Here is a 71,581-nt window from a genome sequence, read left to right on the forward strand (position 1 = left end):
GGGGAGGAGTACCTGCCATTGCCCAGGCTTGCTTAGGTAAACAAAGCAGCCAGGAAGCTTGAACTGGGTGGAGCCCACCACAGCTCAAGGAGGCCTGCCTGGCTCTGTAGGCTCCACCTCTGGGGGCAGGGCACAGACAAACAAAAAGTCAGCAGTAACCTCTGCAGACTTAAATGTCCCTGTTGGACAGCTTTGAAGAGAGCAGTGGTTATCCCAGCACGCAGCTGGAGATCTGAGAATGGGCAGACTGCCTCCTAAAGTGGGTCCCTGACTCCTGAGCAGCCTAACTGGGAGGCACCCCCAGTAGGGACAGACTGACACCTCACTCGGCCGGGTACTCCTCTGAGACAAAACTTCCAGAGGAACAATCAGACAGCTGAATTTGTGATTCACGAGAATCCGCTGTTCTGCAGCCACCACTGCTGACACCCAGGCAAACAGGGTCTGGAGTGGACCTCTAGCAAACTCCAACAGACCTGCAGCTGAGGGTCCTGTCTGTTAGAAGGAAAACTAACAAACAGAAAGGACACCCACACCAAAAACCCATCTGTACATCACCATCATCAAAGACCAAAAGTAGAAAAAACTACAAAGATGGGGAGAAAACAGAGCAGAAAAACCGGAAACTCTAAAAACCAGAGCACCTCTCCTCCTCCAAAGGAACGCAATTCCTCTCCAGCAACGGAACAAAGCTGGATGGAGAATGACTTTGACGCATTGAGAGAAGAAGGCTTCAGATGATCAAACTACTCTGAGCTACAGGAGGAAATTCAAACCAATGGCAAAGAAGTTAAAAACTTTGAAAAAAAATTAGACAAATGTAAAACTAAAATGACCAATGCAGAGAAGTGCTTAAAGGAGCTGATGGAGCTGAAAGCCAAGTTTTGAGAACTACCCGAAGAATACAGAAGCCGCAGTAGCCGATGTGATCAACTGGAAGAAAGGGTATCAGTGATGGAAGATGAAATGAATGAAATGAAGCAAGAAGGGAAGTTTAGAGAAAAAAGAATAAAAATAAATGAACAAAGCCTCCAAGAAATATGGGACTATGTGAAAAGACCAAACCTACATCTGATTGGTGTACCTGAAAGTGATGGGGAGAATGGAACTAAGTTGGAAAACACTCTGCAAGATATTATCCAGGAGAACTTCCCCAATCTAGAAAGGCAGGCCAACATTCAGATTCAGGAAATACAGAGAATGCCACAAAGATACTCCTCGAGAAGAGCAACTCCAAGACACATAATTGTCAGATTCACCAAAGTTGAAATGAAGGAAAAAATGTTAAGGGCGGCCAGAGAGAAAGGTTGGGTTACCCACAAAGGGAAGTTCATCAGACTAACAGCTGATCTCTTGGCAGAAACTCTACAAGCCAAAAGAGAGTGGGGACCAATATTCAACATTCTTAAAGGAAAGAATTTTCACCCAGAATTTCCTATCCCGCCAAACTAAGCTTCATAAGTGAAGGAGAAATAAAATACTTTACAGACAAGCAAATGCTGAGAGATTTTGTCACCACCAGGCCTGCCCTAAAAGAGCTCCTGAAGGAAGCACTAAACATGGAAAGGAACAATCGGTACCAGCCACTGCAAAAACATGCCAAATTGTAAAGACTATCGAGGCTAGGAAGAAACTGCAACAACTAATGAGCAAAATAACCAGCTAACATCATAATGACAGGATCAAATTCACACATAACAATATTAACTTTAAATGTAAATGGGCTAAATGCTCCAATTAAAAGACACAGATTGGCAAATTGGATAAAGAGTCAAGACCCATCAGTGTGCTGTATTCAGGAAACCCATCTCACGTGCAGAGACACACATAGACTCAAAATAAAGGGATGGAGGAAGATCTACCAAGCAAGTGGAAAACAAAAAAAGGCAGGGGTTGCAATCCTAGTCTCTGATAAAACAGACTTTAAACCAACAAAGATCAAAAGAGACAAAGAAGGCCATTACATAATGGTAAAGGGATCAATTCAACAAGAAGAGCTAACTATTCTAAATATATATGCACCCAATACAGGAGCACCCAGATTCATAAAGCAAGTCCTGAGTGACCTACAAAGAGACTTAGACTCCCACAATAATAATGGGAGATTTTAACACCCCACTGTCAACATTAGACAGATCAACAAGACAGGAAGTTACCAAGGATACCCAGGAATTGAACTCAGCTCTGCACCAAGCAGATCTAATAGACATCTACAGAACTCTCCACCCCAAATCAACAGAATATACATTCTTTTCAGCACCACATCACACTTATTCCAAAATTGACCACATAGTTGGAAGTAAAGCTCTCCTTAGCAAATGTAAAAGAACAGAAATTATAACAAACTGTCTCTCAGACCACAGTGCAATCAAACTAGAACTCAGGATTAAGAAACTCACTCAAAACTGCTCAACTACATGGAAACTGAACAACCTACTCCTGAATGACTACTGGGTACATAACGAAATGAAGGCAGAAATAAAGATGTTCTTTGAAACCAATGAGAACAAAGACACAACATACCAGAATCTCTGGGACACATTCAAAGCAGTGTGTAGAGGGAAATTTATAGCACTAAATGCCCACAAGAGAAAGCAGGAAAGATCCAAAATTGATACCCTAACATCACAATTAAAAGAACTAGAAAAGCAAGGCAAACACCTTCAAAAGCTTGCAGAAGCCAAGAAATAACTAAAATCAGAGCAGAACTGAAGGAAATAGAGACACAAAAAACCCTTCAAAAAATTAATGAATCCAGGAGCTGGTTTTTTGAAAAGATCAACAAAATTGATAGACTGCTAGCAAGTCTAATAAAGAAGAAAAGAGAGAAGAATCAAATAGATGCAATAAAAAATGATAAAGGGGATATCACCACCGATCCCACAGAAATACAATCTACCATCAGAGAATACTACAAACACCTCTACACAAATCAACTGGAAAATCTAGAAGAAATGGATAAATTTCTCGACAAATACACCCTCCCAAGACTAAACCAGGAAGAAGTTGAATCTCTGAATAGACCAATAACAGGCTCTGAAATTGTGGCAATAATCAATAGCTTACCAACCAAAAAGAGTCCAGGACCTGATGGATTCACAGCCGAATTCTACCAGAGGTACAAGGAGGAACTGGTACCATTCCTTCTGAAACTATTCCAATTGATAGAAAAAGAGGGAATCCTCCCTAACACATTTTATGAGGCCAGCATCATCCTGATACCCAAGCCTGGCAGAGACACAACCAAAAAAGAGAATTTCAGACCAATATCCTTGATGAACATTGATGCAAAAACCCTCAGTAAAATACTGGCAAACCGAATCCAGCAGCACATCAAAAAGCTTATCCACCATGATCAAGTGGGCTTCATCCCTGGGATGCAAGGCTGGTTCAACATACACAAATTAATAAATGTAATCCAACATATAAACAGAACCAAAGACAAAAACCACATGATTATCTCAATAGATGCAGAAAAGGTCTTTGACAAAATTCAACAACCTTCGTGCTAAAAACTCTCAATAAATTATGTATTGATGGGACGTATCTCAAAATAATAAGAGCTATCAATGACAAACCCACAGCCAATATCATACTGAATGGGCAAAAACTGGAAGCATTCCCTTTGAAAACAGGCACAAGAGAGGGATGCCCTCTCTCACCACTCGTATTCAAAATAGTGTTGGAAGTTCTGGCCAGGGCAATCAGGCAGGAGAAGGAAATAAAGGGTATTCAATTAGGAAAAGAGGAAGTCAAATTGTCCCTGTTTGCAGATGACATGATTGTATATCTAGAAAACCCCATTGTCTCAGCCCAAAATCTCCTTAAGCTGATTAGCAACTTCAGCAAAGTCTCAGGATACAAAATCAATGTGCAAAAATCACAAGCATTCTTGTACACCAATCACAGACAAACAGAGAGCCAAATCATGAGTGAACTCCCATTCACAATTGCTTCAAAGAGAATAAAATACCTAGGAATCCAACTTACAAGGGATGTGAAGGACCTCTTCAAGGAGAACTACAAACCACTGCTCAATGAAATCAAAGAGGATACAAACAAATGGAAGAACATTCCATGCTCATGGGTTGGAAGAATCAATATCGTGAAAATGGCCATACTGCCCAAGGTAATTTATAGATTCAATGCCATCCCCATCAAGCTACCAATGACTTTCTTCACAGAATTGGAAAAAACTACTTTAAAGTTCATATGGAACCAAAAACAGCCCGCATCGCCAAGTCAATCCTAAGCCAAAAGAACAAAGCTGGAGGCATCACTCTACCTGACTTCAAACTATACTATGACTTTGATCCTTCCTTCAGGCACCAGGGTGCGCTGTACCCATCTCTTAGTGTTGGCTGAACAGTGCCGCGCTCTCCCTGTCTTCCCTTCTTGCTGGGCCGCAGTTCCGGTGGCTGGCGGAAACAGGAACCAGCAGCCGGCAGCGCCAGAGTCCTGGGGCATGGCGGGGGCGGGGCAGGGGGAGGCGTGCACGGAACAGGCTGGGGCATCCCTCGCCCTGGCTCTTTGAGCCCGGACCAGACAGGTGAGGACTTCATTTTTGGCCCAGCCTCCAAGCCCGTCAGACCCTCCCCGGCAGGCTCCTCCCCGCATGACGCTGATGCCCAGAGGCCCCACGGCCCCCGCCCTCCCTCAGAATTCTCTTCCCATTGAGGCCCCGCCCCAGGCTTTTCTTTCCGGGGGCGCCCCTTTGGGTATGTGTGCCCGCCCCTTGGCATCCCCTTCTGGTTTAGAGGCCGTCGCAAGGAATTGAGGGACATGTGCACCTTCTCCCATAGGGAAACTGAGACCCAGCAAGGGTAAAGGACTTAGTAGCACACAGTGAGTTAGTGTGTTGTACCCAGGGGTGTTAGAGAAAACACCACACTTTGAGACGAATTAAGAGTCCTTTATTAGCTGGCGACCGAGAGACGGCTAACGCTCAAAATTCTCTTGGCCCCGAGGAAGGGGCTTGATTAACTTTTATACCTTGGTTTAGGAAGTGGGGGAGTCTAGTTAAAACAATTTTACGGAAGTTAGGTAGTCAAAAATTAAAAGGATAAATGGTTACAGGAAAGTAAACAGTTCCAGGTGCAGGGGCTTTAAGACTATTACAAAGTGATAGACGTGGGGCTTTGGGCGTTATCAATCAGATGAATTCTTGGGGACTGCGGATATAGCTTGCCACAGTATCTTATCAGTTAATTGCATTCTTGGATGTGCTGGGAGTCAGCTTGCACAAGTTAAGTCCTTGAGGAAGGGGCTGCCGCTGAAAGAGCCAAGATGGAGTCTGTCTGGCTCTCTTAGCTAAGGGAGAGTCTTAAAAACAGAGTTAGTAAAAACCAGGTTGGGCATTACATTCCCCACTTGTGTTTTTGGGGAATCAAATCATTGATTCCTCAGTTATACAAGGGGGTTATATTGAGTCTTAAGATACATAAGTTTGACAGAAGCTATGCATTGTTTTACAAAATTAAGAAACCAATTTAATATACAAGGCCTAAGAATTAAACTTAATAGTATGATGAGGAGAGGTCCAGCTAACCCAGTGATTAAAGTAGTTAGCCAGGGGTTCCAGTTGAACATGTTTTGATACCAGGGGATGTTGTTTTCTCGTTCCTGTTGGTGCCTATCTAGGTTTTCTCGAACTTTTTGGAGTGTAACTTTTATGACTAAGAATGCTGGAGGAACAGTTAAATCAACCTTGTCAGGGGGTTTCTGGAACATAGGGTCACCTAGAGCACTTAAAGGCCCGATTGGCTTGGGTGGGCTCCATGAGTCGAGGATTTTTTTTTTTTTTTTTTTTGGATGGTGAACATAGTCCCAACAACAAATCCTGGGATATAAAATGTTAATTTCCATGACATGCCATAATATTATTGTAAGAGGATTATAATTTTTTTTTTAGTACGTAATTTAGGATGAGAAGCACGAGTTGCAGAATGAAGATCTGGTTGATCCCCCAGAGTAGGTGGCTAAGGTTACACATGTCCAATCAGGGCAGAAAAACTGATAAGTATCTTGACAGCTAGCGTCAGGGTGATTCCCAGGACAGAGGTAAAAGCCAACATTTTGGAGTTCTTTTTCTACACCTTTGGAGCATCCACATCCATTTTGCCTCCTGGAGCATCCAAATCCTGCTACAAGGTCAACACTTCCTGGTTTTGGGACCAGCAGATTGTGTTGCTCTTCGTGGGTACAGGCTGGCTTTGGGAACAGTATACATAAAATCAACTGCAAAGGAGACTTCCTTGGAGGTACTGGCCCTCCAAGTGGTGTTTGCAAATACACGTCCTGACTTAGGCACCGTTTTAAAAGGGGCCTCACCCAGGCCTGGGGACCCATGTTTTTAGTTGGGCTCTGTTGGCCGTTTTGATGCGGGAGTGATGAATCTAAGCAGGAATGCCATCCACCTTCAGAGCCATTGACGTTGTGAGGATAACGGTGTGAGGTCTTTTCTAAGCAGGAGTGAGTCCTTCTTTCTGGAACTTTTTAACAAACACTAGGTCTCCTGGCTGGAATGAATGGCAGGACCCCGTCTGGTTAGGAATTGGATTGGGATGGTTTCCTTGAACAAGTGGCAGGATGATATCTTGTACCCGTTGGGAAGAGTGTAGGTACTGTAATAAATTAGCTTGTGATATTTCTGCCAGTTGGGCATCTCTTAGCTTAAGCAAGATAGGCGGCACCCTCCCATACATGATTTTAAAAGGTGAGAACCTAGCCCGATAATGGGTGCACCTTACTCTAAGTAGGGCTAAGGGAAGGAGACTTACCCAATTTTTACCGGTTTTTAAAATTAATTTTGTAAGAGTGTTTTTTTAGGGTGCGGTTCATGTGTTCTACCTGCCCAGAGCTCTGGGGTCGATAGGCACAATGGAGCTTCCACGGAATATTTAATGCCTTACTCACCCACTGAGCTATGGACGAGGTGAAGGCAGGTCTATTATCAGATGCTACGGCAGCAGGCAACCTGTATTGAGGGATGATTTTATTGAGTAGGAACTTAACTACTGTATTGGCAATTTCATTTTTGGTAGCAAATGCTTCAGTCCATCCGGAGAAGGTTTCTACTAGTACTAGAAGGTATTTGTACCTAGCCTGGTGCGGTTTTACTTCTGTAAAGTCAATTTCCCACTTTTCTTCTGGCGTGTTTTCTCAGAGACGGTGGCCTGGGCTGGGTTTAGGACCTTGCTTGGCATTTACCTGGGCGCAGGTTGTGCACTGGAGAGCTGCTTGCTCTGTTTTTGATAGCCTTTCCTGCTGAGGTGAGTAGCCCACGCTCCTGGTAGATGGCTGCATGTACATGCACAGTAGCAAAGGTGTACTTGCTGTCAGTGTAAATGTTAATACGTTTATCCTTACCGCATCGGAGAGCCTGAGTGAGGGCGATCAATTTAGCTTTTTGTGCTGAGGTGTTTGCTGGCAAAGCCTGGGCCCACAACACATCTGTCTCCGTGGTAACAGCTGCACCGGCCTTTCATACTCCCTGCTCGAGAAAGCTGCTACCATCTGTGAACACAGCAGCGTCCACCTTCTCTAGCGGCACATCTTGAAGATCCGGTCGGCCAGTTTCGGTAGTTTCCAACAGTTCTGACAGTCATAGATAGTAGCTGGATTTAAACACCATGTGGGAGAGAAAGTCAAACGAGGCTGATTCAACAACTCTGATATTGTAAAATGCGAGCATTTGACATCCATTTACCTGAAGCACTTTGTAGTAAAGTCTCTACAGCATGAGGAGCTATAAGGGTTAAATCCTGGCCCAGAGTTAACTTATCAGTTTCTTGGACTAGGCTTGCTCTAGCCACTACGGCTTGCAGGCAACTTGGCCATCCAGAGGCCACAGGATCCAGCCTCTTAGATAAATAAGCCATTGGGTGTCTCCAAGGTCTTAAAGTCTGAGTAAGCACCCCCTTAGCAACTCCCTGGCTCTCATGGACAAACAGATGAAAAGGCTTTGAGATATCTGGGAGGGCTAAAGCAGGGGCTTCAGTTAAAGCCTTTTTCAGATTTTGAAAAGCCTGTTCTTCGGTGTCTGTCCAAATCAATGGGCCATTACCTCTTATAGCGGTATACAAGGGCTTTGCAATCTCAGCAAACCCGAATATCCAGAGGTGACAGTATCTCACGGCCCCGTCAATCAGGCTCTTCTGTTGCGGGCAGGGTGAGAACCTTTTTGTTTTCTGACTTTCCTTGTCACGTAGTGGGCATTCCTTTTTCCAGTGCCCAGTCTGCTTGCAATAGGCACATTGGTCTTTTCCTAGAGAGGCCTGTTCACTTCTTTTACTTTGCTGGAGGGAACCCGAGGTTCCTTGGCCACTTTTTCTGGAACGGGGGCCTTTCCTGTCTGCCCTCTTGGATAGCCGTTACTAAGATTTTTGCTTGCCTTTTATAGGCTTTATCAGCGGCCTTTTCAGCTGCCTGTGTTGCTTGTTTGGTACCTGCTTTCCAGTTTTTCATACTCTCGATTGTCAAAAACCTTCTGGGCTATTTCTAAAAGCTGACTGATATTTATTCCAGTAAATCCTTCCAGTTTCTGGAGCTTTCTCTTAATGTCCAGGGCTGCCTGAGCCACAAATGCCAAATTAAGAGCGTGGCTATTTTCTGGAGCCGCCAGGTCAAAAGGGGTATAAATCCGATAAACCTCCTGGAGACGTTCTAAAAACACTCCTGGTGACTCATCAGGCCCCTGGACAACTTCAGTTGTCTTAGACAAGTTTATGGGCCTCCGGGCGGCTCCTTTAATACCTGTGAGGAGATACCGGTGAAAATCGTCCAAGGCTCTCCTTCCACCTGAGGAATTTGGGTCCCAGTTAGGCCGGGTGGAGGGAAAGACCTCCTCCAAGAGGTCTCTAGCTTCCTCCTCAGGCCTACGGGCTGATGCAAGGAAGTGTTTTCTGGCCTCTCTTCAGATATGCTGCCTCTCCTCAGAGGTAAAGAGAGTTAAAAGGAGCTTTTGGCAGTCATCCTAGGTGGGTTGATGGATCTGGAGCATGGTCTCCATCAGTGAGGTCAAAGCCTGAGGCTTTTCAGAGAAGGGAGGATTATGGGTTTTCCAGTTACACAAGTCAGAAGTAGAAAAAGAGACACGAACCAGGAAGGGGGCTGAGTGCTCATCACCCGGAGGGACTTGTGCCTCTCTCAGTGGTAGTAGAGGGGCTGCTTCCTCCCAGCGCGGTCGCAGCCGGGAGGCAATTGGGCGGTGAGCCCACAGGGGATGTCGTGGAAGAGACATGAGATGACGCCAAGGGAGCAGGCTGGTTGTAAGGCGGTGGGACTGAGTGAGGGAGACTCTCCTCTTCTTCAGAGGGAGCCAAAACAGAGGGAGCCAAACTGCCTGAGGGTTGAGGTGAAAACATGGCCTGGCTCAGGACTTTGGAGGTGGAATTGTGAATGGCACATGAACGGAGCCATGGAGGAGGATTTCTAATCAAACTTAACCATTGATTGATATAGGGAAACTGATCAGGACGGCTGGGAGTTCTGGTAACAACCCACCACATGGCTTGAACAATTGTAGGATTCAATGATCCTTTAGAGGGCCACCCAACTCCGAACCTTGGCCATTCTACTTCACAGAGTGTCTGGAGCTTGCCTTTTTAAAGGCAGACTCCATAATTCTCTGAAAAACCAAGAGAAAAATTGTCCAGCATACATTGGAGGGGGCTCCAACCCTTGCAAGGCTGGGAGGAAGTGTTTCCCATTTTTTTTTTTTTTTTAGAAGGCAATTTAACAGAATTTGAGCAGAGATATCAGATCCAACATGGACAGAGAAACTCACTCCCTGGGGGGCTGGAGTATCAGAAAAACAGAATTAACATAACCAGAAAGAACAGAAAAATAACAACAGCTAATACTACTTGCCACATTGCTGTAGCTTTAAGATTGAGGGAGGGGGACTAGAGGCCAGGCTGAGGTCTCCTGGGTCGGTTGGATCTAGGTGTTCTCCCTCTTCCTCTAGATCTGTACCCTAAATACCTTTAATGTCTCCATGACTCAAAGGCAAATAGCTTAAATTTAGCTCTTTCTTTCAAGGGTTCAAGGAGTGAGAGCAGAGCCAAGTCCTGGAGACGCTGAACTTGCTGTCACACCAGAAAATGAAATGTGCAGGGTAGGGGGCAGGGACGAGGGGGGAAAGGGACCACTCAGGTCGTTTTTAAGATGAGAGAGTAGCCACAGGGGAACAGAGTAGGAGTCTAAACGAAGTAAAGCATGACGGGCGTAGGTTTCCCTACACAGTGTTCTATTTAAGGGCACAGGAAAAGTTACAGAATGACAAAAAAGGTGAGCAAGGAAATCTGCAGGGTGGCTGTTTTGAACCCACCACCGGTTTAATCTAGAGGAGGTCCAATCTCTTGGACATGGGGTATGGCAATCTAAATGCCCACAACTTCCATGGTGCCAGAAATTTCAATCAGACAAATGTTCTTCACACTCGTTCCCGTAAGAACACCTCACTTGCCTCTGGTAGAAAAGACAGGACTGTGGTGGCCAGCCTAAATGACCGATGAGAAATTTAACCTCTTGTGACAAAAAATCAGTACTAAGGACCTTGAAGAAGTTTCTACCCAGATGTCTTGGGCAATACCGACGTCCTGACATGCAAAAGCTTGACAACCACTAAACAAGACAATAAACACTAAACAGAACAATAAACATAAAACAAACAATTTGACCCTAGGGCAGGCAAACAGTTTTGACAGTTTTTTTCCTTTTTCCTTTTTTTTTTTTTAAATACAAAGGGAGGGGTTCCCGCGATGGGATCAGTCAGATGCCCACCTGGCCGCTCCCCCTGAGGGGACTTGGACTCCTCTTAGCGTTGGCAGACCGGTATAAACTCCTGGTTTGGATCGAGCTATGCCCGATGCTGCCTTAAGCCTTATGAGGTCGCCACAGAACCGCAGGTGAGGGCCCACTCGAACTCCATAGCTTTCGCCGTGGAGCTACAAACAGGAAGACAAACACAAGCCTTTGTCCTCCCACAGTCACTCACCATTCACACAGTTTATAACAGTATTTTTTTTTTGTTATTGTTGAGATTCTCCAAGAAACTTGAATAAGAGAAAGATGAGAGATAAATAGATACACACACAGAGAGAGAGAGCGGTGTGCCAGAAACTAAGGCTCAGCTCCCCAGCATCCTGGGTCTTCAGCTAAGTCCAAGGGAGGGGCCTCATCAGGACCACTTCCCACCTAAACCAAGACACAAAGGCGCCTACCAGAAAACCAAGGCTCAACCCACTAGCATCCTAGAGTAATGGGCAAAGTCAAAAGAGGGACGCCTTCATCAGGGCCACTTCCCCCTTATCAGAACCAGAATGAAGTCAAATCTGACCTACCTGACCCTGGGGTAAGAAGCCGAGGACTCAGATGTTGAATTTTAGAACTACTAAAATTCGTGGTAGTCGATCCGCTCTCCTTCCGAAGGCGGTCACTCTTCGGGGACCTGAAAATTCTTTCCTCAGGTGGCGCCCCCCCTCCAAGCTGGCTGTCTTTCTGGGGGAGCCTGGAGCAAGACCAGCTCTCACCCGGTGGCATTAATTTCTCGCTGGGGGCCTCCATTATGTTGTACCCAGGGGTGTTAGAGAAAACACCAAACTTTGAGATGAATTAAGAGTCCTTTATTAGCTGGCGACCAAGAGACGGTAAAATTCTCTCGGCCCCAAGGAAGGAGCTTGATTAACTTTTATACCTTGGTTTGGGAAGGGGAGTGGGGGGTCTAGTTAAAACAATTTTACAGAAGTTAGGTAGTCAAAAAGTTAAAAGGATAAATGGTTACAGGAAAGTGAACAGTTCCAGGTGCAGGGGATTTAAGACTGTTACAATGTGATAGATGCGGTGCTTTGGGCGTTATCAATCAGATGAATTCTTGGGGACTGCAGATATAGCTTGCCACAGTATCTTATCAGTTAATTGCATTCCTGGATGTGCTGGGAGTCAGCTTGCACAAGTTAAGTCCTTGAGGAAGGGGCTGCCAGTGAAAGGGCCAAGATGGAGTCTGTCTGGCTCTCTTAGCTAAGGGAGAGTCTAAAAACAGAGTTAGTAAAAACTAGGTTGGACATTACAAGTGTCCCAATTCAGTCAGGCTTTCTTCTTTCGTTCCATAAGGTACCAAATGCCTACCATGTGCCAGTCCCAGTGCTAGGCTCTGAGAATACCGGATGACCCAGGTAGACCTGGTTACTTCCTGTCTGGAGAGTACAGGTTAGCAAGGGAATCAAACATTACACACAACCATGCAAGTGAAAGTATAAATACAACTTGCGACGATTACTATGGAGAAGACAAAATACAATGATAATGGGAGTCCTGTTTTAGATAGGATGGTCAGGGAACACTTCCTAAAGGAGACTGCACTTAAGCTGCAACTTGAGAAGTTACAGCAAGGGCCAAGGGAAATGCATTCCAGGCAGAGGGAATAGTCCCTGTGAATGCCTGAGTTGGCACAGAACTTCCCGTTAGACAGGTCCAGTGTTCAAGAAGGGAGGCTTACCATGTGTCAAACACTGTGATGAGCATACAGAATATAGTGTTTGCGTACTGGTCGGTGAGACATCTAATGAGGGCCATAAACATAATTAAGATCTTCATCTCAGCTGCTCAACTCTGCCTATGTAGGGCAAAAGCAATATGTAAATTATTGGGTATGGCAGGGTTCCAGTGAAATTTTATTTACAAAAACTGGGAGGTGGGGGTCAGGCGTGGTGGCTCATGCCTGTAATCCTAGCACTTTGGGAGATCAAGGCAGAAGGATCACTTGAGCCAGGGAGGTCCACAGTGGTGCCACTGTACTCCAGCCTGGGCGACAGAGACCCCCAAAAAACCAGGAGGTGAGAGGTGGGCTAGATTTGGGCCGAGGGCAGTAGTTTGCAGACCCTTGCTCTAGTCTAGATCAGTATACATTTTATGTTTTTACTCAGTGCATATAACTGCAATATAATTGAAATAAACGTTTTACAAAACAGTGCTTACCATTGCAATATATGATAGCTTGATACTTTCTATTTTCTTGTATTTCATTTTTTAAAATGTCAGTAAGACTATTCACTAAATTGATCCAAGGCCCTATTAATGAGGTGTGACTTGCAGTTTGAGAAACTTGCTCAGTCATGGAGGTATGTACATTTTTAACTTGACTGAGTATTAGATATACTTATATAAGGCATTTGGAACCTTTTCGGAAGGAGACAGAATATGAATAAATACTTCATTGTGTGTATGTTTTAAAATACAGATTGGATCCAATCGCTCCCCTGCTTTCTAGTCTTTTTCTAGGCCTCTCTTATCACTCACTCTGTGCTTCCTGTGCTCTAACCACTTGAAATTGCTGTGTTTCCCAAATGTGCCATATCATGCTTTTTTGAAATGTGTCTTTTAGTCTTTTAGGTACCTTTTTATCTGGTTTGTTCCTTTTTTTTTTTTTTTTTTTTGAGATGGAATCTTGCTCTGTTGCCCAGGCTGGAGTGCAGTGGTACAATCTCGACTCACTGCAACCTCTGCCTCCCAGGTTCAAGCAATTCTCCTGCCTCAGCCTCCTGAGTAGCTGGAGTCCCCGCCACCATGCCCAGCTAATTTTTATATTTTTAGTAGAGATGGAGTTTCACTATGTTGGCCAGGCTGGTCTTGAACTCCTGACATTGTGACCTCCCTGCCTCAGCTTCCCAAAGTGCTGGGATTATAGGCATGACCCACTGCACCCGGCCAGTTTGTTCCTCTTTTACTTTGTTTAGTGTATTCTTATTCTTCAAGGCTCATGCCAATTGTTGCTCCATTAATTCATTTTAACATATTTATGAGCGCTTAACTGTCCCTTCTCCTAGGTGCTGGGAATACAGCAAGGAATTAGACCAGTTCCCTGCTCTCTGGTATGGGGGGACAGATACTAAAAAGGTAAACAAATAACTTAATTTCAGGAAGAGATAAAGACCATTAATAAAATAGGGTATATCATTAGATTCATGTGGGCAGAAGTAAGGTGGCTGGGGAAGATTTCTGAGGAGGTACTATTTTAGCTGAGACTTGAGTGGTGAAACAGAGGCAGATCTTTCAGCACTTAAAAAATGTTGTTCCACTTCTTTCTGACTTCCATGGTTTTTGATGAGAAATCTACAGACATTTGAATTCTTGTGCCTCTATAGGTGATACGTGGTTTCTATCTGGTTACTTTAGAGATTTTTACTGTATATCTTTTAGTTTTTTCCATTTTAGCTATGATGTGTCTGGGCATGGATTTCTTTGAATTTATCATATTTGAGGGTCTTTGAACTTCCTAAATTTGGGGGGTCTCTGGACCTTTTGAATTTGGGGTTTATATCTTCAGCCAAATTTGGGAAGTTTCCTTCCTCCTTCCCTTGCTTCCTTCCTCTCTCCCTTCCTTTCTTCTTTCCTTCCTTCCTTTCATCTTTCTTTTTTTCCCCTTCCTTCCTTCCTTTCTTTCTTTTTCTTTTCTTTCTTTTGACAGAGTCTTACTCCATTGCCCAGGCTGGAGTGCAGTGGCATGATCTCAGCTCGCTTCAGCCTCTACCTCCCAGGCTCAAGTGATCCTCCCACCTCAGCCTCCCAAGTAGCTGTGACTACAGGTACACACCACTGTGCCCGGCTACTTTTTGTATTTTTAGTAGAGATGGGTTTTTGCCATGTTGCCCAGGCTGGTCTTGAACTCCTGGGCTCAAGCAATTTGCCCACCTCAGCTTCCCAAAGTTCTGGGATTATGGATGTGTGCCACCACCACCAACTATTACAGCCATTATTTCTTAAAATTTTTTTTTTTTTTAGCATTGTACTCCCCCAAGATCAGGGTGTTAGACCTTTTGATATTTCCCTAGGGCCCTCAGGCTTTACTGACTTTTTTTCAGTCTTTTTTTTTTTCTTTCCTCTTTTGTTCACATTGGGTAATGTATACTAATCTATCTTCAGGGTGACTGACTCATTTCTCTGATGACTTCATTCTGCCCTTGAGCCCATCAGTGAGTTTTTTATTCTTTTTCAGAATTGTTTTTAAATTTTTAAAAGAAATTTTACTAGATTCTATGGAAGCTAGAAGAGTTTTGTATGCTGGTTATTGCTTTTCAGCTCTAAACTTCTTATCTGGATCTTTAAGAAATATCTTGTTTCTTAGCTGAGACTTTGTTTTTCCATCATTTCAAGAGTGTTTGTGATTACTTATTGGAACATTTTTATAATAGGTACTTCAAAATCTTTGTCAGAGAATTCCAACTTTTGTAGCATCTCAACATTGGTGTCTGTCAATTGTCTTTTCTAGATTGAGTTTTTCCTAGTACTTCATATGCTGAATGATTTTGGATTGTATCCTAGACATTTTGAATATTATAAGATGATAGGGCTTGTTTAAATCCTAAGAGGAATGTTGGTGATTTTTGGCTTGGTAGGCAATCTGCCTAATTAGCTTCAGGGAATTTGCAATTTGTAACTCTCTTTAGGCTATGGTTCTAACGGCAGATGAATTTTCTGAAAGTCTTTGCAGTGCTATTTGGATCTGTCCCATGTATGTGACATTCAGTGGCCAGTCTGAGGTCTGGGTGTTGATTATTTCAGTTCTCAAAGCCTTTAGTATGATTTGGACCAGATCCACACGGGTGCAGCTTGGGAGTTCATGAACAAGTTCATGATGTTACTTTTCTGAGCTCCTCCCTCTCTGATATCTCCCCAGTACCTTCTGTTTCCATTGGGTCTCACTTTTGATCCTCTGATGACAAAATTGGGGCTTTAATTATCCTTCCTTGCAACATACTTGCTCTCCAAGCAGCAGGAGGACCAGGGGAGACAATGTTAACCTCACTGCCCATTCAGTGGTACTTTATTATTAGCCAATTGGTTTTTCTCATATGCCTGTCTTATGCATTCTGTCTAGGTTTTATAGCTGCATTTTTAGTGGGAGAAAGAAGGTGGTGTTTGCTTATTCCATCTTATCTGGCAACAGCTTTATAACTTAAGTTTTTCACTAAATGCCGTTGACTTTTATGGCCTGTGATTTAACTTTGATTTGAATTAAGGTATAATAAAACATTTAGAAGACTTTGCCATATAATAGATGCCCCATAAATATTAAAACATTTTTATTGTGATTTTAAAATAGCCTAACATTTACCATCTTAACCGATTCTAAGTGTACAGTTCAGTAGTATTAAGTATATTCACATTGTTGTGAAATAGATTTTGAGAACTTTTTCATCTTGAAAATCTGAAAAGTCTAACTCATTAAACAGCACCTTCTCTTTTCCCCTCCTGCTAGTCCCTGGTAACCACCATTCTTCTTTGTTTCTGTGAATTTGATTCCTTTTTCTTTTTTGAATGATAAGCATTTTCCATTAAAAAATTTTTTTTTTTTTAGAGATTGGGTCTTGCTCTGTTGCCCAAGCTAGACTCAAACTCCTGGGCTCAAGTGGTCCACCTCAGCCTCCCAAGTAGCTGGGATTACAGGTGTGTGCTACTGCACCTGGCTGTTGAATTTGATTACTTTTGATATTTCATTTAAGTGGAATCATACAGTATTTGTCTTTTTGTGATTGGCTTATTTGACTTCACATAATGTCCTCAAGGTTCAATGATGTAGCATATGTCAGAATTTTCTTCCTTGTGAAGGCTGAATAATATTCCATTGTATGTATGTACCACATTTTGTTTATCCACTCATCCATGAGTGAACTTTTGGGTTGCTTCCATCTCTTGACTACTGTGAATAGCGCTGATATGAACATGGGTGTGCAAATATCTCTTAGAAATCCTGCTTTCAGTTATTTTGGGTTTATACCCAGAAGTGGAATTGCTGGATCTTATGGTAGTTCTAATTTTTTTCTAGGAAACTTCATACTGTTTTCCTTAGTAGCTGTACTATTTTTCAGTTCCACCAACAATGCACAAGGGTTCAACTTCCTCTATGTCCTCAACGACACTTGTTATTTTCTTTTTTTAAAAAAAGCAGTCGTTCTAATGGGTGTGAGGTGATATCCCATTGTAGTTTTGATTTAGATTTCTCTGATGATTAGTGATGTTGAGCATCTATCTTTTCATATGCTTTGTGGCCATTTGTATAGGAGAAATGTCTGTGCAAGTACTTTGACCATTTTAAAATTGGGTATATGATTTTTTGTTATTGAGTTATAGGAGTTCTTTATATGTTCTAGATATTAACTCTTTATCCAATATATGATTTACAAACATTTTCTTCCATTCTGTAGAAAGCCCTTTCACTCTGTTGATTGTGTCCTTTGATCACAGAATTTTTAAGTTTGATGTATTCCCATTTGTCTATTTTTGTCTTGGTTGCCTATGCCTTTTGTGTCTTATCCAAGAAATCACTGCCAGATCTGATGTCATGAAGCTTTCCTCCTGTATTTTCTTCTAGTAGTTTTATAGTTATGGGTCTTATATTTAGATCCTTGACCTATTTTGGGTTAATTTTTGTATAGGGTGTAAGATAGGGTCCGACTTCATTCTTTTGCATGTGGCTATTCAGTTTTCCCAACACCATTTGTTGAAGTGACTGTCCTTTTTCTATTGAGTAGTAGTAGTAACTTATCAAAGATTGTTTAACCATATATGCCAGAGTTTATCTGTGGGCCATTTCATTGGTCTGTGTCTGTCTTTATCCAGTACCACAATTTTTTTATTACTGTGGTTTTGTAATATATTTTGAAATCAAGAGGCTTGAATCCTCTTTGTTCTTTTTCAAAATTATTTTGTGTATTTGGAGGCCCTTGAGATACCATATGAATTTTAGGATGAATTTTTTTATCTTTGTGAAAAGTGCTATTAGGATTTTGATAGGGTTTGTATTGAATCTGTAGATTATTTTGGGTAATATGGACAACTTAACAGCCCAATAAATATTTTTTGCTGGAATGAATGTACATTGAATATGATTTTTTTGTTTGTTTGAGATAGAGTCACACTCTGATGCCCAGGCTGGAGTGCAGTGTTGTGACCATGGCTTATTGCAGCTTCGATGATCCAAGCTTAAGCAATCCTTCCACTTCAGCCTCTCAAATAGCTGGAACTACAGGCATGTGCCACCATGCCTGGCTAATTTTTATATTTTTTTGTAGAGACGGGGTTTTGCCATGTTTTCCAGGCTGGGCTTGAACTAGTGAGCTCAGGTGATCCACTTGCTTCGGCCTCCCAAAGTGTTGGGATTACAGGTGTGAGCCACCACACCCAGCCGAATGTGTCTTATACTGTTCAAATTTGCAGTTGTGGGTTTTTTTCTGTTGAACTTTTCCAACAGCTAAGCATACTTGGAAGGTATTCCTAGTGAACTAGATCCTTCCCTTAGACCTGTTTCTATACTTACAAATGTTAGGACCACTTACTCAGTATAATCTGGGAAGCAGTAATGCCAGTCACTGTCATCTTGGGAGCTCCTAGGTTCAGGATATAAGAAGAGAAATCTGTTTCACTTGTATATATTTATATTTTGGTAAATTCTGTTTCATTTTCTTGACTTCTGCTTTACTTTTCTGTTTAGAGATGTGATAATGGATCATCATGTTTCTACCATCAAGCCTCGAAGAATCCAAAACCAAAATGTCATTCACCGCTTGGAACGCCGGCGGATCAGTTCAGGCAAGGCAGGTACCCACTGGCACCAAGTCCGAGTGTTCCATCAGAATGTCTTCCCCAACTTCACAGTTGTCAACGTTGAAAAGCCTCCTTGTTTCTTGCGTAAATTCTCACCTGATGGACGCTACTTTATTGCTTTTTCTTCAGACCAGACATCTCTTGAAATCTATGAGTACCAGGGCTGCCAGGCAGCAGAGGACCTACTGCAGGGATACGAAGGAGAAATCCTGTCCAATGGCAATGACCAGCGGTCAGTGAATATCCGGGGCCGGCTCTTTGAACGCTTTTTTGTCCTGCTGCACATTACCAATGTTGCGGCCAATGGTGAGCACCTGAACCGGGAGTGTAGTCTCTTCACTGATGACTGCCGCTGTGTCATCGTGGGCTCAGCTGCCTACCTCCCGGATGAGCCTCACCCTCCATTTTTTGAGGTATATCGGAACAGTGAATCAGTGACTCCCAACCCACGGTCCCCTCTAGAAGACTATTCCCTCCACATCATTGACCTTCACACTGGCCGCTTATGTGATACACGCACATTCAAGTGTGACAAGGTGGTCTTGTCACACAACCAAGGGCTGTACTTGTACAAAAACATCCTGGCCATCTTGTCTGTGCAACAACAGACCATCCATGTCTTCCAGGTGACTCCTGAAGGCACTTTCATTGATGTGCGGACCATTGGCCGCTTTTGCTATGAGGATGACCTGCTCACTGTGTCAGCTGTTTTCCCTGAGGTACAGCGGGACAGTCAGACAGGCATGGCCAATCCCTTTAGGGATCCTTTCATCAATTCCCTCAAACACCGGTTGCTGGTATATTTGTGGCGCCGGGCAGAACAGGATGGTAGTGCAATGGCCAAGAGGCGCTTCTTCCAGTATTTTGACCAACTGCGGCAGCTGCGAATGTGGAAAATGCAGCTTCTGGATGAAAACCATCTATTTATCAAGTACACTAGTGAGGATGTAGTAACACTGCGAGTCACAGATCCATCACAGGTATGAGGTACACTCCTGCCTTTTACTTGTCCAATCTCCTTGGCAAAATGGGAAGGTTTCTCTGTTTGTTTATAGCCCACCCCTCAGAAATAGACATTTCACGTAGTCTGAGTTGATATCCTAGGGCCCAAACTTAAAATCAGCTCCATTTTTCTCTGATCATATGTATTTATCTGGATAAATGGAAGCTAGAGTTCAAGTCATTGACAGGAAGATAGTCAACTCTGATTACTACCCTAACTCTTCTGCAGAGTATTTTCAGTACTTATGAGATGGAAGCCCAAATGCTACAAGGTCAAGGTTTGGACTACTTATGGATAACCTCCCTTGATTTTGTAAGATTGTACTTATTGGTCTGGCTGTTTTAGTTCTGGCAATGAGAATGAGTACACCATACAAAAAAGAAAATTCTCTAAGTAACCCCACTTTCATCCTTAAATGGTTAATGTCAATTTACTTCTCTGTAAAGTCCTATTTCTAAGGTAACTAATAGGTGCATTCATTTGGCAGAATTAAGTTTTGTGACTTTACCCTGACCTTGCCCACATGCTGGTGTGTCTGGAATTGGTGGGTTCTTGGTTTCACTGACTTCAAGAATGAAGCCGCGGACCCTCGCGGTGAGTGTTACAGTTCTAAAGGCGGCGTGTCTGGAGTTTGTTCCTTCTGATGTTTGGATGTGTTCAGAATTTCTTCCTTCTGGTGTGTTCGTGGTCTCACTGGCTCAGGAGTGAAGCTGCAGACCTTCGCAGTGAGTGTTACAGCTCTTAAGGTGGCACATCTGGAGTTGTTCATTCCTCCCGGTGGGCTCGTGGTCTCGCTGGCTTCAGGAGTGAAGCTGACTGGGGCTGCAGGTGGAGCTGCCTGCCAGTCCCGCGCCGTGTGCTCGCACTCCTCAGCCCTTGGGTGGTCGATGGGACTGGGCGCCCTGGAGCAGGGCGTGGCGCTCCTTGGGGAGGCTCCAGCCGCATAGGAGCCCATGGAGGGGGTGGGAGGCTCAGGCATGGCGGGCTGCAGGTCCCAAGCCCTGCCCCGTGGGAAGGCAGCTGAGGCCCGGTGAGAAATCGAGCGCAGCGCCGGTGGGCTGGCACTGCTAGGGGACCCAGTACACCCTCCACAGCCGCTGGCCTGGGTTCTAAGCCCCTCATTGCTCGGGGCCGGCAGGGCCGGCCAGCTGCTCTGAGTGAGAGGCCCGCCAAGCCCACGCCCACCCGGAACTCCAGCCGGCCCACAAGCGCCGCGCGCAGCCCCAGTTCCTGCTCGCACCTCTCCCTCCACACCTCCCTGCAAGCTGAGGGAGCCGGCTCCCGCCTTGGCCAGCCCAGAAAGGGGCTCCTACAGTGCAGCGGTGGGCTGAAGGGCTCCTCAAGTGCCACCGGAGCGAGGGCCGTGAGGACTGCCAGCATGCTGTCACCTCTCACTCGGACATAGGTTGTACAGCAGTGAAGAGGTCAAAAGGAAGCCGAAATTTACGATCCATGAGGAGAGTCATCAGGACAGCAAGTCTTAAAGGTTTTTCAGTTTGGGGGAAGAATGCCTTTCTTTCAGTAGGGGGAAGAAGCATTTCCCAAAAGGGAATAAGGTGATATAAAGAGCACAGAACTGCTAAGATTTGGGGGTTGAAACACTATGTTGAAATTAAGGGTAATTTGGGCATTTGTTTTTGAAAACCTCTCCACTTCAGTGTTGACCAAGTTAGAGAACTACCTTTCTACACCTTTGTCCCCCCATTCTCCTGTTTGCAGATTGTCTCCTTAGACACTAGTTTGGAAATTCAGAACAACCAGCAAATCAGTAAACCATGAAGTCAACTGAGTTTGGTATCTCTTATTGACCTGTAGCTGATTCTACCATTAACAGATTCTGTACAGGGTATCGTGTCCTAAAACCTCACCAGCTATTTGTGGTAAATTATCTTCTAACATTTTCCTTCTGAATTGTAGTTTATGTGTTCTAAAAAGAAGTAGGGGAGTAATATGGTTAGAGATCATTTGTTTTGGATTTTTTTTCTTCCCTATCAATGATGAAGTCACCCATTGAGCAATCACGGGTGAGCATCTGGTTTGTCTTATGTATCATGGGATATTGCAATCAAGTCCTTGACTTCTCCACTCTCCTGTTCTTTATTTCCCAGTCTATCTTGGAGGGAAGGCTAGTAAATGTTTGAGTAATTCTATATCCATGTAATTATGAGAGATTCTGGTGAAGCCCTGATAGGATCAAAGTGTTGTCCAGGGCCATAGAAAGGACATGAATCAATCTTTTGTTTAGGTTTGAGCTATAATTACCTTTTTATTTTGGAGGGAATAAGTTGTCCGTGACTGCTGCCTTTGAGATTACCCTTTTCTTCTTTGCTAAAAGGTGGCCTAGTTTTTTCTGGTAGCTACAATAAGTTGTAGCTAACGACATAACTAGGGCTCTATGCTTTGCTTATACAGTTTGTAACTCTAAACCCAATCTTTCTGCCCTAGTTGTCCTTTGCACTCCTCCCCCAGTTTAATTTGATAGGTTCCAATAAGATTAATAAGTAAAAAGTACATCCAAACACAAGGCCTCAGTAATATCATGAGTATTATTCTCAGGTTACCCTCTAGCCTCTTTAATTTACGGCCAAATTTAATTTGCAGGTGACTGCAAAAGCCATGTAATATAAGCTCTGAGAAGGACTAATTACTAGTAAAACAGGTGGGCCAAATGGCTCCAGAAATTGGTAATGGAGATTTAAACTCAATCATAGGAGGCTGGAGTACTAATCCTAGTGGTCTGAGAACTTCTAGAGTCCTGTCAGAAGTAGTTGATTCACACTGCTACATTCACTGTAACAAAAATTAGGGGTTCTTGGAGCTTCCTTGTTAGGCAGAGCAGATCACTGGAGGTTTAAAGGAAGAGGGCTAGCCGCCAAGGGGCCCATTTAAGAAAAGCAGTAACTCTGCCACCTATGGCATTTGAATGCTTTTCAGGTTCCCCCTCTGATCTTAATTGCTACAAATCTCAAATGTATTTTACAAATACTCTTGGCTGAAAGAACATTTATGAAGAAAAAAGTGGAAAACGCCTATCTGATTTTTCATTTGTTCAGCAGTACCCTGCTTGTATACAATGTGCCAGGGCAGTTTGGAACACGATGTACTTAAGGTGTCTCTCTGCATGTTAGAAATATTAAGAGGGAAAAATAAATACCCCAAATTGAACTTTCAACTGTACACATACAAGAGAAAATAATTTGCCAACAGGCAGCCCCAGGCTGCAAATCACTTTTTCAGCAGGAAAGAAAATTAAATCTGGCATTTTAAGAAGTGCTTTTTATTTCAGGGTGGGTTGGGGAGCAAGTAGGGAATAAACACTTGGAAGGAAAAATATTGAATTTGCACAGTTTGAAATGAAAATTTAAAACCTTTTTATACTTATATGCTGGCCATCTCAGTAATTCTAGCAGCACAGATACAGTGGGAAATCTGGCAACACTGAGGCTCTCACTTGATAAATCCCACTGTTGCTTCCTATTTTCCCAGAACCACTTGGAGCCATGTTTCCACCTTAGTGGTAAAGCTGAGGTGTTTGCTTGTTGTTGTTGTTGTTTGTTTTTTTTTTGGAAAATTCATGCCTTGAATTTTCAGCCAAGTGATAAGTGATAAGTTTCCTATGCATGGCATTATACTCAGCTGTCCCATACCTCTCTCTCTTTTCTTCTGCAGGCATCTTTCTTTGTGGTGTACAATATGGTGACGACAGAGGTGATTGCTGTGTTTGAGAATACGTCAGATGAGCTTTTGGAGCTCTTTGAGAACTTCTGTGACCTTTTTCGTAACGCTACCCTGCACAGTGAAGTCCAGTTTCCCTGCTCAGCTTCTAGCAACAATTTTGCAAGGCAGATCCAGCGCCGGTAAGCTGTTCCACCAGACTCAACAGTCTTAATTTTTCTTTAGAAAAATTAGTGTTAGGCCAATAGCTGTTGTCTCTAGGAAACCTTCTCTTATTCTGTCTGTCCACATAGCTTTGGTTAGTCTGCCTATTATAACCCCTTGTTTCTTCCTGAACTTCTTTCTGTCTCAGCACCTGTGGAATTATTTGTGCGTTTTCTGTGATTCTTTCTAGACTGCATGTGAGCTGCAGAAAGATAGAGGCTGTATCTTCATTTATTGCTATATCCTCAGTGGTACACTGTCAAGCACTTATGTTTATTGAATGAATAAGAAAATCATTTTAGAAACTTTTGGTTAAACATGATATGTTGAACACGTGTATTTATCTTTGCTCCATCGCTAAGTCCCACTCAAATGACAATAAAGGAATAAGAGGTATAAACCTGTAAGAACAAAGAGAATAGGAGAGGAGACGATGGGAGATAGGACATATTAACAAAGTTTTAAAAGCTGAAAAGCCAGTGAATGAATGAGAACTGACTTAGCATACCTCAGAGAGCAGAAACTCAAGGCTGCAGAGCTTAGTCATCAAGAAACAAGCTGCCTTACACCAGAGAACTCGGGAAAGGGTCAGGAAGTTGGAGGTCCCAGGTGCCTCTGAAAGTACTTCTGAAGGTATCTGTGAGGTAGGCTGAAATGAGGAGGATTGGTAAAGTTCTTAAAAGGAGCAGTCAGACCCTCTGGATCCTTTTTCTAGGTCTACATAGCCAAGTGACTATCTCTTCTTCTACCTCTGCAAAAGGCTGGAAGTTTATTCTCTGAACAGATTGAACCAGATGGGCTCTGGTCTCAAGTTCATGTGGTATATCTAAAAGTAGGGATGAGACATGTTATGCTAAAAAGAGGAATTAGGTGAAAGTTGACATACTGAAGGCTAAGAGTCCTATCCCCCTTCCCAGATATGGCATCCAGGCTTGTACTCTCCAGGCAGGACGTTAGAGATTCTTCCCTAGGAAAACTGACCAACATGAAGAGGAGATTTACAGATATTGACACCTGGAGGCCCTTTACAAATCACTTAGGTCACCCTAAATATATACCCGCCAGTCAGCAAGGCCCTCCTATGAACCAGAGCTTCTGATAATTGCCATAGTGCATTATCATGAAACAAATGGTTCCTTTGGGCCAAGGGCCTAAACTAAATCCTACTTCAGTTAGACAGTGCCTCATCATATTTCACATCCTTAAATTGTTTCCCTTACTTTAGACAGTAATGGAAAATCCTGTTTTAGGTCCAAAGATAGATCAGACCACAGTGAGTGGATGAATCAGAATAAGCATTACTGCCACTGGGGAAAACAAATATCTTAATGCAGTGGCATCATGTTTATATAAAAAAGATAGTACTCAATTACAGATAGATGTCTATTGAATTCAGACAACTGTCTTGTGTTTTCCTTTTTCTTTGGTTCACACAAATCTTCTGCCTTAGTATCTCTTCAGTATAGAAGAATTTTTAGATGCAGAACATGGGTCAGATTTTGCTTTTTTTCATTTTGGGATGAATTTTCTTTTAAAATTTGCTTCAAAATTAAGCAGATAATTAACAAGTAACAGTCTGAGTGTGGTGGCTCATGCCTGTAATCCCAACACTTCGGAAGGCCAAGGCAGGTGGGTCGCTTGAGCCCAAGTTTCAAGACCAGCCTAGGCAACATGACAAAACCCTATCTTTACAAAAAATGCAAAAAAAAAAAAAAAAAAAAAAAACAGCCGAGTGTGGTGGCGCATGCCTGTAGTCCCAGCTACTAAGGAGGCTGAGGTGGGAGGATCACTTGAGCCTGGGAGGCAAAGGTTGTAATGAGCCATGAGCATGCCACTGCACTCCAGCCTGGGTGACAGAGCAAGACCCTGTCTCAAAAACAAAAAACAAAAAGAACAAAAGATGGGTACACTCAGTCGAAACATCAAAGAAGTCACTAGATGATAAGCTCCATGTGGGCAGGGATTTTGTCTATTATGTCTACTGCCATATCCACAACACCAAGGCCAGTGTCTGCCCTGTGGGAGGAGCTCAGTAGGTATTTGCTGAATGAATGAAGTTATCCAGGAATTAGAAGAAATTCTGTTTTCCAAAAGTTATTTCAGAATACATCTGGAATTAAACAAAATTACAGAAAGTTCCAGAAGAAACTGAGGAGAAAGATTGTATATTCCAGCTCAGTGATCTTCAGAATTTTACTTTACCACCAAAAGATTTTGAAAAATTGGGGGTACCCTCACATATTTTTAAGTTGATTTAAAAAATTTTTTTTCCTGTTACTACTAAATTTAAGTAGTTGCAGAGGATGCTATTTTCAGTGTATATTAAACATTGATATTTAAGATAAGGTTATTCCAACACTTTAAAATATAACAAAAGGATGCTAATTACCATAGTAATTTGGTATTCACGTATTTTATATGAAAAATTCACAGCAAATTATACCCATAATTGGGAATTTTACATTGTTTCTTCTGATTCTCAAATTTATGTGTCTATCTCCCCAACAGAATTGTATGCTAACATATTTTGTTGACCACTAATCATACTTTGCTACATTGAAAATATAATGTATATATAAATTGAAAATTTTTTTTTAGTTCTTGTGAACACATGGTTCTAAATGCTAAATTTTATAGTAATCTTTTCCCAGTAATCTTTTGGTAAAAATCAATGAAATTGGGACCCTTATAGGTCAAAATAAATGTCCAGGAATAAAAATGGACACCAAGGATCATGAGTCATTTAAGGAAAGCCTTTATCCTAAAAGACACCAACACAAAACAAACAGAATAAAGAATAAAGAGTAAGGAAACAGGCCTGGCATGATGGCTTATGCCTTTAATCCTAGCACTTTGGGAAGTTGGTGTGGACTGATCGCTTGAGCTCAGGAGTTCAAGACCAGCCTGGGTAACATGGCTGGTCTCCCAAAAAACAAGAAAATTAGTTGGGTGTGGTGGCATGCGCCTGTCATCCCAGCTACTTGGAGGGGCTGAGGCAGGAAGATTTCTTGAGCCTGGAAGACGGAGGTTGCAGTGAACCGAGATCAAGCTACTGCATTCCAGAGTAGGTGACAAAGTAAGACCCTATCTCAAAAATAAAGAAAAAACAAAACAAAACAATGTTACATTCACTGAAACAATTGAAAGTATAAAAATAGGAACATTCCAGCCGGGTGCGCGGTGGCTCATGCCTGTAATCCCAGCACTTTGGGAGGCCGAGGCAGGCGGATCATGAGGTCAGGAGATCGAGACCATCCTGGCTAACACGGTGAAACCCCATCTCTACCAAAAAAAAAAAATTAGCCAGGCGTGATGGCGGGCGCCTGTAGTTCCAGCTACTCGGGAGGCTGAGACAGGAGAATGGCGTGAATCCAGGAGGCGCAGCTTGCAGTGAGCCGAGTTTGCGCCACTGCACTCCAGCCTGGGTGACAGTGCGAGACTCCATCTCAAAAAAACAAAAAACAAAAAAACCCGGGAACATTCCTAGAACAATGAGAAACTTTTGGAAATTTAAAGTTTGTTAGATGTAGTGGAGGAACTCTCCAAAAAAGTAGAGTAAATAGATAAGGGACCTAGAAAAGAAACATAAAAAAAAAAACAGAGTATCTGCCTAGGAGGTCAAATATCTGTCTAATTCCTGAAGGAGCAGTGGAGAACATAAAGTGGAGAAATAATGGGATAGTTTCCCAGGACTGAAGAACATAAATTTTTAGATTGGCAGGACCATCCAGTGCTGGAGCTGGCTTGTCCTGGCTCATGAGATCTGACTGTTAAACTTTCAGGAATTTTTGCAAGCTGATTGTTAAACAAAGTCGTTATTAAAACTTATTTCCAAATTATTTCCGATTTTACTGTTACTTAGGCTCTTGTGGTTTCTGCATCTATTTTATCTATATGGTGTAAATACTATATAATAAGGTGCTACAGCTCTTCTCTTGGCAACTGCACATTGAGTAATGTCACATTGGTACCTTGGCAGGAAGATTTACACCACAGAAATCAGGAAGCACTACAAATCATGGCTTTTTTCCCCCAAGAAAAATTAAACCTTTATCAGCACACCACTGGATTCATCTAGTATCCAGTACAGTCAATGAAAAAGACCCACACCTAGAGGCATATCATCATGAAATTTCGGAACATTGGTGATAAAGAGAACATTGTGAAAACTTTGAGAAAGAACATACATTTCACATGTAAAAATAATAAGTCATCATAATGACATCAGACTTATCAATAATACCGAAAGCTTGAGTCATTAAGATCATGCCCTCAGAATTCTATGAAAAGGGTGATTTGCAATTTAGAATTCTATATCCAAATAATAGGGTGGAATGGAGACATTTTCAAACCTGTGAAGTCTGAAAAGATTACTTCTCATGTACCTTCTCTAAGGAAGCCTATGGAGATGTACTTCAATAGACCACAATAGAATGGTTTGTAGGAAATAGTCTGACACTGGAGAGAGGCAAAGAGAGTCCTGAGGATAATGACAAAGGGAATTTGCAGAATGACTGTCCACCTGTCAGACCATTTGGAAGCACAAGAGTGGAGGAGTCCAAGAAGAATGTGTCCAAGGAAAAAATAAAATTGTTAGAATACTGGTAGGTTTGAGTATATTAAGAAGAGATTGTCAGTTTTCCTAGTAGAGTTGTCAGCATAGGCTTCACTGAGGAGGTGGTGGTTGAGAAAACTTTTGAAGGAAGTCAGGGAGCAAGCCATGTGGATAGCAGGAAGAAGAATATACCCAGCAAAAGGAATAGCATGTCTAAAGGCCCTGAGGTAGATCTGATGCATTTGAGGGACAACAAGAAGGCCAGGGTGGCTGGACTGGAGTGAGCAAGAGGCAGAGTACTTGGAAATAGGGTCAGAGACCTGATTTGGGGTGGGAAGGTAGGCAGATACATAAGGCCATTCTATGGCTTTGGCTTTAACTATAGATGAGGTAGATTGTGTCATGTTTGAGCAGAGGAATGATGTAGTCTCACTTATGTTTTAACAGAGTCACTCTGGCTGTTCTGTTAAGAGTAGAATGTAGGCAGGTAGGGTGGCAGCAGGGATACCAGTTAAGAGACTGTTGCAGTGATCCAGTAAGTAATAGCTATGGCATTCTGTTTCCTGCCACTAGGATTTAAGTTCTTTACTGTCCACTAATGTATCCTAAGCACCTAGAAGAGTGTCTGGCACATGCCAAGTCCTCTGTGATTATTTGTTGTTTAACAATGGTGGCTTGGATCAGAGTGGTAGCATTGGGAATAGTAAGTAATTGTATTTTCAATTTTTTTTGCAGGTTAGAACCCAGTTGATTAATGGAGGATAGCCTATGGGTCATGAAAGAACAAAATCAAAGATAATTCTAATGTTTTTGGATTGAACAGCTTGCAAGAGAGAGTTGCCATTAAACTGTAAACCTGTGGGTAGAGCAGGTTTAGGGGAGAAGATCAAAAGTTCTGTAAGTAGAGATATCTCATAGTTTCTCAAAGGAGTGTTTGCTGTGTCACAGCCACCTGACGAGTCAAGTACAATAGGGACTGAAAATTAACTTATTGGAGTTAGCAATGTGGAGGTCATTGGTAACCTTGACAAGAGTAGTTTGAGTGAGATGGTAGGGGTGAAAGCCTCTTTAGGGTGGGTTTAAGAAAGAATGGGAGGAGAAAAGTTGGACAGTATGGAAAAGTGTTTTGAGGAGTTTTATTACAATGGGAGCTGAAAAGTGGTGCATTAGCTGGAGGGGTAGGTAGTGTTAGATTTTGTTTTTGTTATTTTTTAGATGAGAGGGAAAAAATGGCATGTTTGCACACAGATGGGACCAATCCTGTAGAGAAGGGGAAACAGTTTAGGAAAGTGGAAGAACTGCTTAAGTGTATGAGAGGGGTTGGGTGCTAGTGCAGTGGCAGAGGGATTTGCCTTGCATGGGAGCACAGAAAGTTATATATGTACAAATGTTGGGTAGATGTGCTGATGGGAGCTTTAAAAAAGTTATCTTCTGCTAACTTCCATTTGTCAGTAACAAGGTAAGTGATGCCATTAGCTAAGAGTGAGCATGGAGGAGGGGAGATGAAATAGTCATGGACGAGCATGGGAGTCTGGAAGGACTATGGAAATGTAGCACGAGTGCCCTGCAGCATTAATAAGTTGAAAGTGAGCATTGTATGTTTTCCTACAGCCATGGAGAAAACCAAGTAGTACAGGCACGGAATAGGCAGAGTTGAGCTTAACTGGAGGTTGTAGTTTTTCTAAGCAAGTACCACAAAGCAAGAGAATTTAAGATTGTTAAGGATGTGTGCAACGGAGTGATTTAGTGATTTCATCTTATGTGGAAGGAAGGAAGAGAGGATATGATGAGTGTAGGATGGCAAGAAGTTGGTAGAATCAGTGGATTATAGATCCTGTGGGGGTTGAAGGATTGCTGAAGTTGGGATGAATAGAGGGAGTGAGCCAGAAAGATGGGAGAGAAGATGGTTGGAGAGCGTGACGGTCTACCCTGTGACTAGAGAGGGTTTGCAGTCGTTGGTAATGGTGAGGTTGAGGGTGTGACTGTGGAACAAGCAGTTGAGGTTGAGAGGAGGTCAAGGAACTAGTAGGAGGCTATGGTGCTGTAAAGAACATTTCCGAGGATTTTGAAATTACCGAGAACTAAGAGAGGTATAGCTGGACAGAGTGACACTGAGGCAGGAACTAAAGTGTGAAGACATCAAAGGGAGTGACTGCTTTTAATCAGTGGGGAGCACGGAGAGTGGAGGTGGTAGGTGCTGCGGAGGAAGAGGAACTGTTTCAACCTGTAGATTATCACAGATGCTTTGATTTGTGGTCATCACAAAGCTGTGAGCCAGCCCCTATCATTTTACCTTTGAAAGCCAGTGAGTCGGTGAGTCAGGTATGGCTAAGGTGTAGATGAGATGGTGCCAGATCTTTGCTGAAAACTGAAGTGCCCAGGATCTTTTATTTCAGCTCAAATGAAAGGGAAAAAATAAGCTCTATTTGGCCCGAGATTTATTTTTATGATTTGTACTGAGGCTGTGAAAATTACTGTCAGGAGGAGTAATGGAAAAGCAGTGTTGCTTGCTAGGCTTTCTTTAGGGGGAGCAGAAAAGTGTTCATGTCCATCTAATACCATAGGTTAACAGTGAAAATAAAAATTACCCTCAACTAATTAATCTTTCTGGTCTCATGAAAGTTAGGAACATTGAAGTTTTTTATTCCATTTGTTTCAGGGATGAGATATTATACTTTTCTCCCAGACTAAAAACAATTATATCCCCTTGATTGTTGAACCATATGATATGCTTGAATATAGAGGTTTAAAAAAATATATACTGGTAGACAGTTGACATTCTTTCTAAGAAGCTGTAGGAAAGTGAAAAATAAGGAAAAAATTCAAAATGTCATTATACAACTATTAACATTTTAATGTGTTTCTGCCAGTCTTTGCTTTAATTGTGAGTTTTTGTTTTCTTTGTGTTTTTAGCCATATTATATAGACAGTATCGTATCCTACTTCTTTTATTTACAAATGTGATAAACATTTCCCCTCTTACCATATAATCTTTGAAAATGGTAGTTTTCCATTAGCTTTTTAATTTTTTCTTCCTCTGTAAACAATGCTGTATGAATGTACACAGAGATTTTTCTGCATGTAGGAGTGATTCCTTAGGGTAAATTTCCAGAAGAATAGAAGTGCTTGTCAAAGAGTATTAAATTTAGTTTTGTGGCCAGGCATGGTGGCTCATGCCTGTAATCCCAGCACTTTGGAAGGCTGAGGCAGGTGGATCACTTGAGGCCAGGAGTTGAAGACCAGTCTGGGCAACATGGCAAGACCCTGTCTCTACAAAAACAAAAAAATTAGCTGGGTGTGGTGGCACGCACCTGTCGTCCTGGCTACTTGGGAAGCTGAGGTAGGAGGATTGTTTGAGCCCAGGAGAGGCAGAGATTGCAGTAAGCTGAGGTCGTGCCACCACCCTCTAGCCTGGGCAACATAGTGAGACCCTGTCTCAAAAAATAAAAAAAAAATAAAATTTAGCATTTGTTACAGTGATGAGAAATAACTGTTCTGTCATTATTTTCAAAGATGAGTCAGATATATGACTCCATGTCTGTTACTATTCTTCTAGCTGGTGTTTCTGCAGGAGTATAGGTAGCTAGTTTCCAAATTTTATTTAAACAAACAAAGAATCGGTAATTTATTTGTGAAAGGCTTGCTGGAAGTTGGTGATCCCGAGAAGAGTCAGAGGCTGCTTCTGTTCAGGGTTCTCTGTTCTCTATAACCCCTTCCTAATTCATTCTTAGGCAATTATTTGGGGAAAAGTAAGTTCTTGACCTTTTTCCCCAGTTGAGCTGTTACTAGAAAAGAGTAGAAATAGTTGTCATAAACTAGTTATACTCATTTTAAACTTGTTTGTAGAGTCTTTGTTAACTTTTCTTTTTTTTTTTTTTTTTCTTTTGAGACGGAGTCTTGCTCTGTCACCCAGGCTGGAGTGCAGTGGCGCGATCTCAGCTCACTGCAAGCTCCGCCTCCCGGGTTCACACCATTCTCCTGCCTCAGCCTCTCCGAGTAGCTGGGACTACAGGCACCCGCCACCACGCCCGGCTAATTTTTTGTATTTTTAGTAGAGACGGGGTTTCACCGTGGTCTCGATCTCCTGACCTCGTGATCTGCTCACCTCGGCCTCCCAAAGTGCTGGGATTACAAGCGTGAGCCACCGCGCCCGGCCTTTGTTAACTTTTCTAAAGTAGGGCCGGGTGTGGTGGCTTATGTCCGTAATCCTAGCATTTTGGGAGGCCAAGGCGGGCAGATCAGTTGAACCCAGGAGTTCAAGGCCAGCCTGAGCAACATGGCAAAATCCCACCTGTATAAAAAATACAAAAATTAGCTGGGTGTGGTGGCACATGCCTGTAGTCCCACCTACTCTGGGGGCGGAGGTGGGAGGAACGCTTGAGCCTGGGAGGTCAAGGCTGCAGTGAGCTGAGATCACACTACTGTACTCCAGCCTGGGCAACAAAGCGAGACCCTGTCTCAAAAACAAACAAAACAAAACAAAACAAAACAACCCAAAACCCAAACGTGTTTCTAAAGTAATTTGTTGTTTTCCATTTTTAGTTATATGTTTTGCTTTTTAAAAGTATTTGTAGCTGGCCGGACTTGTAATGTGTGAGAGACAGTTCTGTCTTAATTCATTACCTAGGTTTTAATTTGTATTTAAAGAATGAGTTGTTCTTAGACATATATTTGTCAATTTAAAATTCAAGACAGCTTTGTGTACTTACTAACAAAGCCTTCCTCACCGGTCCTTTCATTTAGGTTCAAAGACACTATTATAAATGCCAAGTATGGAGGCCACACAGAGGCGGTACGCCGGCTGCTGGGTCAGCTCCCCATCAGTGCTCAGTCTTACAGTGGTAGCCCCTATCTGGATTTGTCTCTCTTCAGTTATGATGACAAGTGGGTATCTGTCATGGAGCGGCCCAAGACTTGTGGAGATCACCCAATCAGGTACAGTGTCACTGCTATAGCTACAGACTGCTCAAGGGCTGAAGATGGCCTGCTTTCTTTTTCTCTTTTTCTGGACATCATTTGATTGTGACTGTCTCCACTCGTACTCATGGGTAAGGTTGAAAAGGCAGGCTATTTCTATAATGCAGTGAGTGCTATGATCATTTAGGTACTAGTCTCATAAATTATTCCTGCTCTTTGCTTCTCATCAGAACATCTAATTCAAATAAGTGTTGTCCTCTTTTAAAGGTATCCAGGGGAGGAAGCTGTACTTTCCCATTTAATAATCTAATACCATTCCATAATAGCTTTTGACATTGAGACTTTATAATTATGTATCTAACACAAATTATTTTATCCCGCCATGTTACCTCATAGAAAAAATAGCAGAGACAATTTGGGGAACTGCTGACAGATTTGGAAGAAACTCATGCTTCCTCACTTGGAGGAATTTTGGAATGTAGACTACTGTGTTATTGTTAGAAGTTTGAAACTGACGTCTTACAAGAAATTCTTTCCTCACAGAAGTCTAGTTCACAGACCCATCTGTCACTCCATATATGGAGCCTGTTCTGTGTGCCGTAACAGTATTAGGGGGAGGAGCTGGAATTACTGTCACTAGTGGAGTTACCTCAAGGTGGGTGTGTTCCTGGGGCTATAGGCTGGAGCTTGGAAGGTCTTTTTCACATAGAAACAGTGGTAGTTAGACCTTTATGATAGATAGATTTCATCATCCAGTCTCATTGTGTATTAAATGGGCCTGTGTGACATATTCTGTATAATTAATCACCATTTATAATATTTCCTTTGGGAAATAGAGTCAAGTTCCAAAAACTAGTTAATATTTTTTTTATTATGGAAAGTTTTAAACATATACAAAAAGTAGAAGAGCATAATAAACCTTCATGTACCCGTCACCCACTTCAACAGTTACCAGCTCGTGGCCACTCCTGTCTCAGCTATTTCCATCACCACCCCTACTCCCTCTCCTTCCCACCACTGTCCTGGGTTATTTTAAAGGAAATCCAAGTTATCTTAGCAAAACAAGTAACACCATTACCCCATCTTTAAAAAATTAACAAAACATTTTTAATATCTTCAAATATCTAGTCAGTTTTTATGTATCCCTGTTGTCTTATAAATATTCTTTTTATAGTTAATTTGTTTGCATCAGATTCAAACAAGGTTCATGCATTGCATTTGGTCCCTTCAGTCATTTTTTTTTTTTTTTTTTTTTAAGACGGAGTCTCTGTCTGTTGCCGAGGCTCGAGTGCAGTGGCACGATCTCGACTCACTGCAACCTCTGCCTCCCGGGATCAAGCAATTCTCCTGCCTTAGCTTCCCAAGTACCTGGGATTACAGGTGCCCGCCACCACACCTGTCTAATTTTTGTATTTTTGTAGAGATGGGGTTTCACCATGTTGGCCAGGCTAGCCTCGAAATCTTGACCTCAGGTGATCCACCCACCTCAGCCTCCCAAAGTGCTGGGATTACAGGCATGAGCCACCATGCCTGGCCCAGTCATTTTTATTCTGTAGGTTCTTCTTCCCCCTTTTATTTTCTTTGCAATGAAATTATTGAGGAAACCAGATTGTTTTTCCTCTAGCGTTCTCCAAATTCTAGATTTTGCTTGTTGCATCCCTGGGATAGTATTTACTGTATTTCTTATTTACCCATATGTCCTGTAAAGTGGGAGAGAGATTTAGAAGCTCAAACAACCCACTTTAAATTACAATCCCTTTGTGTTTGGGGATTGTGGGAGTAAGGCTATGTGTTTTTTACACATAAAAAAGATGGGCCTCATCTGATATAAGTACCATGAGATACATTTCTCTCTCCTTTCTGACTTTCCTACCTTTCTAATTGGAGAAGATGAATCTAAAATTTGGAAATGCTATTGCTCCTGAATAAAGGGGTTTCTCTTATAGTTCTTCTTTATATTTTTAATTTAAAATGAGAAATATAAGGATATTAAGGGCATTTGAAGAGAGAATGCCATTCCTCCAATATCTTTATTGTATAATCCAGTCTAGTCTTTGTCAATATGCATATTTACATTTACACAGTTGTAATCACAGTTGGCATCATTTTTTGTAGTCTGTTTTTATTTTATAAATGTTATTTCATGTTGTTATTATACATAGTGCTCACAATTACAGTCCTAATGAAGACAAACAACCCCATCAAAAAGTGGGCGAAGGTGTATTATTCTATCAAATAGATGTACCATCATTTATTTAACTATTCCCCCATCACTGAGCATTTATTCTCTTTCTACATTTTTACATTAAAACAAATGCCATAGTAGTCATCTTTATTCATGTACTAGTTACTTCACTTAAATTCTGAGGATATAAATTCTTGGATATGAGATTATTGAGTCAAAAGGTATAAATATCTTTAGGGCTGCTTATATATTGGATTTCCAAAAGGAGATTGTAGGACTCTTTAATTCAGGGCTTTTTATTTTCTAGAATCCTCCCTGCCATCCCACCCCCACCTGCCTCAGCCATTCAGCCTCCACTCACTAATCATCTGTAGTTCCCCGAACCACAGGGCATTTATTTTGCATATGGCAAAGGCATTTAAATACTAGGATAGATGGAAGCATCTTTAGTCTCACATATTAGATGAAAAATTAAACACTACTTAGTATTTTGTTTCTGTGCATGAAAAAGAACGTTTTAAAAGAATTTATTCTTAAATATGAAAAACTCAAAGGTGAGCCTAGATCCACACTGTCCAATATGGTAGCCACTAGCCACATGTGGCTATTGAGTACTAGTTCAAGTTGAGATGTGCTCAAGTGTCAAATACACACCAGATTTCCAAAAAAAAAGAAAAAGAAATATCTCACTAATAGTTCGATATTGATTATAGGTTGAAATAATATTTTGGATATATTGCAGTAAATAAAATGTATTATTAAAATTTCCCCTTTTTATTTTCGTTTTTTTTAATATGGCTACCTGAAAATTTAAAATTACACACGTGGCTTGCATTTCATTTTTAGCCCTGGCCTAGACAATCTTGAGGCAGGAGTGTCTGGAAGTGGAGAGGCTATAATTAAGGCTGTAAAACTGAGTCATCTCAGGAAAGAGAAATGACCAGTGACTCAGTGCAACATAGTAAAATTTATAATCACTCTTCACTAAATGAGCTGGTCATAGCAGGGTGATTTTATAGTTCTGATAACCTGGGGCTGATATAAGAGGAGATTTCATTAATAAGGTAAAATAATGAGTTGCCACATTCCCCTGCTGTCTAGATTTCAGTTTGATGGTGAATATCAATACTGTCCCCTCTTTCTCTGTCTCTGTCCTTGTTCTTTTTAGGTTCTATGCCCGGGACTCGGGCCTACTCAAGTTTGAGATCCAGGCGGGGTTATTGGGCCGCCCCATCAACCACACAGTGCGACGCCTTGTTGCCTTCACCTTTCACCCTTTTGAGCCTTTCGCTATTTCTGTGCAGAGGACTAATGCTGAGTATGTTGTCAACTTCCATATGCGACACTGCTGCACGTAGGTGCCTCCCCAGAGCCAGGTTATCTGGTCTTCCAAGACTTTGCCACTCACTTATCTCAGTGGACTCCAAAGCAAAAGCTCCTGACTACTAGCTCTGTTAGTTCCAGCCTGCTATACCTCAGATGGGAGAGAGCCAGAGAGAGGAGTGAGGGTGGCTCAACCTAATGGAATTTTTAAATTGTATACAATACTGCTACTGATTCTTATAATATCCTCTTGCCTTTTCCCTGTGGGAATGCCCAGCATTAATTAAGTCCATTTCATTTTTGCTTTACTTTGCATTTGATTGCTGTGAAGATGAAAGCATTAGACTTTTATCCCCTTCATGTCACTTCTTTGGCATTATGGTTTGCATCTGAAAGCAGTTAAATCTTGTTTACCAATGAGAACGACGTACATCCTTTCCATTTAGCTCATAAGCACGGCTATCTTTTTAAGAGAAAAATAAAGCCATGGTATTTTCATACTTAAATATATGTGGTTCGATGACTGCTTTATGTTCCTATCATACCCAATGCTTTTCAAGTACTTGGGTTCCAGGAAGGATTGTGAAAGAGATGAGAGGCCATGGATGCAGCAGCTGTTCCTGGGAGAAGTAAGTGGTAAGTGCCAGCAGGGAAGACAGTTATCTGCCAGGATTGTTTCCTTCCCTCGGGTTTTCGCTTGGTAATTGTCACAGCTGGAGGAACTGGGTGTAATTGGACATCCTCATGTGGAAGCATGCTCCCATCTGTACCATCTGTGTCATGCAGGTGGAAGAGTGAGCAGCTCTCCTTGGCCACAGCAGAAACAAATACTGTGTAGCACGTACTGTAATTTGGGTAGTGGGAGCTGGCAAGCTGCAGGTGTCCCTACAGAGACCAGACTAGCTGTTCCTGGATGGCTGAGCCATCACAGCCATCCCACAAATACCTGGTGGCCCCAGCCACATCCTCTGTCACATTCTCAACTCTTGCCAGCCTGTTTATGTTTCATCTGCATAATGTATCCGCCAATAGTGTAGTAGGCTTGTTTAGTAACATCTGACTTTGAAGGTAGCTTTGAAATGGTGGGTTCCAGAGCAGACTGTGAAAGGGGCCATGGATGCAAACAGCTGGACCCTGTATTTCCTCTGCCATTCAGACTGACTTTCTCTGGGAAAATAAGAAATGTGATATGAAATCGTGAGTCCCACCAAAAACAGTTCATCTAATTTCAGTGTGATCAAAATGGAGTAGCTAAATTCAGTCTCCTTCAGCATTCAGTGCAGGATTTGAGCACCTACTATGAGTCAAGTGGAAACTATGTCAGGATGCCAAGGATGAGGAGAGAAATAGACAGATTATTATAATACAGTACAATAACAGCTCTGATTGTGTCTCTCTAGGGACAGTGGAGAGAGATGAAGGAAGGGCAGAAAAAGAAAAATATACTGGGGAACAGCACTGGAGTTGGATCAATGGGAGTGTGTTGTATGACCAAGGGTTGAAGATGTTTCAAGGAGAGGCCCAGCATATACAAAGGCATGGAAGTATGGAAATGGTAAATAAGCGAATACAGCTGCAGCATACACTGGGGCAAGGGAGACGGGAAATGTGACTGAACAAGTAGACTGAGGGGATATTGGGAAGAGAGGTCTTGTGCAGGTTGCTAGGGTTTTATGTAGTAGAAGGCATAATACGAATTTCGCAAGGTAACTTTCAGCAGTCTAGAAGATGGCTTGGAGGGAATAGAGACTAGAGGGAGAGGCCAGGTGAGTCAGTAGTGGTCATCCAAAGGAGAACAGGACGGTGTGAATGCTGCCACTGGGCCCCTGGATGGATGAAATACTTAATAGATCATGAAAAATATAGAGTTGCAAAGCATGATGATTCTAATAATGTATTAACAATACAAAGGCTCAGCCAGGCGTGGTGGCTCACGCCTGTAATCCCAGCAATTTGGGAGGCTGAGGCGGGTGGATCACGAGGTCAGGAGATCAAGACCATCCTGGCTAACACGGTGAAACCCTGTCTCTACTATAAATACAAAAAGTTAGCGGGGCGTGGTGGCAGGTGCCTGTAGTCCCAGCTACTTTGGAGGCTGAGGCAGGAGAATGGCGTGAACCCAGGAGGTGGGGCTTGAGTGAGTGAGCTGAGATTGCGCCACTGCACTCCAGCCAGCCTGGGGGACAGAGCCAGACTCTGTCTCAAAAACAAAAAACAAAAAAACAAAAACAAAAACAAAAACAAAACAACCAAACAAACAATACAGTTGCTCCTCAACTTACAAGGGAGTTATGTCCAGATAAACCCATTGTAAGTTGAAGATATCTGATGATGGGTTTACCTGGGCATAACCCCATCTTAAGGACTTTACTCAATGTGTATTTCTTTTGCAGTCTTGTAAGTCAATAAATCCTGAGTTGAGCCATTATTAAGTCAGATACTGGCTATAATTGTGTTCTTGTAGTGTACTACCCATTACCCAGGAGAAGTTGTGTAACATGTTCATGGGGCTGAACTAACCTTTCTTCATAGAAACACTTTACCTGCAGCTTTTTCTTTGAACCAGGTGGTTTGATTGAACCTGAGGACCTGGCAGAGTGGAAAGAGCATGGAGTGTGAAGTCACTCAGGTCCCAGTGGGAATCTGGGCCCTTCTGCTCATTGATATGTGATCCTAGGCCAATCTCCTATCTTTTCTGAAACTTAATTTGCACTTTCCTCCACCTTAGTCATACATTCCATTGGTCCTATCTTAGATCTTTGTATCACCTCTAACTGCCCACCTCTGAAGTTTCAATTTCATAATTCATACACCCCACTCTGATCACTCCGTTTTAGCCTTTCACCTCACTCTCTTTACTACCTCCACTACAGAGGATCTTAGACCCCACTGAAGCCTCCAATCCCTGACTCAGGTTAGGATAAGGATAAACTGCTATAGCTAAAAGACCCCACGTGCAGTGATTAAACGAGAGAGGAGTTTTTTTCTCTCTCTCTCAGGTCACAGTGCAAGGCAGATGTTCAGAGTCAGCGAGTGGTTCTGCCACACACAGCCTGAAGGACCCAAGTGTCTTCCATCTTGTTTCTTTGCCATTCACTGTGGTATTGTCCTGGATTGAGATAGGGAGAGGATGAGTGTGGAGGAGACTCTCCATTAGGATCACATATCACTCCCCTTCATGTTCCATTGGAGGGGTCCTCACCATATGGCCACTTAACAAGCAAGGGAGCTTGGGAAATGTAGTGTGCCTGGCCAGCTGTGTCCTGTGTACTCTTGCATTCAGAAGGAAAAAGAATGAGTTCTGGTGGACCCCTAGCCTTTGCTGGATACCAGCATCTTCATAGCTGTCACCTACCCTCAGATCCTCTCTTCTTTCCTTATTCAGCCTAGGTTGCATGATCTAACACCATAATCACTCCCTTAACTTCCTTGCTGTTCTGCCTCCTTCATGCAAATTTGGAAAACTCTCAACTCTGTACATGTCTGTCTCTGAACAGCTGAAAATAGCTGCAGAAAAACCATGTCTATTCTTAAATTCATGACCACAGACTTAAAATGGGCACTCAAGATCGCTGAGTAATCCTTTCAACATTGTAAGACTTTCCTTATTTGTTTACTTTCCAACTCTCTGAAATTGCTGTTTTGCACCTTTGCCTCTCACTTCAAAACCCCTCCTTCAGTAGGCCAGGCTTGGTGGCTCGGGCCTATAATCTCAGTGCTTTGGGAGGCCGAGGTGAGAGAATTGCTTGAACCCAGGAATTCAAGGTTCCAGTGAGCCTCACTGTACTCCAGCCTGGGCAACAGAGCAACACCCTGTTTATTAAAAACAATTAAAAAAACTCCTCCAGTATCTCAGCTGGTCATCTTGCCACTTGGCAGAAATAGAATCAGGTGGGAACTCCCCTTTCTTTACCATGTTAGCTATGATTTGCATCTGTACTTGTTCCCTGCCTTACCTCCTGTTGCAGCAAATGGAATAATCCCTGCTTCTCTAAAAGGCAAGCCCCTCTACTTGTCCACTGGATCCTGTCTCCTTGTGGGTTTTAAAAAGACCCTGGTCTTTGTTCCTGCAATTATTTTATCTATCTTGCATCGTATTTCTCTTGATAAATCATTTTTGTTGCTAGAAGATCTTTGGTCTTTAAAAAGTCCTGCTTTGACCCCTTATTCTCCTTTATTACTGCTCATTTCTCTGCTACCCTTCATAGCAAAACTTCTCAAAAGAGTTGTCTAAATTAAATGATTTCACTTCCCTGTGGCCCATTTCCTCAACCCACTCCAGAGAAGTCTCTGTCCCCACCACTCCTCTGAAACTACCGTTGTCCAGGTCACCAGTGATTTCATGTTGCCAATACAGTGGTCACCTCTAGTCCTTCTTTTCCTCAACCTCCCAATATTGGACATAGTTGATTTGTCTCTATACCAAGAAATACTTGGTTCTCTTGTTTCTAGGACAGTATATTGTTTTTTTCCTGCCTTACTGATTGTTGCTTCTTGGTCCCCTTTGTTGGCTTCCCCTTGTTTGTTCATCTATTAAGTTGCTTTCAGCTGCAAAAACAGAAAACCCAAAATTTCTGGCTTAAACAATAAGGAAATTTACTGTCTCACAGAATTGGAAATCCAGATGTAGAGTGAATTTCAGGGTTGTATGCTCTAGGTCAGCAGTCCCCAACATTTTTGGCACAAGGAACTGGCTTTATGGAAGACAATTTTTCCACAGGTTGGGCACAGGGGAATGGTTTGGGATGATTCAAGTGCATTACATTTATTGTGCACCATATTTCTATTATTATTACACTGTAATACATAATGAAATAATTATACAGCTCACCATAATGTAGAATCAGTGGGAGCCCTGAGCTTGTTTTCCTGCAACTAGACATTCCCATCTGGGGGTGTTGGGATACAGTGACAGATCATCAGGCATTAGATTCTCTTAAGGAGCACACAACCTATATCCCTTGCATGCGCAGTTCACAATAGGGTTTGCGCTCTTATGAGAATCTAATACCACCGCTAATTTGACGGGAGGTGGAGCTCAGGTAGTAATGCCAGCAGCTGTAAATAGAGATGAAGCTTTGCTCACTTGCCCACCACTCACCTCCTGCTGTGTGGCCTGGTTCCTAACAGTCCGTGGACAGGTATTGGTCCATGGCCTAGGGATCAGGGACCCCTGCTCTAGGTAATCAGCCATGTAATCTATGAGCCAAGTTCTTTCCTCCTCTTCCCTCCATCCAGAAAATCAGCTTCATCCTAAGGTGGATTCTTTTTGAGTATGCTCATAGGGCACTGGATAGTGGAAATGTGGGATACATGTTTCTTCACTGACATCCTCAAAAAAGAAATGTTCCCAGAAATCTTTACCTCATTGTACCATTGACCTGAATTAAGACACATGACATTCCATGCAGACTAGTTTTGGCCTAGGATTCTGATCACTAGCAAAGAGTATGGGACTATCGTGATTGGTTTAGACTGCTCAGGGGACATCCCTAGAGTGAAGTCGGATGTGTGGGAGATGGACAGAACAGAGGGGGATGGAAAAAAGAGAAATTGAGAGTAATTCCTAAGTTTTGGGGTCAAATAAATGGATAGATATTGAAGCTATATGAGAAGTCTTGGAGGAAAGACAGGTTGGTGGGGTGGGTGGTGGGTGGAAATCAGTGTTGTTTTAGACATGCTAGTTTTGAAATGCCTATTAGATATCCAAATGAGGATGTTTTAAGTCATGGGATGCATGAATTTGGAGCTCAAGAAAGGAGTCAGGTCTGGATTTATAATGTTAAAAGACATCAGCATATAGCCAGAATTTAAAACCATGGGAATGGACAATATAGAGTAAAAGAGGTGAGGATCCAAGGCAATGGGGCACTCCAACAGCTGAAGGAAAGCAGAGGGGAAGCACTCACTTCATTGAGTACTTGGCTTACATTAAGTTATCAATGCCTTTGTTTTTTTGTATATTAGTTTTATTCCTAAAGGATTTAAGGCAGCTCTTAGTCAATTTCAGTGTCTTCTCTCCACAAATGTCTGATGGATCTCAAGAATCTGGAGAAACAAGTTCTTTGGAACCAGAATTATAAGAAAAGCAGCGACAGACTTTCAGATCCAGATTCTTCCCTGAAACTCTCTCCTCCCATCCCTGCTTGGCAGGGAGCTGACATGTCAGCTATCAGTGCCAAGCTGCTCTGGACCTTGAGAGAAGGGCTCCATTTAAGGATAGCAAAACCTCTTTCATTTGGAGCCCTTGCAGAGAAGCACAGTATAAATGAGTGAAAACCCTAAATTAGATAATTTTTAAAAGAATGGTAGCTTCATTATTTTCAAGTACACAGAGTAACTTAAACTCAGTCATGAAGTGTTCCTTTGTAGAAGCCCTTAGGGACTTTCCTTAATGAGTAGGTTATAATTATTGGTAATCAGCATAACGGTTCTCTGCAATGCATGCTTTGAAAGCAATTGAGCATATTAAGTGATTTTGATGTTCCACAGGGCAATTTTGTTTACAGCATTTATCTGCTCAGTATATACCCTTTATAGCTATAACCCTCTGTTTGAAAAAAAAAAAATTCTGAAGTCTCTCTCCATCAGGCAATGTTTGATTACCAGTGTAGGAGGCAGGGAGATACTTAGTAGGACTTGGATTCTTTATCTATGGTGCCTGATAGAATTATGGGAATAAGTTTCATGTGAAGCCTGGTGCAAACCCTGGCTCTGTCACCTATGATGTACCCCTGGGCTTGATGATAAGAATTTTAGTGAGTCTGTTTCTCCTCTGTAAAATGGGGATAATTTCTACTTTTCAGGGTTGATGTGAGCACTCAATGAGTACTAATTAAAGCTGTTGATATAATAAGTGCTCAGTAAATGCACCCTGCCTTCTCCCTTCTCTGTAAATCTCTTGGCCTGTGTGGGAGGGTCTCCTGCCTCTTTAGTGTCACAGTCTGCTCCCAGCCCAGGTTGTACCTCTTCATTTCCTAGTGACCAACTGACATAAGCTTGCCGCTTCTCTAGGCCCAACCCCTGCCCACCATGGCAGTTGAGGTGGTGCCATTCTCTTGCCATGCCTCACCTCTGCATACCTAAGGCTGAGGAGACCAGAACACCTCTAACCTGCTTTGCCACCAAACACATTGGTTAAAGGGAGCTTTGTTTGCTGAAGTTTTGTTATTGGTGTGTTGTTGATGGCTAACATTTATTAAAAGCTTACTTACTATGGGCCAGATGCTATGCCAAGCACCTTATATAGGAAAGTATTTGCATTTCATGAATTTTGAGATGCAGTTTTTGAAATTGGAGTGTATCTTAAAGTTGGTGTCTTCTCAGTGTCAGCCAGGCAGCAGTTGCAACATTGCTGTTCTCGTCACCTGTGGATGTGCAAACTGGGCGTGCTCTTCCCATTGTCATCATTTTTGTTGAGTAATATGCATTGTTGATAACCACATGTGTTCAATGTAAGCGCTTTTTAAGATGCCTTCAAAAAGATTATACTGTGATTTGGTATTATAATAAAAGGTGGTTTTGTACTCAGAAAGGCAGAGCAGTGGGGTTAATGTGATATTAGTAAAGCACAGATTTGCCATTGGAGGAATGAACATGATTTTTTACAAAGCAGGAGGTGTTTTTTGGAAGTAAGAAAGAAAGATACCCACTAGTAAATGAAGTTTTACTGACATGCTGGGATTCATGCGAACGGATTGCCTATCAAACAGCAAACAAGGTGCAACTAAAGGAGAAATTGACCCATCCTTTGGAATAAATGGAAGAAGTTTTAATATAGTGAGAGGGCTAGTGTAACCAATTCATGCAGAGCACAGGACTAATCATTGAGATGTGAATCGGTTTGTTAGATGCTTCCTGCTGACTTTGAACAGGAGCTGATTAATTTCCAGGGACATGTGATTCAATATAGAACAAAGTAAAACTAGAGGTTAAGTCAAATAAGAAACAAAATCTGAAAAAGGCCAAAAGCGCTTTTTGAATACGTATATCTTAAAGGTACTGGCATTTGTCTTAATCAACTGTGGGAAGGCACACGGGAAATGACTGTCATGAAGAAAGAAATTTGTTATACGCATAGGTCCCTAGAAATTGAAGGCATGGTATGCATGCAGGGCCATGGGTAAGCACCTGTATTGGTCAGGAGGCAGAGGGAACAGGCGAAAACATGGATAAGAGCCTATGTTGTGGTTTCTGCAGAAATTAATGTGCCAGACAGCAGGTAAGCAGGTTTGGGATTGGCTAATTTGAATTTTGATGGGCCCTGGGGTCTAGGTGCTATCCCTAGTTGTCTGGTACCTGGCCCTGGGGTGATTAGGGCTGAGTGTGAGAGCCCTATAAAAAGGTGCTTGGGGCTGTGGGCTCTGGATTGGTTGGTTTGCGTATGAAAGACATGTTCTCAGGCAAGTTGTTTGCTATCTCCAGGAATTAGCAAACTCTGGGAGGGGCAGTCCAGGATCAGGATGGCCCCAAGATGTCAAGGCATCAGAAAACAAAAGGCATGGTTAATATAATATAAAAATGATTCCAAGCAATAAGCATTGTCATGTTTTAATTTGTTCTTAGAGTGACATATTGTGGTAGTCAGCCTGTAAGATGGCCTACAGTGACCTTACCTTCTATATTCATGCCCTCCCACATTGTATCATGGTTAGTTGGCATGACCAATAAAACACAGCAGAAGTGATGACGTGCCACTTTCAAGGCTTATTTATAAAAGACATTTCAAGGCTAGGCTTCTGCACCCCACCCGCACCCCTGGAATCATTCAGCAGCCATATCACAAGAACACACAGGCAAGCTCCTGGAGAGACCTCCTTGCTGAGGAACTGAGGCTTCCTGCCAATAGCCATGTGAATGAAATATCTCAGAATCCAGTCCTCCTGTAGATGACAGCAACCTCATGAGAAACTCTGAGCCAGAACTGCCCAACTAAGCCACTCCCGGATTCTTGACTCGCAAAAATTGTGTAAGATAATAAATGGTTTTTTTTTTTTTTTTTTTTTTTTGAGACAGGGTCTCCTTCTGTTGCCCAGGCTGGAGTGCAGTGGCATGATCATGGCTCACTGTAGACCTCCTAGGCTCAAACGATCCTCCCAACTCAGCCTCCTGAGTGGTTGGGACCACAGGTACATGTCACCATGCCTGGCTAATTCTTTTTAATTTTTTGTAGAAACAGGGCCTTCCTATGTTGTCCAGGCTGGTCTCAAACTCCTAGGTTCAAGCGATTCTCCTACCTTGGGCTCCCAAAGGGCTGAGATTACAAACGTGAGCCACTGCGCCTGGCCAATAAATGTTTTAAGCTGCTGAATTTTGGAGGTAATTTGTTGTGTAGCAATGTATAGCCAACACACACATAAATAAAGGTGTCTTTCTGCAATATGGCATCCTCTGAAAAATGCGGTATTCCTATTTTGTAGATAAGGAAACTGACCTTAGAGAGATCAAGCAATTTGCTAAAAGTAACATTACTGGTTAATGTCAAGTAAACTTTAACCTGGCCTATGTCAGAATTCATTTAAATCTTTGAATTTATTTAGGTCTAAACTGATTATTTTACTGATTTCCAAAAATATTAATAGGGAAATTTGATATTTTTGTGTCTTTGTGTCCATCTTCTTCCTTGTAGGTGGATGGCTTAGCAAAGTATTTTTTATTAAAGGTTGACAATATATCCCACATGATTTCTCTTTCTCCTGTTTTTTTCTTTAAATTTTTTTAAATTTTATATTTTTTTGACAGTCTCAGTCTGTTGCTCAGGCTGGAGTGTAGTGGTGAGATCTCAGCTCTTGCAACTGCCGCCTCCCAGGCTTAAGCGATTCTCATGCCCCAGTCTTCCAAGTAGCTGGGATTACAGGCATGTGCCACCACTCCCAGCTAATTTTTATATTTTTAGTAGATACTGGGTTTTGCCATGCTGGCCAGGCTGGTCTCCAACTCCTGGCCTCAAGTGATCTGCCTGCCTTGGCCTCCCAAAGTGCTGGGATTACAGGTGTGACCCTGGCCTCTTTCTCCTTCTTAACACTAGTGTGTTAGTTGACTTGTGTGTTTATTCAGATGTTATACATTTATTGAGGACCTGCTAAGGGCCAGGGACTAGGAATAGAAGAATGTGTAAATCACAGCTCTAACCTTTGCCTTTCTAGTCTGGTAATGTCTCTGAATGCCGATCTCTCTCTCTCTTAGAAAGAAAGAGGTGCCTTGTCCTCTCTCTCAACTGTCCCACCATCAGTAAGGGAACCAGGAAGCCAGTCTTTGAGTATGGAGTTAGCAAGAAAGCTGAGTGTTGGGCGGCTTTTTTGTGGAAGCTCACTGCTTATCCCTGTAATGTTTCATTAATTCTTTGATGCTGAAGTTTCACCTCCTGCAGAGAGCATTTGCAGCACCCCAGGCGAGTTGTCAGCAGTCGCTGCCTGGCAGTAGCACACATTAACTCTAGTGAGCAAAAGTGGAGCTCGAAGGCTCCCCACACTGCTGCACCTTGAGCTGCTCTTCCTGGCCCAGCCCGTTCTGCTTCCTGGGACCCCAGATCTGGTCTCCAAGTACTGTTTCTCTTCTAAGTGTAGTCATTAACTTCCCAGAGTGAGAAGAAGAGACGGAAAAAAAAGAGAGAGAGACTGTCTTTAAGTTTGAATTAATTGTTGAAAGAATAGAGAGGGGCCTATATTTCTACTGAAAGAAAGGAGAAGTTGGGGAATGGATATATTCTGAACAGGAATGAAAAAGTGAATGAAAGGTAATCTTTAGATTCAGTCTCTTTGCCCTAGTCTTTAAAAGTTTCTGTTGGGGGTTATTTGCCCTAGTCTTTAAAAGTTTCTGTTGGGGGTTACAAAGTTTGAAATCTGTCTTAAGGAGGGATGTATTACTCAAAGTAAATTGCCTCTATCATTCAGTGTGATATGATGGACTGTGGACTTGGAAGGGGCAGGATGAGAGGAGGTGAGAGATAAAAATCTGCATATTGTGTACAGTGTATACTACTCCAGTGATAGATGCACTAAAATCTCAGCCTTCATCACTAGTTCATGCATGTAACCAAAACCACTGCTACCCCAAAAGCTGCTGAAATAAAAAGCAACAACAACAAAAACAAATGGACTCTAGCTTGTTTTCCTTTCAGATCTTCTTTTTAAAATGTCATTCTGGCTAAAACAATTTTTTAAAAATGTTTATCTGAAAAGTGATTGTCAGCCCTCAGGGTAGGTTCAGCATGAGATTGATGTAGTAGCCATGTCAGAATCCTGAGAGGGATATCCTTCGGAGAAAAAAAAACAAAAAGGCTGGGCGTGGTGGCTCATGCATCTAGGAAGCCACGGTGGGCAGATCGCCTGAGGTCAGGAGTTCGAGACCAGTCTGGCTAACATGGTGAAATCCTGTTTCTACTAAAAATACAAAAAATTAGCTGAGCGTGGTGGCATGCGCCTATAATCCCAGCTACTTGGGAGACTAAGGCAGGAGAATTGCTTGAACCCGGGAGGCAGAAGTTGCAGTGAGCTGAGATCGTGCCATTGCACTCCAGTTTGGGCAACAAGAGTGAAACTCTGTCTCAAAAAAAAATAAAAAATAAAAAACTTCAGTACATTTTTTATTGGGAATTTTATTGGGAAAATGCAAAATGCATACATTTTCATATTACAAACCTCAGAGAGTTTGAAAAGCAGTCTTGTCTGATGAGGTTATGCAGAAGGCAGTGATTCATAACTGGGGTACATCCCCTCAAAATCTTAGAAGAACATGAGGTTTACCTAGTTATCAAATGAGGGGATACATTTTAGAAGGTTAAGAAACATGTTAGAAAAATATTGAGTTTCCTAAAAAGGCAGAATGGAGAAACCTGGAGCCAGATGTAGGAACATTTCTGTGTCTCTCATGCTGGAAGGATTCAGGGAGACGCAAGCAATAGGGGCCAAGGTCAGAGAAAAAGAAGTATGCAAAATGGACCTGTGATAGCCAGGGTACCATTGTCTTCTGGGTTTCTGTTTATAATTTTGCAGTGAGAAAGCCCCTTCTGGGGGGAAGAGTCCCATAAAAATCCCACAAATGAAAATTTATGCATGGCAAAAAAACAAAAAACAAAGACAAACGACAACACCTTTAGCAAAGGATTGATTTCCTTGCTACAAAACATCCTATAAATATCCAATAAAAATATGAACACTACAAAAGAAAAAATGGACTATGTTATTAGCAGAGTGTTCCCAGAAAAAAATAAACATGGTCAACAACCACATGACAAATGTTTATAATATTTATTTTTCACCCATCAGATTAGCAAGGGTTAAAGATATTTGATGACCTAGTATTGACAAGGATGTAGGATGCTCACCCACTGTTGGTGGGAGAGTAAATTGGTTCAGATTTCTTGAAAGACAAAAAAGCAATATGTTAAAAAATGCATATAACTTTTAACCCAGTTAAATTCTAACACTATGTGTCAATACCAAAGGTATCAGAAGAAAAAATGATAAATGTGTCAGGGCAAAACATTTGTATATGTGAACAAGACATATGTTCATTGCAACTTTTTATGAAAAAGTAGGAACTGTTAAATGTGCATCAGTAGCAAACAGACTACATACATCGTGAGACAGCCATACAATGGGATCTGATAGAGCTGTTAGAAGTAATGAGGCAAATCTGTACGTATTGATTTGGAAAGCTCTCTGAGACATTAGCTGAACTGTGTTTAGCATGATGCTATTTTTCATGTGAAGAAAAAACTAAACTGCTGAACTTGAAGTCAGTCTACATATACATACATACATGCTTATGGAGTCATAGAATGCTTTTGAAAGGACATAGAAGACTATTAATGGTTTTCTCTGGAAAGTGGGCATGGAAGTGAGGGAAGATACACATTTCCCTTTATCTTTGTAATTTTTTTTTCGCTGTGAACATGAATTAAGAAAATTTTTTTCATTGCAGTAAAAAACATAAAATTTATCATTGTAACTATTTCTAAGTGTAACACCACTGTGAGTTCAGTAGTGTGAAGTACATTCATGTGGTTATGCAACCAGTCTCCAGAACTTTCATCTTGCAAAGCTGAAACTCCATACCCATTAAACAACAACTCCCTGTTTTCCCTCCCAACAGACCCTGGTAGCCACCATTCTACTTTCTGTGTCTATGAATTTGATTACTCTAGTAATCATATAAGTGGAATACTAGTATTTGTCCTTTTGTGACTGGCTTATTTCACTTAGTATCATGTCCTCAAAGTTCATGCATGTTGTAGCGTGTGTCAGAATTTCCTTCCTTTTTAAGGCTGAATAATACTCCATTGTGGGTAGATATCACCTTTTGTTTATCCATTCACCCATCAATAGACACTTGGGTTGCTTCCACTTCTCGGCTATTGTGAATAGTGCTGTGATGAACAATAGATGTGTAAATATCTCTTGGAGAGCCTGCTTTCAATTATTTTGGGCATATACCCAGAAGTGGCATTTAATGAGATTTTCATAAAAGTATTTAACAGATGAATTCACCTGCAGCAGTAGAGGTGGTATTAGGTAGACACTCTGTGGGCTAGTTGAACTGAGTAGTCTGAGGCCAGATTTTCTTTACCAGCCTCCCAGGGGTTTAGCAATTTCATTCCTGCCCCCTGAGCCTTTGCGCAGAGACAGGAGGAGGCTTAGCAGGCTTGTGAACCAGCTGCTCCCATCTGCATTAATTCAGCACATTTCTATAGCTCCCTGAAGGAGGAGATGCTGCAGCAGCATTTAATTAGTGGCCAGGAACATGCTTTCCCAAGGACATGACTTATTTCTCAGCCAGCTGCTGCCTGTTGCTCCCTAGCAACATGAAGTACTCACATCTGATTGTCCTAGGGCCCTTTCTTTCCAGATGAGGGGGTGGCCAGTTCACCTGCCGTCATAGCCTGGGGCGGAGGCAGGGGTGTCCTTGGGTCTGGGGCTAATTCTTCAGAAGAGGGCGGTCTGAACTTGTTATTCCTGCCAGCTGAACCTCTTGATCCTTGAACTGCCTACTAGTGGCTCAGGAGCTCCTCCTCTCCTCTCCTTCAGGTTCATTAGAGCAGACCGAATGTGACCAGCTATAACACAGACAGAGCAACGTGGCCTAGAAAAGTCCACTGGGATTTTAAAGTACAGCTGAGAGACTTTGAGGAAGAGGGAATGACCTCAGCCCCATTTGGGAGGCCTGCCTTTCAGGATGGACTAGGGGAGGGAGGTATTGGAGGCCCTGGCACCACACTACCTTGTGCAAGAGGAGCAAGGGGAGCTTCAGCCTCATCCTAGGTGGCTGGCTAACTGGCTAACTAGGGCCCTTGGAAAGAGAGTGGGATGGCAGATATCCAAAGCAGCCTCCACTATGAGTCTGAACTTGCCTTCCTCACCAGGTTTGAGAGATGGCTGCTCAGAGACAAGACTTCAGACCAGGCTGGTTCCTCCCAAGTGCTTCTGCAGAGGTTGCAAACTGGAGGCCTTGAGATGAGGTGCTGCACACTGACATGCTTTATTTGGTATATTTGCAGTTTTGAAGTTTTAAAGAATATCCTGCTTTTTCATGTTACTGTCAGGAAGCCTAACAGTCCCACATGCCAATAATCGGGGCCCCTTTAAACTGAACATGTGTGCTCTCCAGCTTACACAGTTCTCACTCCGTCAACCCTGTTTGAGTGTGATATTCCTGTGCCCTCTTAGCCACAATGGTGAGCATGGCTGTGTCTGCAGGGGCCACCTCGTATTTATTCATTCATTCCACAAACATTTATTGAGTTTCTTTTGAGTATCTGGCCCTGAGCTAGGCACTAGGCTAAAAAGATCAATACAGTGTGGTCTTTGGACTCCCTGAGCTTATGGACCAGGTTCAGAGACAGACAAGTAAATGGGCTAGGGGGATTCACTGAAATCAGGTGACAGGTGCACAAGGTTTGGGGGAGCACAGAGACCTTGGGTATCTGACCTGGACTCGCGGATTGAGGAAGGCTCCTGGCAAAGATATCACCTGAGTTGAAAATTCTGAATGATGAGAGGAGTTAGCCTGATGACAATAGGGGAGAGGTGGAGGAATGGGAAGAGAAGGGTGTTCCAGCCAGAGGCAGTGAGGTACAGACGCATGGAGGCACGACAGAGTTTGGCATGCTTGGGGGCCAGCAAATAAAACCTTGCCTAAAGCTAAGTGCCCCCGTCGGGGTGGCCAGGGAGGCAGTGGGGAGCAGACCGTGAAGAGCCTTGTCAGCCTTCTGAGCTTTTGCGTTTAGAGAGTCCTTGAAGAGTTTAATTGGTGAAGTCATTTGTCAGATTTGTGTTTTCAGATTACCCTGGCTACAGAATGGATTTGATGCAGGAAGCAGAGAGGTCTAGAAAAGAGGCCTTTACAGTCACATAGGAAATAAATCATCTATGCATAGGAGACTGGTGAACTCCTCCCTCCCACCCTGTAGGCAATGGAGACCAGATGAAAGGGAGGAACAGACTTTCAGAGATGCAGAAACTGCCCTAAGTTCGGCCCCTGCTGTTTGCATTCAGCCTGCGTTCTCACTGCTTCCTCTGCCCACTTTGTTCCTGCTTCTCCCACCCTCACTAGCTTCTTATAACTGGCAGCTGGACTTGATAATATCAGCGGAGGCTTGGCACAGTGCTGGCACAGTCAGTGCTCAATCAGGGACAGCTATTGTTGGACAACCTGGCTGGCAGAGATCTCAGCTTCCGTCCAAGCTGCTGCCTCTCAGACGGAGCTCTCAGTGTGCTGGGCACTATCGCATGTGGCCTGTCCCAGCCCAGGGCACCGTCCCCTCTACACCTGACCAGGCCTCAGTGCCCTGTGCCCCAGGGTGGATGGTCAGGAGTGCTGGTGGGTTGGCAGTGGCCAAGGGATGGGGAGGATGGGATGGATGGGCATGATATAGAGAGTGACCAGTTTTACATGGGTGACCAAGGGAAGGACAAAGTCAGGGGTGAGTCAGCAAGTGGGGGAAGATGGTGCCCAACCAAGACTGGGGAGCCATGAAGAGGCCAGTTGGGAAGGAAAGATGCCAGACACGGTTTGTGGTGCTCATGAGAAGACACCCAGTGGGAACATGCATAGGAGAGGCAGGTAATGAACCTGGAGAGCCAGACCTCGAGACTGGAGGTCAAGCTTGAGGAGCCAGAGGCAGAGCATGCAACTGGTATCATGAGAGCCGCCGAGTCACCCAGGGGAGTGTTTTGAGCAGTAACTGTGTGCCAAGCATGGTGTTCTCACTGTATTAACTGCTTAACTCCTCACAGCAACCCCATGAAGTAAATCAGGAGGCGTGTCTGGACCGCTTAGTTACCAGCCCTCAGTTACTGAGTGGAAGAGTTAGGATTTGAACTTGCGTGGTCTCTGCTTCTGAAGCTTCTGTTCAGAACTGTCACGTGCCTGCATTGCTGCCCTCTCTGGGCACCTGTCCTAGGGAGTTGTCAGACATTTCCGTGAATCTAAATGACAGCTCTGTGAAGGAGGCAGTAATATTCCTGTTTTCAGACGAGAACATTGAGGCTCAGAGACTTGCCCTAAATAACACACATGGTGGATGTAAAATCAGGATTTGAATCGAGTCTGATTCTGAAGCCTGAGCTGTTGTCATGAGCACATGCTGTCTTTGGGGCCAGGTGGGATAGTGAAGGAGGTGAGGACCCCTACAAACCTGAGGCAGAGGAGTTCTGTGACCCGATGCCCAGATGAAGCAGAGGGGAGGAGAGCAGGAGCGAGAGAGGGAGAGTGCCGGAGGGACAGAATTCATCACACTCACCAAGGGCGGGAGGCTGGTGAGTTGCCTAAGATTTGGTCTCTAGAATTCTGACTCCATGCTTCCTCAGCTATCTGACCCTGTTGTATTGTCTCAGCCTCAGTTTCTTCATCTATAAATGGGCATAATAATACTGACTGCTGAGTGTTGTGTTGAGGATGAAATGAGAGACTGCATGTCTGGCCAGGGTCTAATATGTAGTGAGCCATCCACAACAGAAAGCACTTGTCGAGTGCCAGGCTAGGCTGCCCTCTCCAGAGAGCCTCTCCATCAGTCAGGGTGGGCACAAGTGCATGTTTGAAGGGTTAATTTGGCATTTTCAAGTCATTCTACCCATGGTGAGAAAGTACTAGCTTTTTCCATCTCTGGAGAGACTATAGGAGATGACAGCCTTTGGTCTGGCTTCCATTCCAGCTGCTGCTTATTGATGAAGTGAAAATAGGAAGCTACCACCTCTCAATTCTCCTGCTGTGCAGGCAACACCGGCCTGTCTCAGCCTGCAGACACCTTCTAAGGTGTGTGTTTTTTATATTGTGTGAGCCACAGGACAACAGGATTCTGGCTTGGGGGTGGAAGTGTGGAGGAAGACAGTGGAAGGCTGTGTTCTCTCCACACCTTCCTCAGAAAATACAAAAGAGTGGCTGGGCTGTGGCCACTCAGTGCTGCAGGTAGCACAGAACTGCAGGCGTCTTACACTGCAACCTCACACTGAAGCAGTGCTTGCAGGGTCTCCGAGGCCACCTAATTCACAGGCTCCCAGCAGTTTCCAGTCCAGGGCCTCGGTTCACGCATACGGTGACTTCAGTGGGCTCACCGCCATGGTTCTACTTTCCAGACCCTTTGAGTGACGTTGTCATTTGATTGGTTCCCATAGCATTCGAACCTCTTTCTGGGTTTGTGCAGTCCTATACTTTCTGAGTTCTATCTGAAAGCAAAGGCCATCCTCCCTCACAGGGGCATTGCTGCTGAGGCTCTGCCAATCAGCCACTTGTGCCAGACTTCTGGAGCCAACTGTGCAACACAGATAGCCTGGGGGAGCTCCCTTTGTAGGGCAGCAGCCCCCAGATACTAGTATTTTAGTACCAAAGTTGAGTTTTCCAGATCTCATCTGGAAACAGCATAAAAAAATTATTCTACTGCTGGAGTGATGAGAGTTAGGCAAAAGGATTCCCACTTCATATACTGGGAAACCAATAAGAGAACAAAGACAAGGGAGTCACTGACAGGGTCACAGTTAGCGTGCAGGCCTTTCATTTTATAGTCTTGCCACTAGATTCTTAAGGTCCAGTCATAGTTTTCAGGACACTTTCTGAAAACTATAGAACCTTTAGAGGGTTCTAAAGCTATTCCTTTGGGCCTCCTTAGAGTGCAAACAGATGAGCCGAAGGCCCTGAGTTAAAGCAGGCTTCCACAAGCCCCATCCAGGGGGAGTGCAGGTGAGCTAAGAACAGTGAGCCCTTCTTGGGCACTTGAACCAGACACTGTGCTAAAATTCTTTGTGTATGTCAATTATGATCCACTCAACTCTCTGAAATGCCTACTGTTACTGTCTTCATCTTATAGACAAGGAATTCAGGCACAGAGAAACTAAGTAACCTTCTGAAAGTCACAAAGCTGGAGCCAGAATTCAAACTTAGACTTCAGGCCAGGCGTGGTGGCTCACGCCTGTAATCCCAGCGCTTTGGGAGGCCAAGGCGGGTGGATCATGAGGTCAGGAGATCAAGACCATCCTGGCGAACATGGTGAAGCCCCGTCTCTACTAAAAATACAAAAAAAAAAAAAAATTAGCCGGGTGTGGTGGCGGGCACCTGTAGTCCCAGCTACTGGGGAGGCTGAGGCAGGAGAATGGCGTGAACCCGGGAGGTGGAGCTTGCAGTGAGTGGAGATCACGCCACTGCACTCCTGCCTGGGAAACAGAGCAAGACTCCGTCTCAAAAATAAAATAAAATAAAATAAAAAAGACCTCAAGTCTGCAGCTCAGTCATCTTTACCCTGCTACATGAGGCACTGGGGAAGGGTATGGGATAGGGAAGGACAGACGGTTTATCTGGAACTCACACTGCATGCAGGTGGCCAGCCATGTGGGAAGGAGGGAAAATCCCCATCTGAGCCACAGATCCAAACCAGAAGGAACTGAATGAGATGCTCTGAGGGATAAGGCCTGTCTTAGAGACATCTTCGCATCTAGGAGAGTGGGTGGCAGATGGGCAGCCGTGGAGCCCAGCCCCGACCAGCTGCTGTTTGCAGGGGAGAGCTGCCCATGTGCCCCTGTGGTGAGTGCATGGTGACAGTGGGATTAAGTGTACCCAGCAACCTCAGGGACCATTGGGTGGGGATGCATGGTGGGCCCTTCTGCCCGGCCCTTCCCACAACTCTGAGCCCTGGATGCTTAGGGCTTGCTAATCTCCATCCCCATGGCAGCGGGATGTGACACAACCATTACTAAGGCCATGGAATCTCCCACCTCTCGATGGCCAGGCAGTTCACCCAGCAAGTGTCTCCTAATCTGAAGAGCTGGGAGAGTGAAAGATTTTATAAGTTATCAGAGAACCCCCTTTAACCTCCCTTCTAGAAAGGAAGATGTAAACCAGGACAATGGGCCTGTAGTTCGTACCTGAAGTCAGTGATCTCTCTCCTCCCCTTCTCTCAATTCTCCTTCTTCCATGTTTTCTACATCCCCCGTGATTTGAGTCTGCTGATTTCATTTGTTATGTCTGCCTTCTGTTTCTGCCTCATTTCACAAAGGATGAGATGCCGCTCTCAACAATACATTCAAAATAATACGACAATAAAGTAAATATTTGAGTAATTTGGAGCCAGAGGAATATATGGTAACTCCCCTGAGGTGGATGAAATGCCGTGATTTCTTAGTGACCCCTTTTCAGAATACCGCATCCGGAACCATTCTAGTGTGTCTCAGAATGACATGTGGGACATATTTTCTTTTTTTTTTTATGTTATATAAGCAGTTTATTCAATGCATATTTATTAAGCACCTATTTTTTGAAAAGAAAAAATATCCCTCCTTTTCTAAATTCTTTTGTCACATTTTGGAGATATCACTACGGTTCTTTCACAATCAGACCCTGGTTATTGTTTTGGGTTCTAGATAACACTGTAGAATCCACCCCATATATCATTTTAGTCATTCATGTTGTTGTTAATCCAGAGTTCACTTACTGTTTTGGGATATTTCTCCAGAAACAGTCTAGAAAACCATCTTAAAAGTCACATTTTGTAATGCACGCCAGTGTTGCCATGCCGTTTTCCGGAACATGGCTGAATCTGGAGTTGGGCGTTTGCTCCTCTGCGTTGTGGGGCAGGTCAGGACAGCTCTGGGCAGCTGACATGGTTAGAGGTGAGGCCCCCACTCCAGCCACCGCCATAAGCTCTCCTGTTCAGTGAGGCCCTCAACACACATTTAGCACCTACCCAGCACTTTCCTAGGCTCCAGCTACAGCAAAGCCACAAATCCTGCCTTCATAGAGTTACATTCTAGCCAAAGACACAGAACATAAACAAGAAAACTAATAAACGAGTGACATGATCTGACTTGTGCTTTAAAAATAACACTGTGAGGTGGGCGGATCACTTGAGTCAGGAGTTTGATACCAGCCTGGCCAACATGGTAAAACCTCGTCTCTACTAAAAATACAAAAAAGCCTAGCCAGGTGTGGTGGCATGCGCCTGTAATCCCACCTACTCAGGAGGCTGAGGCATGAGAATGTCTTGAACCTGGGAGGCAGAGGTTGCAGTGAGCCAAGATCACGCCACTGCATTCCAGCCTGGGTGACAGAGGGAGACTCTGTCTCAAAAAAAATATATTACTCTGGATGTTGGGGGCAAAATGGGGCTGTGCTTGGAGGATAAGGTGGGTAGGAGGCCAAGGCGAAGGGCCAGGCAAGAGTAGGGTGATGGCAGGAGAAATGGTGAGAAGCAGTCAGATTGGAATATATTTTGGAGGTTGGGCCAACTGGACCAGTGAATGAGCTCAGCACAGGGGTAAGGAAAAGCAGTCAATGACTGCAAAGTCTGTTGGCCTGACAGTAAGTGGTTACCTTAGGTCGGACTGGGTCAGAGGAAGGATTTTCTGGGGATGGGATGAAAACCAAGAGTTGCAATTTAGCCATGTTGGGTTGAGCTGTTTATTAGACATTCAGTAAGAAGATCTACGTATTTCTAGTGATCAGTGACCACTTTGCTAAACCTGGGCTGGGTGTGTCGGAGTAGAGAGGGTGGTCCCACAGGAACAGGCTGCCAACCCCACAGCCTATGACCAGGGCAACCCGGAAGACCCCCACCCACGGCAACTTGCTCTAGTTTTATAAATTCACTCCTTCATTTGACACATTCAACACATATATTGAGTGCCACGCTGGATATTTTCAATGTGCCCTGCAAAGGCACAAGTTTATGGTATAATCTAAATGGATGGACAACATATTCTTTTCTGTTGCCATATTTTGTGCCCTAACTTTTGAAAAAACACAAAAGCCAGCTGAGCGAATGGATCAGTTTATAAAATACGGTGAATAAGGCCCATGAGGCCTGGCTCCCATTGCTAGGCCGGTGGGAGGACACGTGAACTCAGAGCCCTTTTATTCTGTGCCTCTGTCCCTCAGGCCACTCTCTCCAGGCCACCATCTCCTCACTGCTGTCCGCTCTCCATTCTCCAAGTGTTGCCATGCCTCTGATCACAGCCCTGCTTAGGACCCTTAGGCACGCCCCAGCCTCCTCTGCAGGCCCTTCACTGCCTGGCCTCAGCCCTGTTTCCAGTCCTTCTCCTCAGCCCGCACCTGCACTGACTCCACCCCATCCTGCCCGGATCACTCAGGAAGGCTGTTTCCTGGCTCCTGGAACACAGCCAGTGCGTTTCTTGGCCTTCTCCACATCATTCATGCCATGCCTTCCGCCCACTTGTTGCCACAGAAGGCCTAGCCCAGCAGCTGCCGCACTCAGAGGACTTCCTTCCCTGGTCCCTGCCCATCTCCGCCCCCCAGCACAATGACTGCCGTGCTCCTGGGTGCTTCTGAGGTGCTGGTCCTTTGAAAAATCACAAGCCCACCCAGGAAGCACTGCTGCCCTGTGCCTGGGAGGCTGGACTTCTCCTTCAGTCACAAGGCGCAGAGAAGGCAGGTGGCCCGTGTTCTCGCTGCCCAGCCAGCTCTGTGTGCAGTTAGGGAGCCAACTCACTGTGCGCTCCTGGAGGCTGAGACAGGGTCGATAGTCTAAAGCTGTGCTTTTCAGCAGGTCCAGGGTAGGGTTACTGCAAAGGCCTCTCTTGGAACTTGCTAGAGGTGCAGACTTTCAGGCCCCACCCAGGGCCCACTGAATCAGCACCTGCATTTTCACAAGGGTCCCTAGGAATTCATGTGAACAGCTGAGGACGAGAAGGGCTAGTAAGAGAAAGGCTAGTCACCTCCAAACAGGCTTAATAAAGGACAGCAAAATGAATCCAACAGTGGCCACCCATTCCAGGCCAAGTAAGAGATTTTGAAAAAGTGTATTGCGCCAGTCAGGCTCTCGGTTGCAGGAAACAGAAACCACCCTGGCTATTTCAGGTGGAAAAGGATTTGTTACTGGATATTAGGTATTTACATATCCTTGGAAGGGTCCAGAGTGTCCCTGCAGATGCCCTAGGTTGCTGCTACCTTGGTCCCCATCAGGGAGACAGGGCTTCGGGAGGGATTGTGGGGGCGGGCGACCTTCAGCCTCTTGACCCCAATGGAGAGGCTCTCATGGCCACTGTCACAGCCACCTCTCAACACCCACAAAGCTGCTATGGAAAAATCCACCATCTCCCCAACAAAAGGGCGGGGAGTAAGCAAATGCTTTACTAAAAAGTAAAAAAACCCAAAACGACCAAGGGCAGGGGGGTGGGGGTGGGGCATGAGGATGGTCTCTGCCACTCTTCTTCCAATTCTTATGCAGGTACAACTCGTGAGACATCATATACAGCCACAGCTGCTTTCCCCTGCTTGGAAGTCAAGCGAAGGGCAGCTGGCCTGTAGAGTGTGGAGCCTATCACAAGTGCAGGGTGGTGTCTCATGATCTGGCTGAAGGCTTGCTGAGCTGCAGAAAACCTGTGAGCCTACTCTGTGCCACCTCTAAAGCAGACTTTAACAAGAGAGTACTTGGGAGCAAAGTACCGATGGTGCCTCATGTGACTTGGTTGGGGCATCGCCATGCAGGTAGATAATGGAGCATGCTTCTTCTAGGAGAAGACTGGAAGTCGAAGGCTGGAGGAGCAGCCTGTATGGTAGGGCAAAGAGAGAGGGGCAATGGCCGGGTAAGTTATGCTGCTAGCAACTGGTGGCCCCCCGAGGCTTCTGCGGCTCAGTGGGCACTGTGAAGGGAGCTGGGCTTGAGCCAACATTGCTGGTACCCCTCTCACCTAATGGGGCTCAGGGGTCCCCGCAGTAGGAGGCTGGATGGGGTGGGCTACAGGGCAGGAGCTGAGACAGGTGAGGAGAGGCAGCGCAGAGTGCTCAGGCTTGTCAGGGAAGGGGTTGTGTTTGGGTTCTCCAAGGAGCCGACCTGGAGACAGCTCTGTGTTGGAGATTAGGGGAGTACCCCAGGATCAATGCCTGTGGCAGGAAGAGGAGGAAGCAGGATCAGGCAGAGGAAGAAGGTGAGTTGTGCTGCAGGCCCCTAGGGGGTTCAGTTGGAGCTGAAAGTGTCTGTCAGGGATGTCCCCTGTTGGTGGACATGCCATTGGAAGGGTGTGGCCTGGGCTGTCCCTGGTGCTGACAGTGCTTGCAGTAGCTGGGCGATAGGTGCTTCCATGAGGAGGTCTGGGCAGTACAACTCCATATCCCCCTCAGAAGGGCCTGGGGCAGAGGTCTCTGCATGGATGGATGGGTGGGGCAAGTCTCCAAAGAGCTCACTCTAGGGCCCATGAAAGAATCCCCCTGGAGTAAAGGAGGTGTGACTGCAGGGTTGGCCAAGAGAGCCTCACATATAGCACCTGCTGAGCAAAACAACCTGACTCTCCCCCAGTTCCATCTTCTGCGATCCCAGACCCGGAAGAGCCTGAAGATGAGGAGGGGAAGCTGCACGTGGGTTGTGAGATTGAGGTTTTATTATAGACTTGAATGGACTTTTAGGTCTCTGAAGAAGAGTCATAACCATCAAATGGGATTTATTCTTAGAATTAAAAGTAACCAGGCCAGGCACAGTGGTGGCTCACCCCTGTAATCCCAGCACTTTGGGAGGCCAAGGCAGGTGGCTCACTTGAGGTCAGGAGTTCAAGACCAGCCTGGCCAACATGGAAAAACCCCATCTCTACTAAAAGAAGAAAAAGTAACCAGAAAGCCGCAGAGTCTCCCTGAGATGGAGCTTCAGGAGTCTAGAAAGGGAGATGTGAGGAAGCTGACTGGAGGCAGTGATGGGAGAAAAATAAAGGGTATCCTGTCGGTACTCCAAGTTCAGCCCGCTACTGAGTGTGTACTCACTGAGGGGCTGGGGTAGGGTGGTTCTGTCCTCGGGTGGCAGGGAGCAGAGGAGGTGGGAGATGCCGCACTTTTGGCTTGTCGCATCCTGGGAGGCTCTGGAGTCCACGTGTGACCCAGTTTTCTGCCTCTGTCTGAGCAAAGTGAGCTCTGATTAGAGGAGGTGTGAGAGCTCTAAATGACTGCAAAGTTCTTTTCAATCAGACAGAAAATAGGTGAGAAATGCATTTCCGTTAATGCCCCAATTATCCCAATCCCAACAGGACAAAAAATGTGCTTTTGCCTGCTCCCAGGGGACGAGACCACCAGGATCCCCTGTGTGTCCTCTCCCAGATGCAGCCCGGCTGGCACAGCTGAGGGGGCTGGAGAGGGGTCCTTACAATGCACGGAGGCTCCCCCGCCCTTTCAGAGTCCCATCCCTGAGCCAGGGCCCACACAGGCTCTGCTGGTGGCGCCCCTGCAGCCGTTTCTGTACTTCTCCCCGCTCCTCCACCTGGAAATGGCACCTTTGCCTCTGCCGTGGTTTGGATGTCCCCTCCAAAACTCATGTTGAGATTTAATTGCCGTTGTGACAGTATTAAGGGGGGGGGCCATTAAGGGGTGATTAGGTCATGGAGTGGATTGTTAGAAAATCCAGTTTGGCCCTTGCATTCTTTCTCTCTTTTTTTTTCTTATGCTCTCTCTCTCACATGCCCTTTCTCTTTCTCTCTCATGCGCTCTCTCTCTCTCTCTCATACCCCCTTTCTTGCCCTTCTGCCTTCCTCCATGGGATGACACAGCACAAAGGCCCTCATGAGATTTGGTCCCTCAACCTTGAATTCACAGCCTTCAGAACTGTAAGAAATAAGTTACCCAGTCTGTGGTATTCCATTATAGCAGCACAAAAGGGACTAAGACAGCCTCCTAAACTTCCCTAGAATCTGCCCTGCCTGCAATCCTGCTTGTGGCTGTTTTCTGCCAGACTCATCTCTCACCTGGATCCCAGCTATGACCTGTGGGTCTCCCTGACTCCAGGTGCCTTTAGTTCGTCCATCCAGTGCCCCAGACCCCAGTCTGCTCTTTCTAAAACACACCTCTGACCATGGCACAGCCCTGTTAAAACGTTTCAGGGGCTCAGGCTGCTTACAGCCTGCAGAGGGCCCTCCTGGTGCCCCAGTAGTGTAGGGCTCTTTTGATGTTACGAGGCCACCAGATGCCTGGCTGTCCCTCCCTCTCTCTTATCCCACCTGCAGTCCACCCCAGCCTTGCCCATTTTCCTCTTCTATATCCACCACCCCCAACTTCTGTCCATCCCCACCGACTTCTCCAGCATTCTCTCCTACCTCTCTCTATTAGATTCCTGTGGCTGCTGTGACAAATGACCATACTCTGGATGCCTAAAACCACAGACATTTGTTCTGTCACAGTTCTGGAGGCCAGAAGTCCCAAATCAGTATCACTGGCCCAAAATCAAGTTGGCAGCAGGGCTATGCTTCCTTCAGAGGCTCTAGGGAATGAAACCATCTCTACAGGGTTGACAAGAATTGCCCGCCCAGTTCTGGACAGAAATATAGTTAGAATTAAGCATTGATCAGGCTGCACTTTGGCCCTCTTCCTTGTTGCTAAAGATCATGCAGCACTGGTTACTGACAATTTGCGTCCCCATTGTTTCTACAGATAGGATTTCTGACATTAGGATTCTGAGACTAAGAATTGATTGCATCCATGTTGTTCCTATAGACAGGATCTCTGACATTAGGTCACAGCTTTTGTGTAACGATGGCTTAAGATATTTTCCAGGCCATGAATTCCAGGAATCAGTTTGAAGACCCCCACACAGGAATGGGATCGGCATGAGAATTCAGCTGTTTTATCTCCTTGTCCCGTGACTTCACCCTGCACTCTTCCACCCATCAATGATCTCCACACTTCGGCCCACTCCAAAACTCTTAAAAACCCTAGCCCCAAACTCACTGGGGAGATGGATTTAAGGTTTCCTCTTATCTCCTCATTCAGTGACCCTATGATTAAATTCCTTTCTCTACTGCAACCTGGTGTTTTGGCATATTGACTTGCTGTGCACATCGGGCAATGAACCATCACAGTTTCAGGAAGAATCTGTTCTTGCCCCTTCCAGCTTCTGGTGGATGTTGGCATTTCTTGGCCTATGGCTGAATCTCTCCAGTCTCTGCCTCTGTGGTCACATGGCCTTTCCTCTTCTATGTAGTCAAATCTTCTGGCTCCATTTTGTAAGAATACCTGTGACTGCATTTAGAACCCACGAGATCATCCAGGATAATCTCCCCATCTCAAGAGCCCTCATATTTCTTTTTCTTTTTTTTAAGAGATGGGGGTCTTGCTATGTTGCCCAGTCTGGACTCAAAGTTCTGGGTGCAAGTGATTCTCCTGTCTTGGCCTCCTGAGCAGCTGGGACTACAGGCATGCACCACTGTGCCTGGCTTTCAAGATCTTTAATTTAAGGCTGGGCATGGTGACTCACACCTGTAATCCCAGTACTTTGGGAGGTCAAGGAAGGAGGATCGCTTGCATTCTACCCTTTGTTCATACCATCTTCTTTGCTGCAAACTCCCCCCATCACCCCTCATCACCCATAGTTGCCTCCTAACTCTTACTCTGATTTTGAGCTTGTGTCACCTCCTCTAGGAAGTGTTCCTTGATTCATCTTCTCATCACCACCATCACACACACACACTCTAGGGCGTGCGTTGTCGCTCTCACTCACTCACAGGTGTTCCCTTCTGTGGTAGCACCCGGTGGTGTCACAATGGACTTTTTCTGAATTTGTCTCTCCAGCTAGCCTCCTAGGCTGCTCAGGCCAGCTACCAGGGCTTAGACATCCTGAATCTGAGTGTTGATAGATGCTTGAGGAAGGAGGGAGGGAAGAAAGACTCTTGAGGGATAGACTTTCCAATCATTTGGCGTTTTCATTTCATTTTTGGCTGCAATTTTTTTTTAAACAATCTGGCTTTATCTACAGTTGGATGAATTTAAGGAATTAGGAAGATGGGTGATTGGCTCCCACAGGACTTTTCTGATTAAAATTACAGGAAAAATATTTGAAAATAATTAATAATTACAACAGCAGCAACAAGATGGGCATGCATCTGCATTCACCACTGTGCTCCCCGCCAGGGCCCCACAGAACCAGCCAAGGCCCTGCGAGGATGGAAGCTGCCACCTTAGCAGTGTGAGGATTGGGAGGGCAGGGCAGGAAAGGAAGCCTGGATGACACTCGCTGTGCCCGAGCAGAGTACACAGTTGCCTTACAAACCCCCCTGCTGGTCCTGTGGAAGTGGGAGTATTTGAGGCTCAGAGAGATGCAGCCATTCCTCCAAGGTCACACAGTAGAGCTGAGATTCAAACACTGGTCTTTGTGACTCCAAAGCCTAAGCTCTTCTCAGCCCAGCAGGCTAGAAGGAATGGGCAACTGAGCAGGGCGGCAGGCAGGGGGCATGCGCAGGGAGCGGGCTTGGCCTAGAGTCCAGGGGAGAACTAATTGGATTTCCAGGGGCATAGAATCTGGCTTGTGTAGCATCCCTGAGGCTCTCCCTCAGAGCAGCTTAGTGAGTCAGGATCCAGGCTTTCTTCCCAGCCACGAAGGAGCTGTAGGCTCCTTAGATGCTGGAGCTGCATCCCACTGAACCCCCTCATGGTTCTGAGGGAGAAACTGAGGTCTGGTGTTGGGGAGGGAGTGTGGCCTGACAGCCTGCATGCTGAGTCTGGGCTCAAGCTGGGTCTAGACAACAGGTGTCCTCCCAGCCAGGGCCCCCTGTGACACCATGCTGCCCCTCAGTTGACATTTCTTTTTAGTTCAAGGGGATTACGCAAATCCTAGGCGGTTAAGCTGCCACAGGGCACTATGGAAACAGATCACCCTGCTCTCTCTGCCTCCTCCTCCCAGCCAAGCAATAATGACACCGAGGCTGACTTTTCTGGCAAGACTTGTTATGCTAATTTGGGAGCATGTGCATAGTTTTATTTGAACCTGGGTGGGCAGCGGAGAGAAGCCAGATTAATTATAAGAACAAATTCCAGAGCCAAATCAGATGTCTTCCCCCAAATACTGGACCAACAATGGAGATGGGGAGTGTTACAGGGTCCATGTGTGTCCAAATATATGCTAAAAAAATGTTATGTGCACATTTCAGCAGATAATTTATGTAATGCCTGACTGCAGCATCTATACATTTTTAAAAAAACAGTTCTTTATTTTTGTTTTAATTGGTTCATTAATTAATCTGAATAAGTAACATCAATATGGCACCTACTTCTAAAGGTGAAGAAGGTAAAGAGTTGAGTCTGCTTTCCACCTGCTACTGTGTCACCCAGTTTCCCTCCCTGGAGCTGAGCACACTGCCAGTTTGGGATATGTCTTTCCAGATACTCAATGCATACACAAACATGTATGTAAACATCTTTTCTCCTTTTCTACAAAAATTAGCAACTATACTATGCATAACGTTCTGCCTCCACTCGTTTATTTTTCACTTAGCAAAGCATCTTGGTGTGTTTCAGGGCCAACAATGCATTATCTGGATGTACTGTATTGTAATTTAACTAGCCCCCTATTGATGGACATTTTGGTTCCAATCTTTTACAGTACCTTCTAAAAAAATATCTTTGCATACTTGGTACACATGGGAAAGAATATCCATAGCTTTGTGGTCCCATACTCACTGGCCACATGTGGCTATTTCAAAGTAAATTAATTCAAATTAAATAGAATTTAAAACGCAGTTCCTGGTCACATTTTAAGAGCCATGTGGGGCTAGTGGCTACCATTCTGGCAGGGAAGATATAGGGCATTTCTGTTGTGCAAGGAGTTCTAGTGGACAGCGATGCTCTCTCTATGTGATACATTCCTAGAAGGGAATTATGAAGCCACAGGTCTTTGCATCTTGTGTTGACAGATATTCCCAAATTTCCCTCTGAAGAGGCTCTAGGTATTTACCTTCCCCCAGTAAGAGCTGAGAGAGAGCACGCACTCTTTTGCTTCAGAACAATCGGTGTAGAATGTTGGAAAGAACACGAAACGTTCCCTGTGTACTGATTCCAAGGACATTTTGTTTCCATTGTTGGTGCCCACGTTGCTCACATCAGACACTGCTGTTCCCAATTTACAATGGGCATGCCTGTCCCTGGGGTCCCACACCGCTATATCCCTCAGAGGGGAGATAGCCACCTGGTTGAGGTCTGCTTCTCCACAGCTCTAAGCCTCTTCTTGTCTCCTCTGCACACCCCGACTCTTGGTCCATCATGGTGCGGGGGAAACTGCTGATCCCATTTATTCTCCATCACCACGAGACAGACTTTACTAGAAAACTCAGCACTCTTGGCCCAACCTCTATTTCTTCACCTCCCACTGTCTCTGACCCTCTCTCCCTTTGGTGAATCATGACCTCCATGTGGCTAAACCTAAGGGGCACCTCGTCTTGTAGAGTTCCTATCAGACTTCTGGACAGCAACCTGCACTCCGTCTAAGCCCTCTGTCCCGCCTCCTTCACAGTCTCTCTTCCTTGCATTTACAATCTTGGCCATCTTCTTTTCCCTACTCTCTACAGTTTTCCTGGGCTGTCTCATCCCACTATGGCGTTGATTGACATCTCTACATTTGGGGAATGATGCTAAGGCATTTAGCTTCTATGTCCTTGATTACTAGTAAGATTAAACATCATTTCACAGTTTTTGAGCTTTTGAAATTCTTCTGTTGCAAAGTCAGGGTGGAAGCAGAGTAGATGTTGGGTATTAGACATAGATTCCAATCCAGTTCCTGGCTCCTGAGGGGCTCTGGCCCCACACCTCCAGGCCCCCAGAGGCTCTTCTGATTCTGCATGCTCTGGGCATTTGCGTCCACGGCCGCTGCCTTCCCACCACGGTCCCTACACCTTCAGTCTACTGAGGAGAGACAGCCTCTCATCACCATCATTTCCCCAGCACTGTGCACACCACCCCCTACCTCCCACCCAGTGGACAGGGATAGGCGTCAGCATGCTCCCACCTCCTCACCCCCTCCAGGGATATTGTTCCACCACCCCCACTTGACAGCCCTTCTCTTTTGAAGTGCATACAATCTATTACTTCTGCCTTCCTGAATTCTTGGTCTGCTTCCTACACTATGGGCCACTCCACTTTGTTCAGGGACTTTGAACCTCATAGACTTCCCTATCCTCTTCCCTGACATCCACTTCCAGGCTTCAGCATCAAGGTAAGTTTCTTTGTCCACATAATTACTTGACTTAAACCTCACTGACTTGTATTTCGACTCTATTTTAGACACCCATGTGCCTCACTTCCTCTCCTGTGAAGGAGCTCTCGAATCTCTAACTCTGAAGTTCCTGTTGACCGCAGCTGTCTACACACCCACCTCCCTTTGTCCATCCCATCTGTGGAGCCTGCTCTTTATCCCTGGCGTGACTGCAAGTTTCTTTTTTGAGACGGAGTTTCACTCTTGTTGCCCAGGCTGGAGTGCAATGGCGTGATCTCGGCTTACCACAACCTCCAGCTCCTGGGTTCAAGCGATTCTCCTGCCTCAGCCTCCCGAGTAGCTGGGATCACAGGCATGCACCAACCATGATGGGCTAATTTTTTGTATTTTTAGTAGAGACGGGGTTTCTCCATGTTGGTCAGGCTGTCTCAAACTCCTGACCTCAGGTGATCTGCCTGCCTCGGCCTCCCAAAGTGTTGGGATTACAGGCGTGAGCCACTGCACCTGGCCTGATTGCAAGTTTTATGACCCCTTCCTTTCCCTCGAATCCTCTGGTAAGCTATTCTCTCCATCCAGTCTCCCTATCCAGTCCGAACCACGTGACCCACCATGCCAACTCAGCGGGAACCGGGAACCTGATGACCTCTCACTCCGCAGCCTTGCATGCTGTTTTGAGCTCCTGAGGATGCTCATTCGCCCATGGTTCCTCTTGCATGCCTTCTCCTCCACAAAGACTTCCCTTCCAGTCCTGAAGCTGAGGGGATGGGTCTTTCACTCCAATGCCAATACCATTTGTGCCTCTTTCATGGAATTCCATTCTAACTCAGCCACATACCTGTCCTGCCTCCTCAGAGCGTGAGCTCCAGAGTAGGGACAGCTCCAGCCCTGTTCCCCCAGTGCCTGGCCTCCATGTTTGTGGACTAGCCCCTGTTGGCTTAATTTGGTGAATGGATAATTTCTGCTTTGGCAAGTGACAGCTTCATCACCTTAGGCTGATAGTACCCAGATTTAAAAAGCAATGTGTCTTTCCAGAATAGGAGAAAAATGAGTAGAGAAAAAGAATAAAGTCCAGCAGGAAGGTATATATGCATTTTTTTTTTTTTTTAAAGAGACATGTCAGAGCCAGGTTGCAGGCAAATACAGTTGGGAAACGCTTTCTCCCAAGGTGCCAGTGAAATTCTGCTAGCATTCAGGGACTCTAGTGGTAAACAGGCTTATTTTGGCAGTGACCGTACATCTCGGTGTCAGGTGATAGCCTTGGCAGAAAGATGTGAAAACGTCGCGTCTATGCTGAAAGGAAAGAAATTGCATCTGTTTTTTTGCTAGTGTAGGAGGACAGGCTTTCCTTATTTGCCAGTCCTGTGCAGCCAGCTTTAGAAGCAAAACTGCAGATGCATCCATAGAAATAATCTGAGGCTCTGCTGCCAGAAGACAACGAAGTGTGTCACACAAGCTGAGGCCAACACCCTGCTTGTGCAAATACTTGGGACCCACATGCTGGGCTTTGCATCTTTCCGCCTGTGGGAAGTGCAAGCACACATTCCACCTGTTTCCTCAGGAAAGAGAGACCTGCTGTTTGAGAGGGGCTGTGGCAGCAGGCACAGGGCAGTCCAGCATTTTAGGTAAATAATCACCGCCTAGATTGCTCAGCCTTCGGTGAAGGTGCCTTGGTCTCTCATGGGGGTGGGAAGGTCAGTCTTTGAGAGGCCAAGACAAATGAGTAAGAGACAGTACAGTTTAAGATAGCACCAGCTTTATTGGCCACTCAGAGCCTGGAAACAACACTGTGCACCGAGAGCTCACAATAAAGCAACGTGCATTTTCCAGCGCACAGTCAACAAGGCGGCCTCCCCAAAACTAGCTCCAGGGGTTGCGCCAGACATCCATTTCCGGGGACAAAACCCTTGGTCCTTAAGGGTCCTCTGTCCTCTCTGCACATGTAGGCTCTGCTGGGCAGGATCTTCCTTTCCAAAGCCCTCTTGTGAGTAAAATAACATTTTTAAAACTATGGTGTGTGGATCAGGTGCAGTGGCTCATGGCTCACGCCTGTTATCCCAGCACTTTGGGAGGCTGAGGTGGGGGGATTGCTTGAGACCAAGAGTTCAAGACCGGCCTGGGGGACACGGCGAGACCCCATCTCTACAAAAAATACAAAAATTATCCAGGTGTGGTGGCATGCGCCTGTAGTCCCAGATACTCAGAGGAGGCTGAAGCTGGAGGATCACTTGAGACCAGGAGTGTGAGGCTGCAGTGAGCCATGGTCGTACCACTGCAATCCAGCCTGGGTGACAGAACGAGACTCAAAAACCAAAACCAAAATAAAAACCTATGGTGTATGGAGGACTTATAGGAGCCACAGAAACCTCCCGTGCTTGCTATCCTCTACGTGCCCCTCTGGATCCACTCTGCAGCCTGGGAGGCTGAGCCTCCAAGTACCACAACACTGAGTTCCCTTCCTTTTTGCTTCCTTTTGGGATCAGCCAAGGGGGACCCCAGCAAGGGACTATAGGGTGGGAACAGCCAGGCATTTCTTCCCTCTCCCTCAGGCCATGGTTTTGGCAGGGCTGCACTCTGCTGCTGTGGCAGCTCCTGCCAGGTTCTAGGAACTGTTCTTCCCTGCCTTTTCTAGCCTAGGGTGGCAGCTGCTTTGTAGTCCACCTTCTTTATTTCCTTAATCTTACCCACGCCTCTGCAAAGCACTTTCATTGAGCTTTTCTCTTAAACCTTGTGAGCTGTTCCCTCTCAGGCCCTGATTGATGAACTGTCTGATGGCTACAGGCCCTCTGTCCACCAAACCATATCAAATCACAAAGTGCAATTTTCAAGAGCACCATGTTTTGTTGCATTGTGTTGATATATAGTTTTGCGGTGAAACAGTCTAATTCCTTCTGACGGTGGCTTTGATCCAAGAAGCCTCCGGTTGGGCTTCTTTGGTCACTGGTCACAAGATGGCCTTCACAGGTCCTGCTAAGGACTAAAGAGAAGGCAGCAGGGAGGCATTTTTCCTCTAAATTCACGTCTTGGTTCATGATCTTCCTCCTTTCTTTGTCCTAACACAGCCTCTTGCATATTTAAGGGGCATCTGTGTCTTTTCCTATACTGAGTTCAGGCAGATCACACTACTTAGCTGGCTGGACACAGAAGTAAAACTCCACAGTGCCTTCCCCTTCTGGTCAGCAGCCCTTCCTGCACTCATCTGGGAGGAACAGTGCTTTTGTGTACTTGACCACTCCTTCTCAGCTTCTGGTGATACTCTCACCCTTGGTCTTTGCCTGTGGAAGAGGGGACTCTCGGGTCGTGTCTCTAGAGCCCCCACCTTTGGCCTCTGTACCGTATCCAGGAAGCCTAGAGCCCCAACTGAGGAGCAGTCAGTCCTGCCTGGGGGTCCTGAGTTGCGCCCCACTGTCAGCACTACCCAGGTTCCTTATCAACTTGCTTTCTGCACATCTAGATTTGGGCTCTACTCAAGCCCATCCTGCCATCCACCCTATTTTCTAGAGAATCATCAGGTTTTTTTTTTTTTTTAATTTTAATTTATATTTATTTATTTATTTTTTTGAGACAGTCTCGCTGTCATCTGGGCTGGTGTGCAGTAGGATGATCTCAGCTCACTGCAGCCTCCGCCTCCTGGGTTCAAGCGATTTTCACGCCTCAGCCTCCAGAGCAGCTGGGATTACAGGCGCGTGCCACCATGCCTGGTTAATTTTTGTATTTTTAGTAGAGATGGGGTTTCACCATGTTGCCTAGGTTGGTCTCTAACTGGACTCAAGTCATCCACCCACCTCGGCCTCCCAAAGTGAGGGGGTTACAGGTGTGAGCCACCGTGCCTGGCCAAGAATCATGTTTTATACAACTCTACCCTCCCCGCTTTTAGGGCACTCTCTTGTTAGTGCTGGGACTGCTGAAGCCCATGGAGTGTAAATGGTGACTGCCACTTTAGTGTGGGGAGTCTGACTGTCCACTTGTAGAAAATCCTGTGTTTAGGGCTAACTTTAAACATGCCCATAATGGTGAAATCCACCAGAATCCAGAGGTAGGTGGCAAAAAGCTCCCAATTTGGGGCCAAATTATAAGTCATTAATAAGAAAAGTTACTAGGATTAGCTCTGGAAATCTTGGGTAAGGGGCTAGAAAAGAAATATCTGAAACCAAAAGTGTCTGGTAAATAGCAACTCACATTTATATTTTACTTTCATCTGAGGTCTCACTTCATTTCACACTCTCTTTTCCAGGAGGAAGTAGGAAGTAATGTAACTCTGAAAGCAAAAATCTCAAAATTATGACAGATGGTACAGATATTTATTTTCTCAGAGCAGAGGTTGGGCCTAGGCCACGGCTGCCCCTGTAGCTCCCCTCTTGTAAGAGATGCAAAGCTTACTTCTGGGGCACACCCATCTCCAGCTGGAGGTGCAAGCAAAGGCCACTGTGTAAGGAGGCAAAACTCTTCCTTACTGTCTGAAGGATCTCCAACAAGCATATTCTGGAGAGTTCTGACGGGAGCATTTTACAAGGTCCCACTGGAGCTGAGGCTTGAGGTCAGGTCCAAGGGCAGGCTTCCTTCCCATCACAGCCTCCGAGCCTTCCTGGGGCGGCAGCCGTTGTGCGGGATTGGGGTGTTGTCTGTGATTGAGATCACTTCCAGGCCCCCCATGATCAGTCCGTGCATGGCAGACTGGAAGGAACAGAAGGAAAAGTAGAATGACATGGTCCCAGAAATGATGAT

The 71,581-nt window shown here is 44.5% G+C and overlaps 2 protein-coding genes across 5 annotated transcripts in view; one reads left to right on the plus strand and one right to left on the minus strand.

The window, feature by feature from the left end:
• The first annotated feature begins 4,407 nt into the window (after positions 1–4,407).
• On the plus strand, positions 4,408–36,971 carry DET1 (DET1 partner of COP1 E3 ubiquitin ligase). The gene is made up of 5 exons (XM_032174227.3): positions 4,408–4,549; positions 18,491–19,583; positions 23,276–23,463; positions 32,784–32,975; positions 36,311–36,971. Exons 2-5 carry the CDS (start codon positions 18,501–18,503, stop codon positions 36,498–36,500), a joined length of 1,653 nt encoding a protein of 550 aa, XP_032030118.1. The 5' UTR covers positions 4,408–4,549; positions 18,491–18,500; the 3' UTR covers positions 36,501–36,971.
• Positions 36,972–68,000: 31,029 nt separating this feature from the next.
• MRPS11 (mitochondrial ribosomal protein S11) overlaps positions 68,001–71,581 on the minus strand; it is a 13,780-nt gene continuing 10,199 nt past the window's right edge. For 2 of the 4 annotated variants that reach the window (XM_032174231.2, XM_032174230.2), the window contains exon 6: positions 68,596–71,530. In XM_032174231.2, the coding sequence (XP_032030122.1) occupies positions 71,423–71,530 (108 nt within the window). In that variant the 3' untranslated portion in view covers positions 68,596–71,422. Of the gene's footprint in view, positions 68,150–68,595; positions 71,531–71,581 lie in introns of those variants that run through there. The other 2 variants (XR_009209644.1, XM_032174233.2) reach the window with 2 other exon arrangements.

Source organism: Hylobates moloch, unplaced genomic scaffold (assembly GCF_009828535.3).
Source record: "Hylobates moloch isolate HMO894 unplaced genomic scaffold, HMol_V3 SCAFFOLD_14, whole genome shotgun sequence".
In the NCBI taxonomy this organism is placed as follows: domain Eukaryota; kingdom Metazoa; phylum Chordata; class Mammalia; order Primates; family Hylobatidae; genus Hylobates; species Hylobates moloch.

Excerpts from the sequence above, each read along its gene's own strand:
- DET1 (XM_032174227.3), top strand. The coding sequence starts at position 18,501 with ATGGATCATCATGTTTCTACCATCAAGCCTCGAAGAATCCAAAACCAA. Across the intron at positions 19,584-23,275 it reads GAGTCACAGATCCATCACAG|GCATCTTTCTTTGTGGTGTA; the intron begins GTATGAGGTACA and ends TTTCTTCTGCAG. Across the intron at positions 32,976-36,310 it reads TGTGGAGATCACCCAATCAG|GTTCTATGCCCGGGACTCGG; the intron begins GTACAGTGTCAC and ends TGTTCTTTTTAG.